A 72,089-nucleotide genomic window follows, 5' to 3' on the forward strand; every position below is an offset into this window, starting at 1 on the left:
GTAGCCTTATCTCAAGTTACATCACAACTTTCTTTAATGAGACTAAAGTTCCCAGGAGTGCTGCTTTTAATACACCAGTTTAACAATAGAATCATAAATATACAGGCTTATCTGTCACATAGGTCAGGCTGGGGAGGATGCACTGATACAGCATGTTGCCGCACCCACCACACAATGAAATAGCTTGGGATCCCAGGTGGCAACACCCCAGGTAGACATGCAGTCCAGTCCCAAACTCTGGAAATTACCATTTATTTGTCAGAGCCAGGTGTTAAATGGGTGTCTCTTTGGCCTTGTCTATCCGCTCGAGTCCTCAACAATGAGAATCCTGCAAGCCAGATCACCCTCGAGGAATCTCATTACATGACCATAGTGCTGTAACTAACACTTCCTCACAATGCAGGTAATGTGCCTCATTCGGGACTCCATGAGGAACCTCTCATTCAACACAAAGTTGAACCAGCAGTACCCAAGGATTCTCCGAAGAGACACAGTACCGAAGGAGTCCAATCTTTTTCTCTGGTCACTAGATAGCTTCCATGTGTTGCAACCATATAGCAAAACAGGAAACACCAGGACTCTAAACACTTGGACCTTCGTCCTTTTGTACAGATATCAGGAGCGCCACAAACCCCTTTCCATGACCTCCCATGCTCTACCAATCCATCTACTGACTTCATAGGAAGAGTCACCAGAGACATGAATGTCACTGCAAAGGTAAGTAAACCTTTCAACGAGGTCAACACTCTCTCCACTGACCGACACACTGCTGGTGGCTGTGCCCGAGAGGTCATTAAAGGCCAGGATCTTGTTTTTATCCAGGACACTTGCAAGCCCTGACACTCGAGAGTCCCGATCAGAGCCTTTTTTGACTCCGCGAAGATCACAGCATTGTTGGCAAAGTCAAGATCAGTGAATCTTTCTTCATCAACAGATGCCCCATTGCTCTGGACACCACAACTCTGCCATGCAAGCACTGAACAGAGTAGGAGCAAGAACACATCCCTGACGAACCCCAGAATTAATTGGGAAAGATGCAGAGGTTCTGCCTCCACTCTGTACAGCACTCATAGTACCAGTGTATAGGCCAGCAACTTCAGGGGGATCCACAGGGCATTTCAGTCAACAAAGGCTGCAAAGAAATCTGCCCCATAGCCAACCATAAATGCTTCCAACAAGTGATCTGTACCTAGTTGACATTTGCTGCTGATACAAATTAAGGATTGATTAGATAGTATAGACTTTTTACATTTCAAAGTAGGAATAAGCACTTTAGTTTTTCAGAAACAGAACATTGAATTGTCTAACACTTGGCTTTTTGCTATGAATTACATAGTATAATCTCTCAACTGAAACCCTCCACCTGCGTCCTTGATCCAATACCAACCAGGTTTTTCAAAGAAATATCAGGCGTGCTAATTGACAATATTCTGGACATAGTTAATTCGTCATTAGATACGGGGGTCTTTCCAGACTGTCTTAAGACTGCTGTAGTTAAACCCCTGCTCAAGAAAAATAATCTTGACCCCTCTGCCTTTGAAAATTTTAGACCCATTTCTAACCTGCCCTTCTAAAATAAAATTCTAGAGAAGGCAGTCATCATGCAGTTAAATGACTACCTCAATAAACATGCTATTCTTGATACTTTTCAGTCAGGCTTCAGAACAAATCACAGTACAGAAACTGCACTTGTTAAAGTAGTAAATGACTTGCGGGTAAATACAGACAGAGGCCATTTATCTGTTCTCATCCTCTTAGATCTGAGTGCTGCATTTGACACCATTGATCACAATATTCTTAGAAATCGCCTTAGTCAATGGGTGGGCCTCTCTGGCAGTGTCTTAAATTGGTTTGAATCCTACCTGACAGGGAGAAAATTTTTTGTTAGTTGTGGAATTACAACTCAAGACACATGATATCCAATATGGTGTTCCACAAGGCTCTATCCTGGGTCCGCTGTTATTCTCAATCTACATGCTTCCGTTAGGTCAGATTATCTCAGGTTACAACGTGAGCTACCACAACTATGCTGATGACACACAACTGTACTTATCAATAGCACCTGATGACTCCGACTCTCTCGATTCACTAACACAATGTCTTACTGGTATTTCTGAATGGATGAATAGTAATTTTCTCAAACTAAATAAAGAGAAAACTGAAATTTTAGTAATTGGCAATAATGGATTCAGTGAGGTTATCAGAAATAAACTTGATGCACTAGGATTCAAAGTTAAGACGGAAGTAAAAAATTTAGGGGTAACCGTTGACTGTAATCTGAATTTTAAATCGCATATTCATCAGACCACTAGGACAGCATTTTTTCACTTAAGAAACATAGCAAAAGTTAGACCTCTTATATCATTGAAAGATGCTGAGAAATTAATTCACGCGTTTGTTTTCAGTCGACTAGATTACTGTAACGCACTCCTCTCAGGACTACCCAAAAAAGACATCAATCACTTGCAACGAGTGCAGAATGCAGCTGCTAGAATCCTAACTAGGAAAAGAAAATCCGAACACATTTCTCCAGTTTTGATGTCACTACACTGGTTGCCTGTGTCATTCAGGATTGACTTTAACATTCTGCTTATGGTTTATAAAGCCTTAAATAATCTCGCTCCATCTTATATATCGGAATGCCTGACACCTTATATTCCAAATCGTAACCTTAGATCTTCAAATGAGTGTCTCCTAAACTAAACTTAAAAGAAGTGGTGAGGCGGCCTTCTGCTGCTATGCACCTAAAATCTGGAATAGCCTGCCAATAGGAATTCGCCAGGCTAATACAGTGGAGCACTTTAAAACACTGCTGAAAACACATTACTTTAACATGGCCTTTTTATAACTTCACTTTAACTTAATACTGATACTCTGTATGTTCAATTCTTCATAATAATTATTCACAGTGGCTCTAAAATCCATACTGACCCCTACTCTCTCTTCTGTTTCTTTTTCCGGTTTCTTTGTGGTGGCGGCCTGCGCCACCACCACCTACTCAAAGCATCATGATGCACCAACATTGATGGACTGAAAGCCAGAAGTCTACGTGACAATCATCATCAGGTCCTTCCATGAAAACCCTAAATACAAAGAGGACAGTTTGACTTATGTTAGGTAGATTGCCCAGAGGGGACTGGGCGGTCTCTTGGTCTGGAACCCCTACAGATTTTATTTTTTTCTCCAGCCTTTGGAGTTTTTTTTGTTTTTTCTGTCCACCCTGGCTATCCGACCTTACTCTTATTCTATGTTAATTAATGTTGACTTATGTTTATCTTTTATTGTGTCTTCTATTATTCTATTCATTTTGTAAAGCACTTTGAGCTACATTTTTTTTGTATGAATATGTGCTATATAAATAAATGTTGATTGATTGATTGATTGATAATGATCAGACTAGTTGGGCAGTGTGAGTGAGGTTTTGCTAGATTATTGTTCAGTTGTGATGACATAGTGGCACAGTGGTTAGTGCTGCTCCCTCATTAATTTGGTGCCATCTCACTGACTACAGTATGTAGAGTCTACACATTCACTTAGTTCCACTCAGAGCTGGATTAGGCGCATTTGATAATGTTATGTAACAGTTAGGCTTGGACTGCTGGAATAGAGCCATACAGATACTGTAGATGTACAATGAGGATTACGTCAAAGTTAAATAAATATAGGAGTAAATACATTTGTAGTGTGTGGACACTTTTTCTATAGTGTCGTTTCTTGTGATTGAAGACAGAGAGATATAATTAAAGTTAGTAAAAAAACTTTTATTGATACACACCAGGCAAAGGTAAAATGACAGAGAAGCACAGTCCTAGGACACCTGCCCTTCGTCTGCCCCGAGGGGTCGGTGTCCCAAATTTTATAGGGCTTTTGTCTTATGACTTTAGTTACACAAGTATTTCAAAATATTAGCCTGAATCAGCACTACCAGAAATCTAAAGGTAGAATACATCTGTTAGTTTCCTTAGTTTGGGGCTCAATGAGTCCACACTTGTGGTTTTTTGTGTAGTAACCTTAAAACAAGAAATAGCACTTAGCATGTATACTTTGGGCACGCAGGGTCTTCATGACCCTTGTCACGTACACCATGGGCAAGCAGGGTCTGCATGGCTCTTGTCACGTACACCATATTGATCAAGCTGTTTTGTATTTTTCCACAAGTGCAATGTGACATTAAATAAATAAAAGCATGAAATATATCTTAAATGAAAACTGTCATTTCACCCATCAACGTTGAGAGGGTGGGCTTTAGTGAAAACTGTTTTGTTTTTTTTTTTTTCGATTTTTGACCAAGAAGTAGCACATTTATAGGCAGACTGCTGGGAGGATGATGAACTTAGACCTTCTAGAAATAAAGTGCCTGCTTCATGCAGTATTTCTGCACAACTTCTTCTGGCACTCATATTCACAGTCACAAAATCTGAGTAGGTTCCTTACTTGCCTTGGTAATCCTATGGGTTTTAGGCTTTTGGATAGCTGAGACTCTGAGCTTCCCCTCTACCAATGTTTTATCATTTAAAACACAGTAATGGCTGGAGCCCACCCAATCAACTTTGATGGGTGAAAATGACAGTTTTCATTTCAAGATATACAGTAGCCCTTGCTGCATGTGTTGTCACTGAAAGAAAGAAACAAACAAACAAATACAGTGGGTATAGAAAATAATCACCTCCTTCAAAATATTCACATTTTGTGTCGTTGGAGCCTGAAATGAAGGCACATACACAAAAATATTTCTCTAGCTGTATTTATTCAATGCAACTTATGACAGCCAAGTGAAAGATACAGTACAATAGCAAGAGTTCAGAAAATAAATAAATAAATAAACAGAATCACTGAGATGGTTTAAGGCTCCCCCCAGCCCCATATAAAGAATACTTGTAAACTCAATCAGGTATAACTAATCACCTTCTCCATTGCCCACCATGCTAATCCATCTGTGATCAATAGTAATCATTCTGATTAGTTCAGCATAAAAAAACTTCTATTCCTCAGTGCTTTCCAGTGCTTGGAAGTGCAACTGAAAGCAAACAATTAACTATCGGTGGCAAGGCACTGTCAAAAGATCTCAGGGGTAACGTTGTTGACAGACACAAGTCAGGAGATGGATACAAAACATTTCAAAGGCTTTATCAATCCTTAGGAATTGAGTGAAGTCCATAATCAAGATGTTTGGTACTACTAGGACCCTTCCTGAATCAGGCAGTTCCTCCAAACTGAATCGAAGAGCGAGGAGGAAACTGGTCTGAGAGGCTTCCAAAGGGCCTATGGCAACTCTGAAGCAATTACAAGAATTTCTGACAAAGAATGGTCATTGTGTGCATGTAACAACAATATCACAAATACAACACAAATGTGGCTTAAATGAGAGGGTTACAAAAAAAAAAAGCCACTCCTCAATGAAGACCACATTCCGTCTTGATTGAGCTTTGCCAAAACACACCATGAAGATTCTGAGGTCAAGTGGAAAAAGGTGTCGTGGTCAGATACGACCAAAATCGGAGGAAAGCCAAAACAGTTTACCATCCAAAGAACAGCATACCTAAAGTAAATGAAAATGGAGGTGGTAGCATCCCGTTGTGTGGGTGTTTTTGTGAAGACAGAAGGAAAAATGGATGGGGCAAAATACCATCAAAGTCTTGAGAAAGACCTGCTGCCCTCTACGAGAAAGTTGTCAATGAGAAGAAGGTTGACCTTCCAACATGACAAAGACCAGAAACACAATGCAAAGTTGTCCACACAGTGGCCGAGAGAGAAATATATGAATGTCCTTGCATGGCCTTGCCAGAGCCCAGACTTAAACCCTATTGAAAATCTATGGAATGACATGAAGACTGCGGTCCATCAACGGTCACCATCCAGGTTGAATGGGCTTGAACAGTTCTGTAAAGAAGGGTAAATATTGCATACTCTAGATGTGCACAGTTGGTAGAGAAGTATCCCAACAGAGCAAAAGGTTATTCCACACAGGTAGGGTGATCATTTAGCCATCTATGATTCTGGATTTGTATTTTTTTTTCACCATATAAATGCCAATGAAAAAGACAGAGAACAGTAATAATAATATACACATATACTTTGTAAGACATCTTTTTTAATGCCAGTAATTTGGACATGCTAATCTAACGGATTGTGATGATTGTGCCTGTTGTTGGCACAGTGGTTGGTGCTGCTCTCCCACATTTCCAGGAAACTCAGTTAAAATCCACTCACTGCAGCTCCCCAAAATGCTGCATGTCACTTAATTAGTCACTCTGAGCCCTGTTTCAGTGACTATGTGTGAGTATGCCCTGTTATGAACTGGCACCCCATCCAGAGTAGGCTCCTGACATTTATGTAATGCAGCAGGGGATCAACTTCCAGGAACTCCACTGCCCTGAACTGGATTGAGGGGTGTCAGGAAATAGACGAGTGGATCATTTCAACAGATTCTCCCCTAAGAAGGCCACTGTTTGCAAGAATTCAGTTTTAAACGATCTGTACAAAAATGTGAGTAGCCTCACTTTACGAATACAACTGTGTAGTAGTGATGTGCGCTATACAGTGTATGCACTGAATAATTATAGCAATTGACTCTTTTGACTAAACATGTGTTCGAGTTGAATTTACAAAGTAAGAATAACCTGCTAATATTATCACCCATAGTTTTGGTCATGTTAAGATTATTCTTACTATGGCTTTGCATGAAGATCAAGGGCTGTTGATGAAGCAGGGCTGTTATTCAGGCAGTGTGGCATATCGGTTAAGATTTGGACTGCAAACACTGAGGCTGAGTTTTCAAATCCCAATACTGTCACTGTGTGACTATGAGCAAGTCACTTCACCTGTCTGTGCTCCAATTGAAAAAAAATAAAACAAGCACAAAAGAAACAAAACCAAAGGTGTCTCACATGTTGTAAGTGACTCGGATGAAGATGTCCACCAAATAAGTACATATAATCAATTTGCCAGTGCTTGCAATGAAAGTAACTGACCTTATCAGCTGCTTGACGGCACTCTGTCTGAAACCAGTGAGATTAATAAAGACAAACTTCTGTTGCTTTTCCAGATATGGCTTGTGGCCATTCCGGTTCTTTAAAAAATTAGGCATTCCTGGACCTCAGCCTTTACCCTTTATTGGAACATTTCATCGGTATGGAAAGGTAATTCTATTCTTTGCATTTACACAGCTTTTTTTTTCCATTAGTACAAGTTAGTCAGATGTTTGCTCAGAAGACCGGACTAAGCTAAAATTTCAACCTGAACATATTTTAATCTGTTAGAATTTGTAGACATACTCTAATATAAAGATATGCCATGTTAGTCTGTAAAAAATAATTTGCTCCGATTGACTACATACATTCTAAAACTATATGGCTGAGGTGTGAAGAGACTGCTGGATGTGTGGCATTTTAAAGGGGAGCTTTCATTTTATCTCATATCATGTAATGCTACTGCATGTGTATGAAACCTCCCCTGATGTACTAAGTGAACAGGAGAATAATAAATATAAATAAATAATACTACATGAATGTAGTAGATATTAGTGTTAATGCACAGGGTCACATGTCCATCCAAGAAGTTCTTGTGTATGTTTGGAGGGTTGTGGCATGTCATAATATTAGATTTTCTTGAGCTTCTGTAAAGTTTTTATTTCTCTTGGGGTTAGGGTTCTATCTATCTATCTATCTATCTATCTATCTATCTATCTATCTATCTATCTATCTATCTATCATATAGTGCCTTTCCTATCTATCTATCTATCTATCTATCTATCTATCTATCTATCTATCTATCTATCATATAGTGCCTTTCCTATCTATCTATCTATCTATCTATCTATCTATCTATCTATCTATCTATCTATCTATCTATCCATCTATCTATCTATCTATCTATCTATCTATCTATCATATACTGCTCCTCATAGATGAACTAGCCATTTCAACATTTTGATCAAAGAAGCAGCAACGCTGCTACAGGACTGGGGTCGTGGTTTAAGATGTGAAATAATACCAAAGATAAAGTGTTTCTGAATTAACGTTTTTCATTTGGTTTTCTACTTCTTTTCGACAACTTTGTTTTGTGCAAATAAACAGTAAATAGACTCTTAAGTTAAAAATGAGGATGCCATCGTTGATATGAAATGGTCAGCTACACGTTTACTGTTTGTTGATCAGTAACAATGGTTTTGTTGGTTTTTGTCATTTAGGGCTTCTTCAATGTTTTCAGAAATATGGAAAGTTCTGGGGATGAGTGTGAATAATTTAAGTGGACTTGTACAAACAAAGTTTCATTAACAAATTGGTTATTTTTCTCCAATATTTCATTGATAAACTGCAGATGTCTGTGACTGTATAATAGGAGAAACAGGTTCAGAAAATAAGACAATGGATGAATACTTTTCTTTTAAGAAGCTTTTAATCATTAATAAAGTATTAACTCTGGTTTACAAGGAACAGAAGGATATTTGCTTCATTAGTAGAGTAAGATTCTTGTGTGGAATGGTGTGAAATGCCACTTTATTGTGTTCTCAGGAATTGTTCAGCCCCTTTATGAAGTTCCAGGAGTTCAGTTTCAAACCGGATTATCAGAGCCAACAATATAATGATCTCCATTGCCTCAAACCTGTCCAACTGCCTGATGTGTCAGGAAAAAAAAACATTTCCTCCAATCATTTGATATTTCTGCTTTGTTTTTTTAGAATTTTTGATATTTTAGCGGATACTTCAATGATAAAAACTATTCTAGTGAAAGAGTGCTATTCAATTTTCACCAACAGACTGGTATTATTATTATTCTGTGTTTGACATTTTTACTTGCATATACAGTATTGTACTGTAGGTGTAAATGTTACTTGTATTTCACTTTGATTACCTAAAGAAATTACATTATCTTCTAATTTATAGTAACAAAATAATATTTACAAAGGAACCAGAAAATCAAAACTGTATTGATCAGATTGATCTACTTTGCACTAGTGGAAGCACCTGCAGTTTGAGTTACAAGCTTCTCTTATTTCTGCATATATATATTGTGAGATGTGGCCGACTTGTCATCACGGCCAATACCCCCAGGCTGCCAGATGGAGCCCTCCCTGCAGTATGGAGGTGCCCCGAAGACCAGCAGGTAGTCATGGGACATGTAGTTTTCATACAAGACCCTGCTGGATACCACAGGGGCCACAAGAGGGACCTGCAGGGAGGACTGAAGACTTCTTCGTGCCCTATAACCCGGAAGTGAGTCGGAGGAAGAGTGACGTGCTTCCGGGGTGAAAAGAAAGGACTTGTACCTGACCCGGAAGTGATTGAGAGTCACGTGGACTGGGGATTGGAACACTTCCGGGTCAGGGTATTTAAAAGGACTGTGAGAGCTCCCAGACGGAGGGCAACGGGTCTGGGAGTCGAGGATTGTATTTGTGATCGATTATTGTTTGTTTATGAGAATAGTGGAGGAGAGGGTGCTTTGTGCACTGTGGTGATTAAATAAAGTCAAGTATTGGACTTTTACCTGGTGTCTGGAGTCGTGGACAGGGGTTCAAGGGAGCGAGAGCGCCCCCTATCTGTCACTATATATATATATATATATACAGTATATCATCTATATGTATCACATATCTATGAACTGCTTCTTGCAACTGGGAGGACGTGGTGAATGTTTGCCAACTGGCTGACCAACCACAAGTTTGTAGTTCAAGTTTGTAACTATCTTAACTTCCTGCCTTTTTCTTTCTATTTAATAATAATAATATAGGCTCAAGCTGAATAGAAGCTATGAAACTACAAGCATAAACTGAGTTTTCAATGTTTAGTGTGACATGTAATAGTATCCAACTAGAAGCATATCCATTACTCTAACTTTAAAAATAATTAGGGTTAGGGTATGATAAAAACAATATCAAATTAAATATACAGTATCTATCAGCTGAAGGAAAATATGGAAAAAGTAAAGATTTCAGACAGTTAAGACCACAATTACATATTGGAAAATACATCTGAATTTCACAAGCACAGTAATTTAGTTAAAACAATATATTTGAGAGATCTCTGTTTCCTTGTAACAGCGTCCATATTCTCCTTAAATACACCTCCTGTATTTTATGCAGAACTAATTTTTCACAGCTGTAACTTGCCATTGTGCTGCACTGAGCATCTACTGTAGAAGCCATATGCATATCGGCACAGTATGTTTAATCACCAGTCACACTGGCCCTTTTTAAAATAGAAATAGAAAAGACCTATCCAATCAGAAGTTCAGTGATTATGTGGTTTACTGGCTAGTAACAGCACTAGTCGCATGTTAATGAACTCATTTGCTAGCAAACTTTTAGCAATGTAGGAGTACCGTAAGTGAAATCAGTAAACGGGGTAGCTGCAGCTACATATATAGCAATACTGTGGAGGTACACATTTAAAATCTTCAGTAAAAGCTTTATTTTAACAATTCACTTGTAATTTAATAACAGAAACTAGTATATGTTCTCTTTCAGCCTGTTTGGATCATACAGTTTGGATGTTGTAGCAAGCTGCTCCTTCAGTGTTAACATTGACTCTATCAACAATCCTAAAGACCCTTTTGTGGCCAATCTGAAGAAAAGGATTACATTTAATTGTTTTAGTCCATTGGTTTTACTTTGTGGTAAGTGAAAAAACTACTTTTGTCTAAGTATAAAGCTTCTAAAAAAGGTGCAGTACAAATCAGCAGAGCTGAAACAAAGTTTCTATTAGAAGGAGCATAATGTGCAAACATGGCTTGAACCAGTTAAAGGTGAATAGGACAAGTAAGGTCAGCCATTGTTAGGAGTCAGGAGAATGAGTGTGCAGCTAATTATGTAAGATAAAAACTGAAGAAAAAATATCTTGACTGGAAGAGTGAGCAATTTTAGAGATGTCATTTTCTTGAAAAAAAAAAAAGGGTTGTGTATACAAGTACAGTAACACTTATCTTGGGTGTCCCTTTTGAATTCTTCTCTCTAGCATAATATTTCCATTTTTAAAAAGACATAGAAATTTAACCACCAAAGACAAGACCCAAGTTTGCCCCTTTGGAATGGGCAGAATGGACACGTAGCAAAAGGAAATTCAAAATGTTCATAAGTTTTAGAGCACATTCAGTTATTTAAAATGTCCTCTTTGATAATGAAAGGATACACTCATTTCTACTGTGTTTTATAAAATGCAAAATATAACGAATTTTTAGAGTTAAAGAATGTAGTACTAGGGTTTTGTACCGTGTTAGCCATTATGAATGTAGTGAAAAGTGTAAAACATTGCGCCTGAAGAAGGGGCCTCGAAAGCTTGCATATTGTAATCTTTTGAGTTTGCCAATAGAAGGTGTAATTTTGCTTGGCTTTTCACTAGAGTTAAAGAATGCAATTTTTAGATTAATTTAAGAACTGAAGAGTTTTCTAGAACTACATTTTGACATCCTTGAATGTAAAGATTCTATGCAGAGTCAATACTTTTTAATTTGAAGGTAAGTAGCAGTGGACTGATTCCATATTAATTAACAGTTTTTTGAGGGGTAAACAATAACGTGTTCATGTTTCCCTTCTTCACACAGCTTTCTTCCCTTTTCTGATTCCACTATTTGAGAAAATGAACCTGAGCTTCTTTCCATCCTCGGTGCTGGAGTACTTCTATGACTATCTTTGGAGGATCAAGGCAGAAAGGGAGAAAAATGTGCATAATGTAAGTTGCCTTGAAAAAACGAATATGAATTCAGAAATAATGCCATTGTTGTATTATGTTAACAAAGCGTTTAATATAACTTTTGACAAGGTTTGTGTGCCAGAAGTAGAAGTAATCTAACCAAATTGTGTAAAGTCCAGTCTTATGTGCATGTCACTGAAATAACACGTGAGCTTCTCTGAACAGAGATGACCTCCCAGATGTTGAGATTGTTTTGTTTTTAATTCTAAGTCAAGCACGGGAAACCCTTTGCAGATGTATTATTAATTCACATAACGCCTGCTAGTTTATTTTTAAGAAAGTATCAATCCCAAATAAATATGTGATACAGTATGTGTTAGTAAGAAGTCAAGCAAAGTAACACCTTTCTTTTATACTAGGCTGACCCGCTTTTTAAGGCGACCGACTTTTAAGTTGACCACTTCTTAAGGCAATTCAATATGTAGATCAATTTGATATTTTATACAAACTCATTACTTTGGTTATATTGCATTTGAGCGGTATTACTTTAATACTCGTAGTTTCTGTTATTTTTGTGATGCAATTTAAACTTTTTTTCTATATTGAGGTCGCCCTTTTGAACCCCTGATATTTACTACGCGGTGAGGCATTTGTACTCCATCAACATTAATTATTTCCAGAGACATAATTTTGTCTATTTTTCCAGCGCATCGCGCACAAAAGCAAGGGAACGATGGGAGCACCAGAACTCTGCTCACATCATGTCGCTTCGTACCGCAAGCTGCAAGTAGTAAGTCTGTGATAAGTGGAATACCGCTACGCTTTCCACTCACGGGACAGAAGGACAATCCCGACCGCTTTTATATAGTAAGAAAGAAGAAGAAGATATCACACAGTCTGGAGTAGAAAATCATCTTTTACCTGGAAAAACGAAACTACAAATCCCATCGTGCATTGCAAAATGGACGGGGCGTGTGTGAAACTCCGCGCCTGCGTAGCACTCACGGGACGGAAGGACAATCCCGACCGCTTTTATATAGAAGGATGTGTTATATATGTTATATTTTATATGTGTTACAAAGTATTGGCAAATCATTGCATTCAATTGGCAAGCACTCTAAATGAATTGCTAATAACCAGTAAATTCAGTTCTAAACATTTCTCAGACTTCCACACTGGTAGTGTATTCTTAATCATTGTGAAAATAATCAATGTATAAATACATTTTCAGCCAGTCGTTATGATTGCTTATGAACTTTGCTTTTACTTTTACAGAATCGAGTAGATTTCCTGCAGTTGATGGTTGACTCTCAAATGAATGATAAATCTGAATCTGAAAAAGGTCACTTTTTCTTTATAAACAAATGTATGGTTTCCAATCATGGACTGCACATGGCATTTTCATCCATCCATCCATCCATCCATTATCCAACCTGCTATATCCTAACTACAGGGTCACTGGAGTGTGCTGGGGCCAATCCCAGCCAACACAGGGCACAAGGCAGGAAACAAACCCTGGGCAGGGTGCCAGCCCACCGTGGGGCATTTTCATGTATAAAATAATTTGCTGAAAGTGTGCGATGTGATAGCTTGAAACGCTTGTTAACTTGTTTTCTTCAACACACACTTTTGCTCGCATTAGGTTGTAAAAAGTTTAACCACATTCATGTTTCGATTGAACTGTTGCCCTAATCACATGAGGCGCTGTGCAGATATTGAAATACTTGGACTTTTAAAAATACTTTTTGTGTAGATCACTCCTTGTATTCCTTATTTTCTCAGATGGAATATTTGAAACACACAACAGAAGTAATGTTATGGTGTTCACGGACATTCACTAGTAATTTTTCAGCCTAAATACTAAATTCCATAATTCCAATGGGTAGAGGGTTTCTGATCAGACATTTCTTGTTATTGCATTTCTCCGTGTAATCAGTGAAATATTTTACAGAAATGAATAAAAATAATTAGTTATGAAATGCCACATATATGTGAAGTTTACTAATTATGCATTATCCATTTAATGGTAGAAGCCCTTCTCAGATTAGCTTTTTCAAAAAGTGTTCACAGCTTTATTTAGAGGTCATCTATATGTGTATATAAACCTTTATTTTTTATTTGGTCAGCTCTTAATTTTGTAGGCAGTTTCATGGCAAGCCAGAGTTTGGAAGGGCAAACCCAACACCAGAATCCCGTAAAGTAGTGAGGAGTCCATCAAACTGTAGAAAGTGAAGTGAAGTGAAGACTCACACTGGCAGACTGCAGGTTCATCTTTGTGTATTTATTAGGAGTTACATTTCAATAGGGATCTGTAGGCAGGTTGATTTCCAAAAATGAATACTCCAGGAATATCAGAAAAACTGGGAGAATATAGCAACCGTTTAGGAGGTTTGTATCACAGCAGCAAAAGGAGTAAGGAGGAAAAATCCATGATTAGGGTCCTGGATCTTGTAACCAGAGAGAAAGTGTGGGATCCCATGAACTTGACAGAAATCAAGACACATTTCTTCCAGCCAGCTACTTGCATGGAAGATACCTGTGGGCAGACAGTCAGGAAATTAACTTGTAGACAACGTAGGGGTGCAGAGATAAAACCTGTAGTCTGTACCTTTACAATGTCATGGCTAGCCATTGAATTTACTTTGTATTTTGCCAAAAAAAAAAAACCCACAGAAATGAAATTTAAAATACCAACCAGTGTACTAGTGAGTTTGAAGTTGACTTGCATGTAGGGACACTTCTTGAGAAGCAGAAAGGCAGGAGTGCACAAAAAGAGGGAGAATGATGAATGTTGAGAGGAATGAAGAAGTGCATTGGGAAAAACAGACAGTGTCAAGAAACCTGTGAAGCTCTCTTTTTTGTTTTGCTTATTGTTATTACTTTCTGATCTACTTATAATCATCTCTTTCATTGTTCCAGAAGTTACAACTTTTACAATTCAAACAAAACATGTTACCTTTGGGGGCGGCATGGTGGTGCAGTGGGTAGCACTGCTGCCTCGTAGTAAGGAGACCTGCATTCGCTTCCCGGGTCCTCCCTGTGTGGAGTTCACGTGTTCTCCCTGCGCCTGTATGGGTTCCCTCCAGACGCTCCGGTTTCCTCCCACAGTCCAAAGACATGCAGGTTAGGTGCATTGGCGGTCCTCAATTGTTCCTAGTGTGTGTGTGCCCTGCGGTGGGCTGGCACCCTGCCTGTGGTTTGTTTCCTGCCTTGCACCCTGTGTTGGATGGGATTGGCTCCAGTGTGATCCTGTAGTTAGGATATAGCGGGATGGATGGATGTTACCTTTGGTAAAAAGAACTGATTGACATTCACATTGCCTTTTGAATATAACTTTTTAATATGCTGTATGAGGCCTGACAGATCATGAAATTCTCTCACAGTCAATGATATTCATGTTTGCTGGCTATGAAACGACGAGTTCGGCCCTCTCTGTCATGTCACTGAACCTGGCTACCCATCCCGATGTAAAGAAAAAAGTCCAGGAGGAGATTGATGAATTCCTTCCAAACAAGGTCAGTGGATACATGTTATAAGCATACTTTACTGACATACTTTATCTAAAATGAGGCTAGATTTCTTTTTCATTTGTACACCAAATGAAAATACTCACATAAAAATACCCACAATATTAGCATAGCTGAAACTTAAGAGAGCTGCCCGTAAGGTAGAAATGACAGCCAGGAAGCAGTCTGCACTGTATCCAACAAGAGGCTTGCCATTTGTACTTCTTGCAGGCTCCTATGACGTACGAGGCTCTCATGGAGATGGAGTACCTGAGCATGATGATCAATGACTCTCTGAGGCTCCATCCACCTCTATTACGAATTAAGAGAGTCTGTAAGAAAACCATAGAGCTGAATGGGGTAACTATTCCCAGAGGAACATGATTCCTGCCGTTGTTTTACATCGAGACCCAGAACACTTTCCAGATCCTGAAGCTTTCAACCCTGAGGGGTACAGCTCCCTATTTCTACTTAAGAAAGGTAGAAAAAATTAGTATGTGTTCAACGTTTTAAAGCTTTTGCAATTATCTAATAATAGCTATGGAAACCTTCACAGACAGAAGGCACTATCACTACAGTGTAAACCAGGGGTCACCAACTCCGGTCCTGGAGGACCACCGTGACTACAGGTTTTCATTCTAAACCCTTTTTTTTTTAACGAATGCCCTCTTTGTGCTGTTAATTAACTTCTTGTGAATTCATTTTAATTGACTTCTCTTTTAAGATTTGTTCCCCTGAACTTCTTCATCGTTCCTCTGAATTGCTTCATTTCTTTCCTTAAATGGCACCCAAACAGAAATGAAATGTGAAGTGAGGGAGACAACAGAAGACCAACTAAGTCAGGGCCTCAAACTCCAAACAATTTCACTCCAACCAGCTGTTTAATCAGACTCTGATTTTTGTCATTAATTAAACCCATTCCTTAAGTCCGTGGCTTGTTGCTGCTGTCTTTGTACAATAGCAGACGGTTATATGTTAATTATTGTTTTTCTCTTTCTAAGAGATCTGATAAAATGTTTTGGGGACCTGAGCAGATGGACCCTCCTGAGACCTTTATCTTTCTTTATCTTCAGATATTGTATGATGGACACCAGTTGTTTTGGCTCATTTTGTATCTCATTATTGTTTGGCTGCTAATTAAGGAAAAATAAACAATTAAGGGGTCTGAGTCTTCAAGAGCAAGTCAATTAAAATGAGTTCAAAAGAAGTTAATTAGCAGCAAAAACAGGTCACCAATTAAGAAAAGGGTTAGAATGAAAATCTGCAGCCTCAGTGGTCCTCCAGGACCGGAGTTGGCGACCCATAGTGTAAACCATGATGTGATATAAGTAATACCAGCAGTAAATTAGGGTGGAGTGGTGGCTCTGAGGCTATGGATCTGTACTGGTATCCAGCTGGTTCAAATCCCCATCACTACCAAAGGAGATCCTACTCTGCTGGGCCCTTAAGCAAGACACTTAACCTCTAATTGCTCCAGGGGTGCTGTTCAATGGCTGAACCTGCACTCTGACCCCAAGGGGTATAGGAAAACTAACAAATTCCTAATACAAGAAATTGTATAAGGCGAAATAAAGAACAAAAAAAAATTAATCTGACTTATCACTGAGTTCATAAAAATTATTTACTATATGAACACTTTAAAATCAATTCAGTTTTTTTTTTTTTATTTTGCTCCTCCTGACTCACTGGCACACAAGAAACCCACATGAGATGCTGTTTGGCATGTCTTGATATCTAGTTATGCAAGACATTTTGTTTTTTGGATTCCTAGCCTATTTTAGGCACTCAAGACCCCACAAAACACTCAGCTTTAGGCTATATTTTAAGCAGGAAATTATATCTTTACGATAAAAAGTAAATCAACTATTGCCTTTTGCAGTAATGACCAGAAGGACTTGAAGTGGTGCATGTCAAATCCATCGACTGTAGGGTTTCAACGCCTAATGGGATATGAGGGGTCTATGTTACTCCTTTTCAAATAACTTTGAAAAAATGGGGATGAGTAATATAGGCAAGTGGAGTGTCATTTTACACGTTTTCAAAGCTGCTGATCGTGAATATGGTAATTCGTTTGATATTTGGTTGCTTTCCAGTGGTGCTAGCCATTTAAGAGCCACCGCCAGAAGGTTGAATATGACACATTTCAAACATAAGCATGTGGGTTATTGTTTTAGACCATTTCAAGATCAGTTATCTAGAATGTGATGTTATTTTTGATCCTTTACAAGGGATCTAGCCCTCTATGGAACTCTGTCAGAGGGTGAAAAATGACATACTTCTATTACAATTTAAACTCTAAACTTTTAAAATGAAGCACACATTTAAAGTATTCTTGCGTAATATGTACTTATATCTCAAGAAGTCAATCATTACATTTCTTAGGAATACCCTTACGTTAATTCAGACTTTTTCTGATTGCTGCACACACTTGGCCCCATCTTCTAAGGCTACAAATGTAACCCAGCTGACTCTACACAAAATGTTAGTAAGTGTTTCATATGGTCATTCACAATATGAATTATCATTCAAGTAAAAGCCATGAAAGACAAGGGACCAGGCACTTGGTTAAAAAGTCACTTCACGCAATTTTATGGGGAATCATAACTTTTCCTGAAAGAGGATGACTTGGTTGTGAAAGAAAGGGAGATTTGCCACAATTGTGTCAGTGGTCAGAAACAAAAAGCAATCGGCCACAAGAGGAATAAAAAAAACAAAAGTTATACAACAGCACAGGACATTTAAGAGAGGGCGTGTGAAAGAAAACTCAACCTGCATACTTAATTGATTTTCTGTAGAGGTCCAGTGTTTCCAGCAGTCTATTTGGCAATACAAGATATTAGTAACATGTTACTTTCATCCAGTCTTGTCATCTTGTTGGTTAAGGAATCACATGCTTCCCGTTGTACAATTGTTTTCAAATTATTCTATGAGGAAGAATTCATTTTCTCATGATGTACATTTGACCACACTTAAGATGTAAAACAGGAAGCAAATGCATGTTGCTGATTGTGTACTTGTGTGTTTTTTCTTCAGATTTAGAAAAGAGATGAAGGAAATTATGGACCACTACGCATTCCTGCCCTTTTGATCTGGACCTCAAAATTGTATTGGGATGACGTTTGCACTCCTTATCATGAAAGCTGCCTTAGTTCAGTTGCTTCAGAATTTTGATTTTGCTTCCACAGAGGATATGCAGGTGAGATTAAAAAAGAAAGAAGCCTCCTGAAGTTCATAGATAAGACATGGTCAAGGAAATTATCCTGATTAATATCAATAGAAATGGCAGAGAACTACAACAAGAACTATGCCACAATGCCACGGCGACTCATATAAAAAACAAAAATTTATCAGCAAATATTTTGGAAATGGCTTTTTACAAGAATAAGACAAATATGGGCAGGGGATTATTTAGTGGGTGGCACGGTGGGTAGCACTGCTGTCTCACAGTTAAGAGACCCGGGTTCGCTTCATGGAGTCCTTGCATGGAGTTTGCATGTTCTTCCCATGTCTGTGTGGGTTTCCTCCGGGTTCTCCGGTTTCCTCCCACAGGCCAAAGACATGCAGGTTAGGTGCATTGGCAGTCCTCAATTGTTCCTAGTGTGTGTGTGTGTGCCCTGCGGTGGGCTGGCGCCCTGCCTGGGGTTTGTTCCCTGCCTTGTGCCCTGTGTTGGCTGGGATTGGCTCCAGCAGACCCCTATGACCCTGTAGTTAGGATATAGTGGGTTGGATAATGGATGGATGGATAGCTGTGTTACCTGGCTTCACTCAAGAAATTTGCTAAGACAAGGAGCCTTAGTTATAGTGCTGTCAGTTAATCGGCTGTGTCAGAGGTACTATGTACCTAATTGAGTACTTTTCAGTAATTTTATTACTTCACTAGTGCTCCTTACTCTTGAACACGCTACATACAATTGCCCATGAGTAAAACATTCCAGTTCTTGTTTTTCCTAGTGACTGACCTTGACTTTTGTTAATGGTCATTGCAAAACACAATTTTACAGGAAACTGTATTCTTCTGAGGGTGGCACGGTGGCGCAGTGGTAATAATAATAATAATTATAATTCATTACATTTATATAGCGCTTTTTTTTTTTTTATCAGTTACTCAAAAGCGCTGCTGTCTCGCATTTAAGATACCCGGGTTCACTTCCTGGGTCCTCCCTGCGTGGAGTTTGCATGTTCTCCCCGTGTCTGCGTGGGTTTCCTCCGGGCGCTCCGGTTTCCTCCCACAGTCCAAAGACACGCAGGTTAGGTGCATTGGTGATTCTGAATTGGCCCTAGTGTGTGCTTGGTGTGTGGGTGTGTGAGTGTGTGCCCTGCATTGGGTTGGCGCCCTGCCTGGGGTTTGTTCCCTGCCCTTGCGCCCTGTGTTGGCTGGGATTGGCTCCAGCAGACCCCTGTGACCCTGTAGTTAGGATATAGTGGGTTGGATAATGGATGGATGTATGGATTATTTAGCGATGAATGCTGCCTCCAGATATATAATTTAAATTAAAGAGTAAACCTAATCAAGTTCAAGTGTTTAAACATTACACTGTATCCTCTATAATGGAAATCACATTTTTTATAATCATGATGTTTTTCAGTGGTTTTCCTTTTTCTGTAGTTTTTCTTGAAAATCTGTTCCTGATATTTTGCAGTACCCTGCTGAACTCTGCATCAGTGGATTCCTCCAGCCGGTGAAACCCATCACTCTGAAGCTTGTACCCCGGGCAATGACGAGTAGTGAAGAATAACTGATGGAAGAAGAAAAATGAGCTAGTAGTGTGTTTTGATACATTAGCTATGTTATTGATGGGTTTATGTATAAAGTTTTTTTAGCCCATTTGTTGCACATCGCAATAAAAAATGAAATCAGTCATATTTCTCCAATAGGCAGGAAAACATTTGTAAATATCAGTGAGACAAAACATGCATTCAAAGCAATATCAAGTATATAATAATCATAAATTAATGAACAGATTATTATTTTCTCTTCTTAAATTAAATTTTTATATATATATATATATATATATATATATATATATATATATATATAGTGGAATGACATGCCTTGACACAACAAAAAGGTTTGGGGCAGCTATCCCATATATTTGAAGTTTGGCTGAAAAAAAGGCAAAATTAAATAATAGGTTTTTACAGAAGTCCAAAACAGAACTGAGATAACAGGAAGAATATGGCAGTTTTAAAGCTGGTCAGGGGAAGTGATGTCATCAGCAGAGGAACCGGAAGTGATGTCATCGGGCCCAGGGCTGAAAGTAATGTGTGTGCAAGTGAGCCCATCAATGACCTGGAACTCTAACTTGCAAAAAAGGTGTACTTGGCTAAAGAACACTGACATAAAACTGCAAAATCCGGGCATGCTTTGTAGACAGACTTACTGCTGTCATCAATGCAAACGGTACTTAATTTAAAAGGATGTATACTTACACAATCAAAGCATTATTTTGTTTTTCTTCTTATTATAACAAAATTATGAACTTATACAAGACCTTATTAAAGGTGAAAAAGCTGTTGCTTGATTTGTCTTTCTTGTAATCTTAAGATCAAATGTTGAAATATCAATTAAGTGTAACATCTAATTGGTAGCATTACTACAAAGTAAAGAAATTTATAGGGACTAGAAGTTGGTCAATGTTATTTGTTTTTAAAAAATTTTAATCTTTGTATAGATTAGCTTGGGGCAGCACGGTGGAGCAATGGTAGTGCTGCTGCCTCGCAGTTAGGAGACCCGGGTTCGCTTCCTCCCTGCGTGGAGTTTGCATGTTCTCCCCGTGTCTGCGTGGGTTTCCTCCCACAGTCCAAAGACACGCAGGTTAGGTGGATTGGCGATTCTAAATTGGCCCTAGTGTGTGCTTGGTGTGTGGGTGTGTCCTGCGGTGGATTGGCACCCTGCCCAGGATTGGTTCCTGCCTTGTGCCCTGTGTTGGCTGGGATTGGCTCCGGCAGACCCCCGTGACCCTGTGTTCGGATTCAGCGGGTTGGAAAATGGATGGATGGATAGATTAGCTTGGTTATCTTACCTTGCATCATATGCAGATTAATGAAAATGACTATAAATCATAAGACAGAAAGTTATGGTTCTAGTCCAACTGTGCTACCAGACGACATGTGATAGGTTAAAACAGATGTTTATTAACAAAGGATTAACCAAAAGCTCTCTGGAATGGCCTTCCTTCACATACTAGAAGAGTAAGATAAACAGAAAATATGATACATACATACATACAGATCACTAAAAGGTCATCCTGTCACTATTAGACACATAACTGCCACAGACAGTGGCTTAAGATATTTACTTAATAATAAGTATGTGTACAAAACTATTGAAAAAGTCTATACAATTTACATGACTTCTCTGACTGTGAACATTTGAAATACATTTTCAGAAGAATGTTTTTTAAATCAAGAATGCATATAATAAAGTGATGTTTAGTAATTTCCTCCAGAAAGTCCTGTAAAACAATTTCCTCCAACTGGTCTCTGAGAAAAGATGTAAAAGCAACTGTAACAATAATGGACAGCATAGCCTCAAGTTTAACTGTCAAAATGTCTTACCAGCCTTTGCTATTAATAGGTTATGTACAATTAAAAGCTTATGTTATAATATTTCGGGACAGATCCACAGCTCCAGGGGCCCCTAGCTTGATCCCCAACGTTGTAGCTGTATGTAGTTTGCATGTTCTCCCCATAGCCATTTAAGTTTCTCTTGGTATTTTAGTATCCTCCCACACCCAAGACTTGTACATGTTATGTGAAATGGCAACTCTGAATTGACTCACTACGAGTGATTTGAGGTGTATGCATGGACCCCCTTACACTAACGGTTTTCAAAGCTACCCACAGACTTCTAATAAAAGAAGGCGGTTCAGGAAATTGATTGCAGGAGTCCTGGTTTTCTGAATATTTATTTGCCAGTAGGTGTGGGTGACCATTCCATGTGATATGCGTCCTGTCCAGAGTCACTTCTAGCCTTGTTTCAGATTCCGCCATGATATGCAGTGACCCCATAAGTTTGAATTAGACAAGATAATCGTTTTTTTATGTAGTGCCATGCATACTATGTACTACATATTGAGTCTCTTGACTGTCGGCATCATATTTCAATGCTGATCCAACATGAAATAAAATGGAGTATAGTTAAAAAAAAAATGTAAACTATACAACATATACATTATTTTCTTGGCAAAGGCAACTTATAATATGGATTTTTATTATTACCTAAAAACTACAGAAATTACTCTGCAGAATGATACCCAAACCGCTCACTCTAGGTCATCCTTAGCACCAGAATTAGTAATCAGTTTTATAATATCATGCTTCGCAAAAATGCTCCCTTTCAATTTAGCCTCAAACAAGGAAATGTTTGGCATAAATACACAAAACAAGCTCCATCTTTTTATAGGGCTTTGACAAAATGTTTCATTAAACCAAACTTAATCCACTATGCTAGGTCTGATAATGTTTTAGGCCTCAAGCTATGGCTTTTTTCTAGCTGGCCATTCCTTATGAACCCAATAGACTTAATGTTGTGCCACTCACAGAGATAACATAGAAATGTAGTATACTCTGACTACTGACCCATTCAATTTACAGAACTCTCACGTCTCCACATATGACCCAACAGTGGTCACTGTAGTTCATTTTCTTAGGAAGATTTTGAAAGTTCTTTAAATATAGATTTCAAAATTAGAAAATATTAAATTCGAACAAATTACTATTAGAATAAAATATTGATATTTAATTAATGTATTAAAAATAAAAATATGCAATAATTTACTGCTAAAAGTGTGTTTTTATGAAAAAATGTTACAGGATGAAGCAAATGGTTGTTAAAGTTCTTTTAACACAGATTTTAAAATTTGGACATATTAAATTTAAGCTTTAAATATAGTGCAAAACCAATAAACAGGTTATAACTGACAGCTATTTTTTTTTTTTGTGGAAAAAAATGTTACATGATGGAGAAAAATAGTTTTCACTTATAAAACCAGTCCCTAACAAGATTAAAAATCGAATGAAATAATAGGAGTTTTTTGTTAATTTATACCTGTTGGTTAATCAGTGGTGTGCAACGATTAATGGACACTCTGAGAGGTCATTATCAGAAAGACGTATCTAAAAACCTTAAGGCAGTTATTACGGCCAAAGGTGCCTACAATGGCAGTCTCTGAATACAGGACTTTACGGGCGGTGCATGGCTCTCAATAACTCTGGTCAGGTCCCCAACCCGTCCGCTGCCCGCCGAGTGAAGTTTCTACACAGACTGCAGTCACTTCTTGTTGTCCAGCGAACTGTCACATTTAGGAAAGCCGCGGAACATTCCAGAATTATCCGGCCAAAGCGGCAATCAGCTCGAGACGAGGAAGTACAAACTGGTGTTTAATTTTCAGTTGCTGACTCAGGTGAATCAATGCAAGAGTAATACAGCTGATAAACTCCTCTGAAGCAGACCGCGTCAGTCCTTCTCCTTTTGTCGACGCTTTCACGCAGTACTATTTCGCTAAACTGATGCTAAATAAAGGGAAAATAAACATCAACTTGGAGGTGGTGGAGTCATTTTGTAAACCACTCTCTTATATAAACAAAGCCATGCCTATGGCTGAGCCAAAACATAAACACCGCCGATTCCCATATATTTCAGGGCCGTGTGCTTGATGGGAATTTCGGAGGGTCTGCACATGCGTACAAAGGCTTCAGAATTCGAAGAGGACGGAATAGTTTGATTTGATCGGATCATATGATGTTATTTATACAGTACAACTAACTTTCGAATTAATCTGGTGAAAGTCGGAATGTTCTAAACTGAAAATCTGGATGTTCTCACAATTTAACACAATCATTTATCTCAATAAAATTCCGTATTTGTTTGTTTTTGAGATTTAAACATTATGTGCACACTATGCGTGTTAAGTGTGTTGTTGGCATTGGCATCAGTTGTCATGTGGCAAATATTTCCAGAAATTTCACGGACACCTTCCTTTGTAGCGTCAAATCTGTTTTTTAATTTGATATATATATATATATATATATATATATATATATATATATATATATATATATATATATATTTCGTTGCATAAATTAACGAAGGTGCGTATTTGCACCCATCTGTAATAAGTGTTTACTTGTGTAATTTGAACTGAAGCACGAACAAATCCTATCCAAAATCTGCATGCATAGAGCAAACCCTTTTCTCCGGCGCTTCCCTCGTTTCCTGAATGATAGTTTGTACTGTTCCCCGTTTGGCTTCACTGTTATCTGTAACTGCCAAGGGTTTCTTTTATGGCACTGGGCGTACTGTGAATTGAATTGTCTCCTCCTCTATTCGCAGGAATTTAAAACTACGTAGTGTGAAGGAGGGGCATGTGCACACGACTGTAAAACAAGAAGACGTGAATGTGAACTCGGGCACTAGAAGGAGGATTAAGGATCTGTAGAAAATGAATCTTCTTCCCAGCCTGTCAACTGAGACGTGGACGCTCCTTGTAATCTTATTCACCCTTCTGGCTTTGTGAGTTGTTTTTTATTATTTTTTGTTATTTAATTGTAGCAGGCTAAACTGCCTGTCTAGGATGCTATACTGCAATCTGTATTTCGAGGATACTCAGGCGATCAAAAAGTAAATGATCGAAATGTAGTTGTTTTCTCCGCAGCCTCTTGGATGAGGTAACTTGTTGAAATCTTAGAGCGCGTGCGCACATGCGAGTCGTCTTGGCCAGGTTGGTCTGCGTCTTGAGAAAACTAAGCAGGCCAGAAATGGAATTCAGTTTGTGTTTCAGCTCAGCGCAGAGCTTGTTATGCTAGCAATGGATGAAAGACAGAAGCCAGCTCCGAAAGGGAAACCAGTTGCCCTCCGAGGATACACTCACTTATCCGTAATAAACATGTGCAGAGTTCTCTGCTTAACGTGCAGAACACCTTAATAAAAAGGAAAACAATTTTAACTACAAAATATTACTAATTTCAACAGAATTTATTAGTAAGCATAAACATACAATGCAAAGCTTATCCAGTTCATTTATCTATATAATGTTTAGTGGTTAACAGTGCTGGCTCACAGATCCGTCCTCCTGGGTTCGAATCCAGGAGGCATCTGCATGTTCCCATGGTCTAATTTTCCACTAGGAACCCTGGTATCCTCCCACATCTCCAAAGATTTGCAGCTATAACAGAATGGCAGTTCCAAACTGGTCACAGTATAAGTGTGTATGTGTAAGAATGGTAATTGTGATTGACTGCCATCATGTTCAGAACTGTTAGTCAGGGCTGCCAGGATAGGCTCCAGCCCCACGTGATCTTGACTTGGATTAAGCGGGTTTGTCACTGACTAAGCTCTCCAATATGCAAGCTTTGAAAACTGTGTACAGATACACCTAGCGCATAGTAACATTCTGTTAAAAAGCGTATCTAATTATCTACAAAGATATATATAGTATATATGTGTATATATACATTTATATACAGTATATATGTATATATATGTGAATATATGTGTATATATGTATATATTTGTGTATGTATGCATGTATATATGTGTATATATATATATATATATATATATATATATATATGTGCATATATATATATATGTATATATATATATATATATATGTTATATAGACTTAGAATTTAGTGAGATTTTTAAAAGTGTGAATAAGACCTATACCAAATTCATACTGTAAGAAATATTGGTCATTATTTTTAATACAATAAATATGGGTGTAATACTAGTGATGCCAATGACTTCGATTCAATCATAATTGCTGTTCCAATGTTAGAAAGGATTAGCTAAATCAAAGTGACAATGAAGTAGCAGCAACAAGAAAAGAGAATAGGAAGCACTTGGTAACAGACAATGTGAATTTCCCCTTGGGATTAATAAAGTATCTATCTATCTATCTATCTATCTATCTATCTATCTATCTATCTATCTATCTATCTATCTATCTATCTATCTAGTGCCTTACATCTATCTATCTATCTATCTATCTATCTATCTATCTATCTATCTATCTATCTATCTATCTATCTATCTATCAGTTATTGTAAAAATAACAACAAAAAAATCATTTATGATTAGCTGGATCATTAGCCCCAACAGGAGTATGCTACAGTAAGGTGAAATCAGGGATTTCCAACATTTAAATGCTGAGACTGATTTATCCTTTCTGATGCTTCTTAGTAGACCATTCAAGAATATAGCAGCTCAATATCTAAAGTCTCTTGAGTCTAGCAGTAGTTTTATTTATTCTTTCAGCTTTATGCATGGTCTTCATTTAGATTGCAATATATACTTTGGTGTACAGGCATTACTAAATGGTGATATGTAAAGGGAAGCTGAGGATTTTGCAATGTTATGATTTAAAAATAGAATTTTTAAAATCTGTTCTAAGTGGAAGAGTTGCATAATTGTTCTTTCAACATTTTTTTCTGATCCTTGCTGCCATGTTTAGTTAACTTTAAAGTAGTAATCAAATGATTTGAACATCATGACAATAAACTATTAGTCTGTTTTGCAATGGGTCCACACTTCCTGAAAACGAGGCATCTTTAATTTCCCACTTCATGCCAGCTCACAAATGTACACACCTCAAAATATGCGGCAAAGAATAAACACCTGAAAACTTGAGAAAGAGGAGTAAACTTTGACTAATAAAGCTGGTTGAAAATCTTGAACCGATCAATTGTTGGGGCACAGGAAGGCAGCTCATCATCAGAAGAAGAGTCTTGGGTACACCAAACAGGATCATGGGAAAGTGCCTTGTCTACAGCCAAGTTCTTGGCTTGGTTCAGGGAAAAGTTTCTAAGACTAGACAGCTTTATGTATTCTAGCTGAACAGCATAGAAATGGTGATAGATACTCAATCAGCCACAGAATATGGTAATTGTTTTTTATCATCTTACTCTTTACAAAAATTACTACACTGAACAATGTAGATACCCTAAACTCTCATTCAATGTGCTTCTGCCTGTAACCAGAACATTTTGGCAGGGTCTTGGTTGAAAGAGCTGAAAGATCATTCTCAGCAGTGTCTCAATATTTCTAATACTTTTATATGTTTTATATTAATGCATGTGGAATTAATGTGTACACATAGTAGAAAAAAAGGGAATATGTCTATAAAGCCATAAAACGTACAAATCACAATAATGTACAGGTTATTCATTACTGTGCACTATATGTACAATCATCACTTCAGATATCTTTATGACTAGTTCACCGGTTATAGATCCGCAACAAAAGATCTATCAAAACACAGATGATTTCAGATTGACTTTTCATTTGATTGATAATCACATAATGTGTGCACGAGGCTCACAGTGGCTCTGGATTTCGATTCAGACAGTTTGACACTTTTGAGTGTTTATGCTTTTTGTTTACCTGTTCCTATATTTAAATACATTTGTCATTAATGTTCTCAATGTTGGACAGATTACGAATTTGCTAAAGAGCGGGCCAATTCTTGAAAAGTGAACTTTGGCTTACAGTGATAGTTATTCATTTTGAAATGAATTTTATAAGATGTACAGATTTGAAATGTTTTAAAAGTAAGTGGCTTCACTCTGAAATAGATCAGTTGTCTCAGTATCAAGAAAAATCTTTGCTGTATGTTAGAAGACCAAAACAAATAAATCACAGTCAAGAAAGCATAGAATTAAGTAAAGGCTTCATCTGCAGGTGTAATTCAGCTTTTGACTATCAGAATAAAATGAATGTACACCTACAGCTACCATGGCCCTCATGGTCACATCTTTTTGGAACATTAGATCAATCTAGGCAAGAACAGGCCGTTCAGACCAGCCTCTAAAATGTATTAAGAGGAAACAACTCTGAGGTTGGGAAACGTTTCATTGGTTGCAAGTTTTAGTTTAAATACATTTCTTAACTTCAAATGAATCTAAATTCAAATGACACGATTAATGGAACAACTTGAGTAATTAAGATGGCTGGAACCTTTTCTGTGTGTGCTACATTATGTCTTAAACTGCCAATAGGCTTTACTTCTTGAGTGTATTTTAGAAAGTTTTCTGCCTTTGTTACAGCTAATCGTACAGGACAATTGATTCAGCCATTCATTTATTTTTGTAAATACTCCTGTTAACACTTTAATTTAATTTTTCATGTTTTTTTGCCTGTTACCAATGAGGTATAAATAACAACACAGCTAAGTTCTGCACATTTCATTTCTGACCCACCTCAACCTAAGCACACATCTAAAATATAAAATGAAATATGAAAAAGAAAAGATTGATGACAGGTTAGTACTAACCTTCTCCACTCCACACAACATCCATTTCATTTCTAAGTCATATAATCCATCCATCTATCCATTATCCAACCCGCTATATCCTAACTACAGGGTCACAGGGGTCTGCTGGAGCCAATCCCAGCCAGCACAGACAGCAAGGCAGGAAACAAACCCCGGGCAGGGTGACTAATTTGTCTTTAGTGTTTGATCAGAGTAAGTCAGACAGTTCACAGTTCTATTTTAAAATCATAAAGGAATCCTTCAGTAATTCAGAATTGATAACATTGTTGTGCTGAAATGGAAGAACTGAGTGCTTTCTTTTCTGTGCTGATGGTGTCTTCATATATTTAGCTGTTATGCACATGGGAATGAATCATTCAGTACACAGTGCAAATCATATCTTTTCTTTATATCTTGCGTTAAACCTTATCACTTTTTAATGGAAAACATTTACCTAATCTAACAACAGTTGCATGGCTTTTATAACATTATGTAAGTCAAGTGTACTGCTTATGACATGGGTTATAAAACTGCCATACTAAGCTGTTTGGTGTAACTAAACATTTATTTCAGTAAATATTGCAGTTGCATCAGAGCAATAAAAGTTCATTAAACAGCTTTCACCTTTGAGATTCCTTTATATAACTTAGTGCTGTTACTTTACAGATTTTTGCCATTTTCATTTAATGTATAGGATTCTAACTTTTGTTTAAATGGGTAATCTGAGCTAATTTCTGAATTTCCCCATGGGATTAATAAAGTTTAGCTAATCTACTCTAAGGGCAGCACATTGGTGCAGAGGGTAGCGCTGCTGCCTCGCAGTTAGGAGACCCGGGTTCACTTCTCGGGTCCTCCCTGCGTGGAGTTTGTATGTTCCCCCCCGTGTCTGTGTGGGTTTCCTCCCACGGTCCAAAGACATGCATGTAAGCTGCATTGGTGATCCTGGTGTGTGTGCCCTGCGGTGGGCTGGTGCCCTGCCCAGGATTTGTTCCTGCCTTGCGCGCTGGGATTGGCTCCAGCAGACCCCCGTGACCCTATAGTTAGGATATAGCAGGTTGGACAATGACTGACTGACTAAGCTAATCAAATGAGGCATGTATATTTACTACGTTGTATAATATGAAAGTATGTCTAATAATGTTTGTTAGAGATAAGTACTGTTTTTGTGAATTTTATTTAAATGTAAACACTATTTTTTTTTTTTGATAGGTATAGCATATGGCCATATAGATTTTTCAAAAAACTGGGTATTCCTGGACCTACTCCACTACCATTCATTGGAACTTTTCATCATTATAGAAAGGTGAGAATTATTTTGTATTTGTCAAGTTATTGTATATCTTAAATTAATTTCAAGGAATTTATTTTACAATCACAAAAAACTGATGATATGAATATAGGACAGCAATCTGTGTTCCTTAGGAAATACATTATTCATGCTCGCTCGATGTCGCTTTCAATAAAAGCGGATTGCAAACTGATGTACCTTTATAGTAATACAGTCAGTTCTCGTTATTCACCAGGGTTACATTCCTGAAAAACCCAACAGAAACAGCAAATACTAAGGCATTGATCCTGTGGGGAAAAATGGGGTTAGGGTCTGCTAGACCCCATTCACTTTACACCTTTGCAAACCATTAACAATAAACACATTATTTTGTGTACGAAACATCCACAAAGCCCATCACATTACATTTGCATGTAGAACAAATGGCAGAACACTTTCATTAGCACTAAGCTACACTGCCATTGTTGAAAAAACAGAGAAAACGTGGAAGATTAATAGAAGGTGGAGACTTGTTAACACAACAGAAGCTGTGAGATCAAGATAGGCCTCTCAGAATTTTTTTGTGCGGTGCATAGCTGCAGGTAAACACAAGTAGATTGCAGTTGTTGTGGAATGGGTTGCATTTATATAGTTGTGAAAAAGAGAATGTGCAGGAACGGATAGCAAAAATGTACTCTACCGATGTGTTTCATAATGCCAGAAGGCACTAATAAGTTATACATAAAACAACTTTTGGCAAAGGGTCCCAGTGAATAAAATGACAAAAAGTCCATATAAAGGTGAAATTTTCATTAGAGCACAAATGTGTGTGACTGTCCGTAACAAAGAAAATGACCAAAAAATGTCATCCTATACGTCAGTTTCCAATAAAGGGTTTTGTGGGGCCAGAACTTCTTCTGGCATCATCCAGTGAAAGGTAGTATGAAAAAACTCTGATGATATGAATACAGGACAGCAATCTGTGTTCCTTAGGAAATACATTATTCATGCTCACTTGATGTCGCTTTCAATAAAAGCGTTTTTTTCAGTTTTTCCTGAATTCTTTTTATCTCACAGGATTTACGATGGGAAACTCATACTGTATACTCACTTTCGTGGTTAGGGTCGATTTAGCTTCATAAGGTAACCTAACACACACATATGTTTGGGATGTCAAAAGAAAACAGAAGCAGCGGAAGAAAAATTCACACATATATGGAAAAGACATATAAATGTCCCATAGACCATGACCAGTCTCTTATGCTCATGCTTCTGATGCAGTGTGTTCAAAGGCAATGGCTGCTGACATGATAACTAATTGTGGAGTTTTTCTCACTAATTCTTGTTTAGTTCAAACTGTTACTTATGTAAGTTTTATTTTTATGTTAGTTTCTTAAAATAATTTTTTCTTCCAGGGCTTTTTTAAATACGACATAGATTGTTTCAAAAAATATGGAAGAGTGTGGGGGTGAGTACATTTAATTAGTTTTTTTTAATGTCTTTGGATATTCAATACATAGAAATTAATTTATTAGTGAAAACAAATTTTGACAGACTCTGAGTTGTACAAATGTGTAAAAGAAAAATGAATCAACAATTGGATACGTTGTATAAGTAATGAAAAATAAGGTTAAAAAAAAAGTTATATTCTGAAAAGGTTTAGGGTTTTCTTAATTTATAACACATTTTTAAGGACAGCATAAGCAGAAACAATTTTCTTACTTTTGAGGTTTCTCTTCTGTTCAGTTTTCTTGCATTAGTGTATGTAAATATGTGTGTATAAACGTCTTCACTAAATACATTCCATCGAGTTCATACTGGAAACAATACTTTTATATTGAATTGCATCACCGCAATGTTAAGTGATTTGTTCAAGTCTGCAATAGGAACACAGAAATGAGAACAGAAAGTGCATTTTTAGAACCACTACTTTTAACAGAAGAGGTTATAAATTGTTAAATCAGGAGAAATAGCTCATATGATCATTATAAAGTGAACTTCAAAATTTAAAAGATGTCTGTGGTTTTAAAAAGTTTACTTTTTGGAGGCAGAAATGCATTTCTTAAGAGTTCAAACCCGGGTGATTTCCTGAATTCTTTTTATCTCACAGGATTTACGATGGCAGAGCGCCAGTGTTGGCTGTAACAGACACTGCAATAATCAAAACTGTTCTAGTAAAAGAGTGCTATTCTCTTTTTACAAATAGGCGGGTATGTAAATGTAGATTATTTTTATTGTTTTAGTATGTGCATGTTTCAGCAGATTTATTTGAAATGCAGCTGTTGACTGTACTGTTTTTAAAATATGTATATATATTTTTTAATATTTTAAATAACTTTTATCTTGGTAGGACAATCTAGTAGGAATACTCTTTATGTATTGAAATAAACATTTTTATATTATTTGTAGTCACCCCATAAATGTCAAACAGTAAAGGCCTCTTTGTAAACGGATTGTATGTCCAGGTTTGTGCTCAAACCCAGCTTGTTTTTTGGTTGTGTATGAATAAGAACAGGATAACACTTTACTGCTGAATTCCACAAACGCTCTTAGATTTGCAAACACTCACTTACGCTGATAACCAACAAATCTCAGCGCCTGTCAGTTTGTCCCAAAGAAGTCTGAATATGCTTTATTGCATTTTATGTTTAGTTATAATTCTGCTACTTGTTTCAGTTATTGCTGAGCTGTAATCTAAGGTCATGGATGTCTCGTCACTGAGAGATCTGGAAGAGTACATTTGAACGATACCAGTAACAGCGTTTTGTAGTTCCTAATAATTTGAAAAATGTTTGATGCATTTTAAATATTTGAAAGAAAATGTAACAAAACTAAAATATTTCTAAACCCAATATAATCTACTGCGGTGGGTTGGCACCCTGCCCAGGATTGGTTCCTGCCTTGTGCCCTGTGTTGGCTGGGATTGGCTCCTGCAGACCCTGTGACCCTGTGTTCGGATTCAGCGGGTTAGAAAATGGATGGATATAATCTAATTTAAATATACAGCTCACTTACAGGTACTTTAACCAAACTCAAGTGGGTGCTAAAAGGAAAAAAAATATGGATCTGTTCATCAGTGTGTAAGAACCTGGAAAGCAGGTCATGTAGTTTTCATGTGGAAATGTAATACTGGATGTAGGTGTTTACTTAATCCATCCATCCATCCATTATCCAACCCGCTATATCCTAACTACAGAGTCACGGGGGTCTGGCAACACAGGGCGCAAGACAGGAAACAAACCCCGGGCAGGGCGCCAGCCCACCACAGTGCTTACTTAATGTATGACTTGAATATGAAGAGAGCTCATAGGTTACCAGAATGGAAATTGGTGAGAAAATTGTTTAAAATACGTTTAAGCTAAACAATCGTTAAGTTAATTTCATCTTAGAAAATAAACAAATTACAGGGACTCGGTATTTTTCCTATCTTAGCACACTTAATGAAGGCTCACAAGCTGAAATATTGTATTTCTCTCTTTTGCCAAATTTTTCAGACTGAAATTATCTTTCACTGGTTCTTACCTTTTGCACCTGCATATTGATACATCTCTTTTTTAACTCCAAGATACTCTAGCGATTAAAACTTAAGTATCGTTACTTTGTTGCTAAACTGTTCTGATATTTCTCCCTGACATAACCCTGTTAGAACATCTGAATAACCCTGTGTGAACGCAGGCCCCGGCACAGACAGACGGACAACATTTCTGCACCCAACACACTCTTTATTATATACACTATTTACAGTTTGCTCACGTGCACCCCCAGTGCCTTCTTGCACCGATTTCCCCAAGTCCAGGCCACACAGTCCTGTGCCTCTTTACTCCTGGCCGCCTCCAGTCCTTCCTCAAGCTCAGTCCGCTTCCTCCCGACTTCCACCAATGACTGGAGGGAGGCGGCCCCTTAAATAAGGCTCCCGGATGAGCCCCAGGTGTTCTCGGCATTCCCTCTTTAGCCACGCCCCAGCGTGGCGGAAGTGTCGGCTGTCTTCCTGGCAGCTCTGCGGGCGCCACGTAAAGTCTTCCCCGGCACTTCCGCCACACCAGGAAGTGCCGGGATCCCGGATAATTAGGCACTGGGGCGCAGCCTGCCGGTGGCCACGGGTCCCTACAGGGCTGGGCTTCCATGCCCTGTACCCGAGGCCCCCTGCCTAACCAGGACGGACGCCCCCACTCTGTCTGGAGGAGGCACTCGCCCTCCTCTGATCCTCCAGGGCGTCCCGGCCGGGCTCCAGCCCCAGCCGAGGACCGTATGGAATAAACCGGTATCTGAGCGCCGCCTGGCGGTGACCACGGGCCCCTACAGGGCTGGGCTTCCAAGCCCTCCACCCGTGGTCCCCAACAGAACCAGGACGGACACCCCCTCGCGGTCTGGAGGAGGCACAAGCCCTCCTCTTGTCCTCCTGGGCGTCCCGGCCGGGCTCCAGCCCCGGCCGGGGACCACACCTGTTAAAACCTTTAAACAAAATGTATCTGCCCAGCATATAACTATTTCCTGGGGCACTTTTCAGATGACAGCAAATGAGGGCAAAGTAAGATAGCCAAGATAAGGGAGTATTAGCAAACTATACCAAGTGTTCTGTATACACACACACACACACACTGCATGTTGTCAGCTGTGACTTTTTATATGACAAATGATTGTGTTTTCACATTTGATGGCATCTACTGGTTTGTTTAGAATAATAGGACCAACTTTCATCATTGTGCTTGATCACATTTATGTTCATTTCCCTGTCTGGTTTTATAAATAAGATTTACATTTTTAGACAACTGATTTTTGACTATGAATAGGTTTCCAAATAGGAGAATCCTGGTCCTATCTGAAAATGATTCAGGTAAAGAGAGATCAATTATATGCAACAGGAAATCTGATAAATTCTGACCTATTTTTAGTTATCTTTTCTTTAAATATATGTTTTTAAAGAAAAGATCATTTGCAGAAATTCTGAGATAACACTGCACTCATCGAGTGAATTGATAAGAAAGAACTGTGTGCACCTTAAAATCAGCAAAACCAAGGACTGGTTATTGACTTTCACCAAAGAGCCTCTGTGTCCGGTCACCATTCAAGGAGTGGATGTAGAGGTGGTACACTACTACAAATACTTGGGAGGGGATCCACATCAATGAAAGGTTGGACTGGTGTCATAACACAGAAGAAGAATACTATATAAGAAAGGGCAGAGCAGGCTCTAATTTTCTTAGGGGACTGGATTCCTGTAATGACATCCTTCATATCTTCTATAACTCTCTGATGACCAGAATATTTGGTGTGCTGGGCTTATAACATCACTTCAAGTAGGCCCACTGAATCAACATCAGGCTCAGTTATGAGACACACTCTGGATATTCCTGGAGGTTGTAGCAAAGGAGAGAATTAAAACAAAACTGAGTGACGTTACAAACAATGCTGTACATCCTCTTTCTGACACACTAATACTAAGGATTGTGTCAAGAAACGCTGCTAGGGCTCCTTACACCAACAGCAATATGTCTGCATAATGCCTCACTGGGACTGCCAAGTCAGAAGATATTCTTTCTTTTTAATTTTCTTCTTTTTTTAGTTATCTTGTTGTGTGTTTAGAACATAATGTATTTGTACATAAATGTATTTATCTTTGGCACCCTGCCCGGGGTTTGTTTCCTGCCTTGTGCCCTGTGTTGGCTGTGATTGGCTCCGGCAGACCCCCGTGACCCTGTAGTTAGGATATAGCGGGTAGGATAATAGATGGGTGGATGTATTTATCTGTCTATCTATTTATGTTATTTGTTGTAAAAGCCAAATTTACCCCTGAGGACCTAATCAAGATCTATCTATCTATCTATCTATCTATCTATCTATCTATCTATCTATCTATCTATCTATCTATCTATCTATCATGAACACATTTTTACATAGTTGCAATAACACAATCATAGGAATAATACTAGGAATAAGGGAATGATGTATTTTTGTTATAAAAAACTATAGCATTATAACTCTTTTTTACTTTAGTCAGAATAACAGTTAAGTATTATGAGCATGGTTTTGTGAAAGTAATTACCTGAAAAATCAAGCATATTTTGCGTATGTGTTTGAAAATATATTCACCAATCTGAGTTTACAAATGAGACAGTTCTAGCATAAAGCATAAAAGATTAGCAGCTTTATTCTTCAAATATCAACACACAGTTGAATGGTTCAGCAGATGGAGATTGTATTTTAGCCACATAATGAATGGTTTTAATGTAATGTAACAGGAAATGAATAACCTAGGATATTACAAATATTTTTCTCTTTATCTTTCTAGAATTTTCAGATTAACGGCCCTCTAAATGATGCAATCACACTTGCAGAAGATGACCAATGGAAAAGAATTCGCAGTGTTCTGTCTCCATCCTTCACCAGTGGACGACTGAAAGAGGTTAATTCTGTTTGTGTTTTGTTTGATACAGGAAGACCTTGCCATGTGTTTTTTGAACTGGTCATGTTTAATGTGCTAGATAACTTTAGATGGAGTAACTGCTACCTCAGATTCAATTAGTGTTATTCCTACAAAGTATACTTTTGCTTAAAAGACCAGTATTTGTACACTGCTACAAATGCAGTATAGTTGAAACACAAAAGAGCACTGGAAGAGTCACTTTGGCTGAGAAGCTCTTTGCCATTGATATTTCTGACTAAACAAACCACAAAAAGGAAAATAAATGTTGGGTTTACTGGAGAGGAAATGCTGAAGATGCAGTAGTAATACTTTATATAGAGAGAGACAGACATGGAGATCATGAATGAGATAGCAAAATTTGCACTGGGAATGTGTGATGAGATCATTTACAATAGGGGTATTGGCAAAAGTTGGTGATGTCAGAAAAACTTGCCTATGAATTCCTAAAATAAAAATACCAAAGATATTTACAAGTTACAGTAAATTCAAAGAGAATAAAAAAGATCATATTTACATGCTTAGCTCAGCAGCCAACAAAAGACAAAATGCCTTGTGGAGAAAGTTTAATTGGCCATGAACCAAAAAGTGGGATCAAATATTGGAATAATTTTTGAAAAGATATTGAAATATCTAAAAAGTGTATCTTTGGCATACACATTGAAATAAAAGTGATTCCCCTTAAGTTGTTATCTACAGTAGGTGGCTACATAAACCACTTAAATTACTGTGTAGTAACAATTCTTTGCATGCATAAGTAACATGGAAATCAGTGGGTGCCTAATTAATCTTGACATACTGCTGAAAAAAAAATAAACCTTGTTTTTCAGATGTTTCCAATTGTGAAACATTATGGTGAGAACTTGGTGAAGAATGCAGAGAAAGCATCAAAAGAGAATAAGCCTGTGTCAATGAAAGAGTAAGTATTATGAAGATGGTAGTCTTCTGAAGTCCTTTGGTAATTTTTTGTAATAAGCTTGCTTACTGTTGTAATATTTCTTTCTTACAAAGCTGGTTCTATTGACTGTTAATGCCTAAGCCGAGGTACCAGTTTCACAGAATAACTGACAAGAATGTATTTCCAGAATCAATAATTAGATGGATTTATTTATTGTAACTCAAACTGTTATTAGCCTCCTTAGTATTAAGTTTACCCCTGAAAAAACAAACCAAACTAACACTAACAATGAGTTTTTTTGTATTCATCAAGGGATAACCAGAATGTGTGATCATCGCCATATTTATATGTAGCATTGCATGACATAACTAGCACAGCAGAGCATTCACTTGCCTTGTACCAAGATGTCAAGTAAACAACAAACAGCAGACAGTAAAAATGACTATTAATTTCAGTATATACATATCTCTATATATAATCTTCATTTGGATCTTGATCTTTGTTTGTCCGCAAATGAATTAGAAGAAGCAGCACTAGATGGCAGTAGAGAGACAGCTAAAACATAGGCATTGCATTAAGAATCTCCTCCAGGCTTATACTACTGAAGACTGTAGTACGCCAGTCATACCTCAAAACACAGACATTCAAACGAAACAAATTGTTGTGCTTTAAATTAACTAAAGAGATCTTCATTTAGATCTTGATCTTTGTTTGTCCGCGAATTCCACCCATGCATAGACCACCTTCCAGTTTAGTACGTTGTTGTTACTCACGGATGTCAACAATGTGCCGGAATAACGAAAGGGGTGGTGGACAGTGTTACGCTGGTTAGAGAATGAGGCCTGGTTACAGAATGAGATTGCCGAAGATAAAAGGTACGTGCCTACGTAACATATGGATGAAAGAAAGACAGTGCGTAAAATGAATGACAACGTAACAGCATGTTACAGCATAAGACCTTAACAGCTTACAGAAAGTAGGCATTTAAGGTCACAGTTCTAAAAACGCAGGACACTAAAGAGACTTGTCTACCGACTGTGAAAAACACCCAAAGAAAGATGCCCAGGGTCCCTGCTCATCTGCGTGAACGTGCATTAGGCATGCTGCAGGGAGGCATTAGGACTGCTGATGTGGCTAGGGCAATAAATTGCCATGTCCGCACTGTGAGACGCCTAAGACAGCACTACAGGGAGACAGGAAGGACAGCTGATCATCCTCACAGTGGAAGAGCCCGGATCTCAATCCCATTGAGCACGTCTGGGACCTGTTGGATCGCAGGGTGAGGGCTAGGGCCATTCCCCCCAGAAATGTCCAGGAACTTGCAGGTGCCTTGGTGGAAGAGTGGGGTAACATCTCACAGCAAGAACTGACAAATCTGGTCCAGTCCATGAGGAGGAGATGCACTGCAGTACTTCAAGCAGCTGGTGGCCACACCAGATACTGACTGGTACTTTTGATTTTGAGCCTCCCTTCATTCAGGGACACATTGTGAAACATTTTTAGTTTATGTCTTATGGTGTTGACTCTTTAAGTGTTCATACAAATATTTACACATTAAGTTTACTGAAAGTAAAAACAGTTGAAAGTCAGAGGACTTTTCTTTTTTTGCTGAGTATATATATATGTTGCATAGTTTACTGTCAAATAATGCAAAGAGTACACGACACGTGTTTCACCCTCATTTGGGCTCATCAGGCGTACACACTCTACTGCTCCCTTTGCGTGGATCAAACCTCGGACGTCAACATCAGAGACCAAGTCCCTTTACACTGCGCCACGGCGTGTGGTTCGTTTATTTGACAGCCTGTAGGTCCGAGTAATTACATTCATTGCATTCGTAGTCTGAGTCCCGATCTGAATTGTGTGGGATATATATATATATATATATATATATATATATATATATATATATCTAAGTGCCATTTGAGATGACTTTTTACATAATTACAAATATGCAAGCTCGTGCAAATGCATGTAGACATTACCTGTTCATCATGTGCATCAGTAATTAACACTACTGTCATCTAGCAAATTGAGATCAAATGCCTGTGACGCCTAATGTACACTCTCCATGATTAAAATAGTAAATATAATTCATAAGACAAAAACAGCAGAGTGGGGAAAACTGGGATATTTCCATTGTGTTTTTAAATTTGTAACATTTCACTTGTAACTGATAAACAGAATTTTAGGCTTGTTGTGAAATATAAAAAACAGACTTGAGTTCTTTTTTTTATTATTATTCTCTAATCACTAACTACATTTCATTTGTTTATTGTTAGCTTCTTTGGTGCGTATAGTTTGGACGTTATGGCCAGCTGCTCCTTTAGTGTGGACGTTGATTCTGTCAACAACCCTGATGATCCATTTGTGACCAATATAAAAAAGATGCTTAAATTCAGTTTCTTTAACCCATTTCTTCTGCTTATAAGTAAGTGAAGAGTAATATTTTTCAGTCTACAATGGTAGCTTACAGTATCTGCATAGTTTCGTCCGTTAATTCAATGGCCTGAGTTTAGGTTTTTTTTTCTTTTGAATCCCATCTTTAAAAAAGGTTTAAAAAGAAAGCAAAAAATGGCAGTTAGTTTGGTGTCAGAATGGTGCTTTAGCTAGCTGTGCTGTTTCCTAACTCCAGCAAACTTGGGTTAGAGTCCCAAACCATTCACTGCCTGTGTTGAATTTTCTCACCCACGTGGATTTCTCTGTGGATGCCCACATCCCACACACATTGGGCTTTGTGCTGTGTAAGCGTCAGTGGACCATGCAGTGGGCTGGCACTCCATCCAGGGTGGATTCCTGATTTGCACACCATGCTGCTGGGACGGGCTTTGGTTCTCAGTGTATTCAATGGATGGATGAAGATCACTTATGGTTTACTTCTCAGTTTTCAGTCTTAAACTTGGTTTATTGTATTATTAGTTTAGTTTAGCTTTCATTTCGAAAGCTTTACAATATTATTTATATTCTCACTCATATTACAAGAAATAATCTGACAATCCAGAATAATCAGATTGCCTGTCTGTCTTTTATAGTTTTATTTCCTTTTGTGATTCCACTACTGGCAAAACTGAACTTCACCGTGTTTCCCAAATCAATCATGGAATTTTTCTATGAATCTCTTAGAAGAATTAAAGCCGACAGAAAAAAAGGTGTCCACAATGTAAGTCTTATAAATGTTAATCTTTTAACTTATTTTTTGTAGGGAATTTCAATTTACAGGCCCAAAGCATTATGCACATTTAATAGAAGACATTGCAATTAAAGTATAAATGAACATCCAATAAATCACACAAACATCTTGCAATATGTACATTGAAATACCAAATATACTGTATGTGGAGACTTTTTTCTGTAAATTAGGTTGCTATAGTACCTAGATATTAAAATATGAATTTGTTATGTTTAGGTGAAATCATGGCAAGAAAGAGCAAAGTGAAATTAAGATCAATAAAAGATTACATAAGTCATTGGTGGTCCCTAAGTTTTTTAATATTGCACTGCGGCACAATCAAACGTGATTGACTCTGGCAGACTGCAACAAAGGCCTGGTTTTTGGACCATCCATCCTAAAGTTCAGTTCTGATCAATTCAGAATGCCATAAGCCACTGTAGAATATCAAGATGAGAAAAAAAATAAGAAGATATTGAAGCAGATATAACAGTAATTGCTACAATTATGGATATAAAGAAAGAGCAATATGAAAATCCTCCTTGGTGATATGATTTGGATTGTTGTTAGGAGCACAAAAGGGTGATAGTGTGGTCCATTAGCACTTAATCGGAAATGAATGGTTCAGTGCACAATCTTACAGTATGTGATTTATTATTGATGAAATTCATAAATGTGCGGTTATTAATATTAGGTGGGCTTGTGGTAAGAATTTCTTGTTGATGTACAAAAGGTCAAGGCTTAACATTTTTAGCTAGGAGTAGTAATAAAAGTAGACACTGTACAAAGTTTTTTGGTGCGCTTTATTCTTTTTAGGCCCCTCACACCCAAACAGACACACACGTGCAGTACTTCTGTTCGCTCTGTAGCTTTAGTACTCCAAAACTCATTAAGTAATAACGACACTGCTTCCACATTGTTTTCTGGGGAGGTGTTTTGTCTATAGCTTGTTTCACATTTCAGTTGCTGCTGTTAAAAAGTTGATATATAGATACAATCTCAGACAATCAATAAATATTAAAGAACTCTTATTTAGATGCTTTATAGTCCAGCAATCTTAAATGAGCAGTTATTAGAGAAATCAAAAATGATCAAATAATATGAAATAACTTCATTACCATTAGAAATCAGAACATTTTGAATTGCTGCACCATTTATTAGAACTATAGCTTCCAGTACATTATATCATTCTCAGATTTTTGACGTCTGATTGGCCATATATACATTGTAACCAACAACAACAACAACAACAACATTTATTTATATAGCACATTTTCATACAAACAGTAGCTCAAAGTGCTTTACATATTAAAGAATAGAAAAATGAAAGACACAATTATAAAACAAAACATCGAATAAGAGTAACGTTCAATGGCCAGGGGGGACAGAAAAAACAAAAAAACTCCAGACGGCTGGAGAAAAAAATAAAATCTGTAGGGATTCCAGACCATGAGACCGCCCAGTCCCCTCTGTTTATTCTACCTAATATAAATGAAACAGTCCTCTTTGGATTTAGGGTTCTCACGGAAGGGCTTGATGATGATGATGGTCACGTAGACTTCTGCCTTTTAATCCGTCCATCATTGTCCATCAACCAGGGAATCAATGCTCCACTTACAGGTCATGGGGAGTGTCAATAAATTAATTTCTAAAAACAAGTAGAACTTGTTGTTAGGTTGAAAGTACAGTAGAAGAATGTTGGTACAAGAACTGAATGTTCTGAACACAGTAGGGACAAAACCGAGACCCTTTACCTAATTCCAAAAATACTGGAGAACATTTATTGCACGTTATCCTATATGGCATGGGAGGATCTAAGGCTAAGAAAAGACCCAAGTCTGAAAATATATATCCACATTTAAAATCAGCCCATCTCAAGTAGAAGTATTCCCCCTCGTATAACACTGGGATGTGATTTTATTTTAAGCATACTTTCATACTGATTGTTGGATACGGTCGATTTGAAAGACGCTTTATTACATAGATAGAGCTCCACCGTGCATTCAAACAATCTTTTTATTTCAGCCGACATGCGAACCACAGTCCCTGCTGTCAAACAAGATGAAGACCCAGTTATGCCCTTGTTAGGAAGGAAGTGAATCATGCATACATTTTACAATATTCAAAAGTGCATTGAATGAAAGAATTCAGTTAAAATTTGGGTTGGTGTGATGGCATGAAGTCTCATTTAGTTGCATTGCTGTAGGAGCATATAATCTGCTTTATGAAATGTATCGATTCATGTTATCTCAACCATCCATCCATTTGCCAACCCGCTGAATCCGAACACAGGGTCACTGGGGACTGCTGGAGCCAATCCCAGCCAACACAGGGCACAAGGCAGGAACCAAACCTGGGCAGGGTGCCAACCCACTGCAGGACACACCCACACACCAAGCACACACCAGGGCCAATTTAGAATCGCCAATCCACCTAACCTGCATGTCTTTGGACTGTGGGAGGAAACCCACGCAGACACGGGGAGAACATGCAAACTCCTATGTTATCTCATTCAGGAAAAAATGTAAAACAAAAATTGCATCCACTAAAGTTAAGGTGTACATATATACAATGTACCAAAGACTCAAAGTTTCGTGAAGAACTGTTTTAAATTTAAATTGATCAGTTGCATTTAAAAATCAGTCAAAGAACAGATTCCAAAAGTGGGCTAAACCGGCTTTAAAATGTTAAGCATAATACAAACAACTGTTAATACAATTTTAGAAATAAAATTATTTTTTATAAATGCCTTATCTTTCATTACTCATAGAAATACTAACAATTTTTTCTCAAAAATATTCTTAAAAGAATAATGTGCAAACTTTCCCTTCCTTTTACAGAATCGTGTAGACTTTCTTCAGCTTATGGTTGATTCTCAAATGACAGAGACCAACTCTCACTCCGAACAGGAAGTGCAAAAAGGTTGAGTCCACTTTTAGTGCTATAATTTACAACGTTCTTGACACAAAATTTAAAAATACAATGTTACACTTTCAAGTAAGATATGATAAAAAATGCATATCTGTCTTTATAACCATGTGCACAATGAAATTGAGCAAAACACATCTGCAGAAAATGGTAAGAAAGTATGTACGTTTTCAGTAAAACTAGTTTGTAGCCCAAAGACATTTTAATAGTAAAGTTAACGTAATCTTCCAAATTCTTTAGTGCAGTTTTCTCATTTTCCTTCCAACAGGTTTGACAGACCATGAGATTTTGACTCAGGCCTTTATCTTCATTGCTGGTGGATATGACACTACGGGCTCAGGCATCGCTTTCTTGGCGTTGAACCTGGCTGCCCATCCAGAGGTAATGCGGAAGGTTCAGGAAGAAATAGACCTGGTTCTTCCAAATAAGGTAAGGTTTTATAACATTACATCAATCCATTCAAGACTGGAGTACATTTACATGTATTTGCTTAGCAGATGCTTTTATCCAAAGGGATTTACAAAAGATATCAACATAATCGAAGAAAGCATCAGTCGGAGGGGTTTTGTCAACTTGGGTCAATTCAAGGCAAATTTTGTTTCGTCACATGCAAAATATAAATTCAGCACACACTGTAGTCAAATGCTTAGTTGCTAAACTCATAGACTGTGCATTTAAGAGGAAGATAAAAGGACAATGACATATATACATCACTTTATAAATATCAATAAAAATCATTATGTTAAATGAATGCAATAGTATACATTATAATATAATTATAACATGAATGATAAATAATAGATTATAACTAAATAAATGACCTAATGTAAGGGAGTTAACAATACGTCATATCATGTGGCTCTAGACATTTTCCTTATTCAAGATGTGGATGGTCTGTTGAACAAAGGTCCTCCGAAGTCTCCCTGAACTGGTCCCCAGGCAGCGGTAATGTTTTCCTGACCACAGTACAAAAGAGAGGCCATTGTTGTTGTGGCTGGTATCGCTGGTGCAACACACCGGAATAAGGAATGGTTCAATATTACTATGAACTATTTAGTTTCTGTTTGTAATATTGATGGGCATTTTGATTCATTTTACTGATTTGACTCTTTTGAACTACCCATTTAAGTGAATCAGTTCTTTTGATTCATTTGATTTGTTTGATTAATTTAGAGTCTATTGTATGTGGGAAGTCTGGGATTGGTGTTTGGTCCCCTCTGATTGTATAACAGATATGTAATTTAATTTTGCATACATTATTTTGATGTATACAGTATGTATGTATCTGTTGTGGTCGTCCCCTTGAACCCTCAGAGTTGACTCCAGACACCAGGTAAAAGACCAAAGTTTGGATTTATTACAATAATCCAGTGCACAAAGCACCCTACGCTCCACTATATTCATAAACCAATACACTATACAATAATCAATAAACAAATCAATCCTCCTACTCCCAGACGCATTGCCACCCTTCCTCCCGACTCAGCTCACCCGTCTGGGTTTCCCACAATCCTTTATACTGTTCAACCCGGAAGTGCTTCATCCCTTAGTCCATGATTCCCCATCACTTCCGGGTTATATAAAAAGTCCTTTTTTCTTCCCGGAAGTATGTCGGTCCTTCCGTCCCCGTGACTATGATGTACTTCCGGATTATAGTAAACCCCAATGTCTCTGAGCCTCCCAGCAGCATATCCTGGTGGCCCCCACATTATCCAGCAGTGTTGCACTGGAAGACTCCAATTCCCATGAGTCCCTGCTGGAATTTGGGGCCCCTCCTCCTCCACCTGGCGGCCTGGGGGTATTGGCCGGGATGACTGGCCGGCCATATCTCACACTGTATAAATAATATTTTTATTAATTTATGTTTAATATCATTCCTATGCCATTGTCCTTTTTCCATACACAAAGCATGATAACACATTTGAGATACATAATTAAAATACAACATTTTGGTACAGAATCACAAGTGAATGAGAATTGTGCAACATATACTTATTAATTTGCAAATCAAATGAATGAGAATCATTAGACTCCTTCTCAAATTGCGACTCATTCATGAATCAAATAAGTCAAGACTTATTATTCAAGTTGATGTTGCACATGTGCTTTAAACATCTATCAGCAAAATTAAAAATACTACAACATCACACAAGACGCGTGTGCGCTTCAGCACTCCTGATGATCATTACTAAACTGATTTGTTCGTGCTCACGAATTCATTCACCTGAAAAGAGTCATTCAAAAAGATCTAATCTTTTGCGAATCGCCAATCTCTAGTTTATACCTGGGTATAAGAAAGATGGTGGCATGAGAGGGAGGGAGGGACTTTGCTTTATAAATAGATAGACAGAACTTTATTTGTCTCCAGGGGGAAATTTGGCTTTTTACAGAAACTCAATAAATAAGTATACACACACTGTTTGGTCTGAACACACTGTAGAATTACTATAAAGTAAGAAAAATTCAAAAGAAAGAAAAGATAAGTTCTGACTTGGCCATCACAGTGAGGCGTTATGGAGACGTATTGCTGTTGGTATAAAGGAGACACCGTCACGTTTCTTGACCAACTTCTGCTGAGTAATTTGCTGCCTCTTATACAGAGACATCAAAGTCAAAGTGAACTTTATTGCCATCTCAACCATACACAAGTATACAGAAATTGCGAAGCTCAGGGTCCACAGTGTAACAACATGAAGTGCAAATAATAAATTAAAAATAGAATTAAAACATACAGAGTATAGCAGTCATTCAGTGTTCTGTCCCCTTTGGTGGTACACGTAAAGCGTTGCTACAAGTTTGCATTGCCCTTTTGAGACTAGCATTGTTTAGATTACCAGCTATGATGAGGGCAAAGTCCAGGTTATCACTCTGGTGGCAACAGATTATCTCATACAATTCTGTCCTGACATTGTCGGTGTCTGCTTGAGGTGGAGTATAAATGGCTGTGACAATGACCAAAGTAAACTCCCATGGAAGATAAAATGATCTGAAGTTAATCTTCAGGAGCATCAGATAAGGCAAACATTAGTGTGATACAACCGTCATGTTCCTGCTGTCACACCAGTTGTTGTTGACCATGAGACATACACCTTCACCTTTCACTTTGCAGATCTGCTCTGTTCTGTCCATGTGGTAAACAGAGAGAGATTCAGTAGGCCAAGATCCAGATTTGACCTTAAGTTCTGCTACAGAATGTAGCAATCTGAGAAGAGGAGAAGCACTTAGAAGATGATATCAGAGGTGGAAAGAATCTGAAATGTGTCCAGAGTTTGTATACTTTTCACAAATATATCTGGAATAACTTCATTACCTTGAGAGGGATTTAGACCTGCACATGTCTTAGCTGATATCTGGGAAGAAAGATGGGAGAAGACTGTACAGCGAATGCTGCCTTCACATACAATGCACATTTTCAGAGTTACCATTTATGACATCATACCTTCCTGATTTTGCTGTATTTATTTTACTTTTCAGTCAGAAATGTGAGGTTCCTGTTGAATTCATGCTTGATTATATAAAAGCAAAAAAAAGCCTTTAATTATTTTCATGAAAATGGAAAAGTAAATTAATCACATTAAGCTAATACTACATCTGTCCACATAAGAGTATGCTGTTTTCGGTGGTTGTTTTTTTTTGTGTGTGTGTGTGTGTGTATACTGAAATGATGTGATGAGCCAGGGTAATTTTCATACCTAATAAAATTAGATAAATTTATTCTGAATTCCCAATCTTGCAGCTAAAATTTGGGAGGGTGCTTATAATGAACTTTCCCATTGGGTTGTCTGGGAGCAAAATTGTTCTTGCCACAAATTCATATTCATTTTGTAGCTCCCAGAATAAGCATATGGGAAATAAACTTGCCTTATAAAATTAAAAGTATTCAGAACCGACTGTAAATTATGTATGAAGTGGTAAAGCCTCACTTACATGAAATTCGTCACTACCTTTGGCTTCTAGGCTCCTGTGACATATGATGCCCTGATGGAAATGGAGTACTTAGAAATGGCAATCAATGAGTCCTTGAGATTGTACCCTCCAGGTGGACGATTAGAGAGAGTCTGTAAGAAGACCGTAGAGATAAATGGAGTGACCATTCCGAAAGGAACAGTGGTTATGATACCAGCCTTTGCTCTACACAGTGATCCAGAATATTGGCCTGAGCCAGACAAGTATAAACCTGAAAGGTAGCTTTATGGGTCTTTTATGTATTTTACTTGGTCCATTGCATGGTCCTAAGCAGTCTGAAAGAGCCATAAGTAACAGATGTGAAGTAAAACAAAAGACAGTTATTTTTGGTGTCTCTATTGAGATACACAAACAATTTATGGGTACATTTAAACACTTTTTAATGTAACAATTTTACTGAATACTCTATTAGCATATTGATGTTTTAACATATCTTATTTGGTGAATCAATGTATTTACAGATTTAGCAAAGAAATGAAAGAAACAATGGACCCCTATGCATTCTTGCCATTTGGAGCAGGTCCTAGAAACTGTGTTGGAATGAGATTTGCTATTATTCTCGTGAAAATGGCTGTGGTTCAACTGCTTCAAAAATTTGACTTTGTTCTTCCAAAAGAGACACAGGTAAGAGCAGGTGTAAATTTTTATACTACAGAAGGATGTGTACAAAATATACATTAGAGTACATGTACTGTATGCAATTCCTACATTGGAGACTGTTCTGTTACCTTATTGCCAAATATTGTAGTTATGACATGCTGATGGCGAACAATTATTGTGAGGAAAATATCCAGGAGATGGTAATGTGTGGCAAGAAACGCAGGCAAATGCAAACAGGTCACAGCCTGGAAAAAAGGCAAACAACAAGGCAACCAAAACATGAAGTCAACATGAGAAACCAAAGTCAAAAAGGGAATCAAAAACGAAACCGTTACCTGACACTACCACCTACTTGGATTTGAAACTAAGCATGCTGGAATTCACAAATAAGGAGTTTTACCAACAGAGAGACCACTGGCATATTTATATCGTCTAATCCCATGATGTAATTCCCTCAACATACATGGTCACATGACACCTTAAACTGTGTCACGTTAAAAAAAAAAAAAAGGAGCAAAATAAAACCTTCCTAATTTGTGCCAATCTATTCAGATAGTCTCGTAAACTTAATTCAGCAGTGTAAAAAAACATAGAAAACCCAAAATACATGTATGAAACATGTTAACCTCCTAACCGTTGTGTTTACCCCTGGAAAAAAGTAGTGAAAATGTTCAATTATTATTTTTAACAACACAAAATGTCATTTTGTAAATACCAAAACATCAATATAAATACAGATAGTTGTTGACTTACAGTCACGTTCAGTTCCGACGTACCAGTAATAGGTAGATCTGGACTTAAGACAGACCGACCGCAATATGGATTCAAACGTGACCATATGTATAGTAAGTCCCTTAAGTCATGCTGTTTGTTTTATATCATTTTTTTATCATTCTTAGCACATTGTGTAGATTTTCTCTTATTTTTTTGTGTACTTTATTTTTAATTTTATTTATTTTTTTGTTATTATTGTTGCTTACATGGGTGCCAAACCTTTAACAGCTTCACAAATCCTTTCTTTGTCTGTGTTATGATACGTCATCTGCATGAGCTTCTCCCACTGTTTATTGGAATTGTACCGACAGAGCTTGAGCACCCACGTTTTCTGGTTTAATAATTTAGCCTGTTAATAATAAACATTAACAGATAAAGGAGGTCAGTGTGGTTTCATTAGCCCCTTCATAGTAGTTTGCACTATTTGGCACATCATGAGTCACAACTCAGAAGCTTAAGAGGTTAACTGGACTCAAAGCCGCAGCGCAGCAGAACCGTGCATGCGGTGCAGTGAACTCCAGTTACAATGGGATAACTTAGTCACATGCAGTTGCATTCGCTTTCTTTCCTCCCTCATACTACTTGATCGCCTTCATTTTTGTGTTAAGATCAATAATGTAACTGAACATAGTCTAAACCGCTGCAGGTCATAAATAGAGGCCGAGATGAATAAGTCACAGCATTCAGAGCTGGTGTGGCTTGAACTGTTGTTTGCCCGTGACACATGGTAGCGGTCATAGGTTAAATGGTCATAACATGCATAGCCTGTAAGTCGACAACTACCTGTACAGTAGGAAAGGTCTGTCTAGTGTCCCCTGCTGTACTTATGCAGGTTTAATACACGTCCTTCTTGTGATACATTTTGAAACTGTTGCCAATGCGCTGCTCAGTGTTGCAATAAGCCCAGTAAAAGCATGTTTCTTTGCGAACTTTTCTTATCACTTTCTGCTATGATAGTTGAATTGTACAATACGTGTGCATCTATTTTACTATCCATGTCCACGTCTGGTGACCAGTTCACATTGTCCTCATTATTGCATGACTCAACTGTTTCAGTTTGCTCTAAAACTGGATTTGCAGCTTTTCTTTTAAATGCTATTGTGCTTTTTCATTGAAGGTTCCACCCTACTCATGAACGTTGATTAATTACCAAAGAGGGTCAGAATTCATTGAAATATTTTTTACAGCCTGATGTTATTTTATTCATTAGATGGCAGCAGAATACTGTCCTGAGCCTTATTCAGGCTTAACATAATACATGCAAACTGAACAGTTTAACCCAAGTCCCACTTGGTGTTAACTGTTTTTACATAGAATTCCGAGCCAAGGAGACACTCAGGGTAAATGCTAAGGAGATTAAATGCTACAACTACAAAATGGATACACAGTTGTAAATGTGTATGTATGTGTGTCTAGAGAACCTTCCCTATGTATTAGGACAGTGAAGTTTGCAGTTTTTACTATATACAGGCAGTTTGGATTTAAAAATAAAATGGAGCAGATATCGATTTATACGGTTCTTATTGTATTGGGTACAGTGGAATTCTTCCTTACATGTGCTAAATAAAATGCAACAAATTTCCATTCTTCACTTCTATGATCAGTGAGCAGAGTAAGTTTAATAAATGTAATATATTTAGATCGGATGATTATAGACTTTGGCAATGACAGGTCTACCTCCAGAAGAGCATCCTTGATTTGGGTAAATGTTGTGAAGGGTTCTTCTTCACCAAAGACAGAATTCTGCGATCATCCAACACAGTTGTCTATTATGGTTTTCCAGACCTTCTGGTGTTGCTGAGCTCACCAGTGTTTTCTCTCGTTTTCAAAAAGTACAATATGGTTGATTTGACCACTCTTGGTGTTTCTGCTTTCCTTCTAAGTGATTTGTTTTCTTTTCTCAGCCGAATGATGGCTTGTTTTTACTTGGATCTCATATTGAGAGTTCACAGCGACAGCTTCCAAATTCAAAATCCACAGTTGGAATCAGTTCCAGCCCTTCTGCCTGCTTAATAGATAGTGAAATAATGAGGGGCCTGCTCACTCCTAGCTATGGGACAGCTTGTCAGTCAAACGTCCAAATACTTTTGAGCTCCTGGAAATGGGGGAGCTATGCAGAAAAATGGTTGTCATGAAAGTAAATACAGAGGGTTTACCATAAGATGCAAACCACTGGTAATCCTCAAGCATAGGAAGGACAAGTAAACATTTTTTAAAAGCCTGTCCAGTTAAAGGAAATTAACATCAATAAATACCGAAATGTTGGAAAGAGAAGAGTATGGAGAAGAGAAGGAACGGCTCAAACCACATCATCTATGAAACATGGTGGAGGCCGTGTTATGACATGGGCATTTGTGACTGCCAATGGAAGTGGGTCACTGGTGTTTATTGATGATACGACTGCTGACAGAAGTCAGATAGTTTCTGAAGTGTACAGGGCTGTACTGTCTGCTCAGATTCAGGCAAATGCTGCAAAACAGAGAGGACGATGCTTCACAGAACAGATTGACAACGAGCTAAAAAGTGTTCTTCAGACCAAAGAAGTGGAATATTCTTCAATGACCAAGTCAATCAACTGACCTTAACCCAATTGGGCAAGCATTTCATTTGGTGAAAACAAAACAGATAGCAGAAAGTCCAACGAACAAGCAGCAAACGAAGACAGCAGCAGTAAAGGCCTGGCAAAGCATCACTAGGGTGGAAAACCAGCACTTGGAGATGACCATGGGTTCAGTCTTCAGGCAGTCATTGACTGTAAACGATTTTCAACCAATTATTGAAAATGATCGTTATATTCATGATTATGTTAGTTTGTCCAAATACCTTTGAACCCCTGAAAATAGGGGGACCATGTATAAAAATGTCCAACTTTTCTAAACAGATTGTACAATGTTTTTATTTTGCCCCCTGAATTAAAGTTGCAATTGCTTTGTTTCAAATCCATTGTGGTGGTGTACAGAGCCAAAATTATGAAAATGCAGTCCTGAGTTGTCCCCCAAATGAGAATGTGTGGCACATTTTGAAACACAAAGACATGTTGTACAGTAATCCCTCATCGATCGCGGGGGTTGCGTTCCAGAACCCCCCGCGATAGGTTAAAATCCGCAAAGTAGAAACCATATGTTTGTATGGTTATTTTTATATATTTTAAGCCCTTAGAAACTCTCCCACACTGTTTATAAATATTCTCCGCACAGTTAAACAGTAAACCTTTGTTTATCTCGCTTAATCCGCTCCAGACAGATAAATGAATTTCCATGAAGTAGGATTCTTTATTTATAAATCTAATATTTTCGCAGTTAGAGCATTGAAAACCTGTTTACGACCTTCTAAATGCGTTAACATTATTATGTCCCTCTAGACATGAAATAACACCCTTTAGTGAAAAGTTTAAACTGTGCTCCATGACAAGACAGAGATGACAGCTCTTTCTCACAATTAAAAGAATGCAAATAGATCTTCTCTTCAAGGGAATGGCATCAAGAGCAGAGAATGTCACAGAGAGAGAGAGAGAAAAGTAAACAATCAAAAATCAATAGGGCTGTTGGGCTTTTAAGTTCACGAAGCACCGCGATAAAGCGGCTGCAATGAAGGGATCAATGTAAAGGTAGTCCTTCAGCATTTTTAGAGGAGCTTCTGTATCCTCTGTGCAAACAGCCCCTCCGTCAGGCGCAGAGAGAGTGAGAGAGACAGAGAAAAGCAAACAATCAAAAATCAATAGGTGCTGTTAGAGCTTTTAAGTGTGCGAAGCACCGTGCAGGAAGCATATATCGTATATCATTGAGGAGCTTTATTTAATACGTAATACGTGCTGTGATTGGGTAGCTTCTCAGCCATCCGCCAATAGCGTCCCTTGTATGAAATCAACTGTGCAAACAAACTGAGGAAGCATGTACCATAAGTTAAAAGACCCATTGTCCGCAGAAATCCACGAACCAGCGAAAAATCTGTGATATATATTTAGATATGCTTACATTTAAAATCCGCGATGGAGTGAAGCTGCGAAAGTCGAAGCGCGATATAGCGAGGGATCACTGAACACCTTAAGATTTGTTCACAAGAAGAATGGGACAAAATGACACCAGAAATACTAAAAAAAATTGGTGTCTTCAGTACCTAAACATTTATTAAGTATTGTGAGACGGAAAGCCAACATTACAAAGTAGTAAATTCTTTACTGTCCTCAAACTTTTTTTTGGAACAAGTCACAAGTATCAAACTCAAAATGTGCTTATTTTTGGAAAAAAATAATAAAATGCATTAGTTGTAACATCAAATAATGGACTGTTATTTTGGTTTCAGGTCAAAAATCATTTACCATCGTTCACTTATGGAAGATGCTGCATGCAAGGGGCAGGCGTGCACACGTACAGCACGTGAATGCAAATGAAAAGTTTTAATACAAACTGCTTACCTTTTTTTTTTTGTTGTTGTTGTTTTTACAGTACCCACCTGAGCTTAGTATCCAAGGATTACTGCAGCCAAAGACTCCATTGTGGCTCAAATTTGAGCCACGAGTTTCTAAGACAAATGAAGAAGAAGAATGCATGAAGAGTTCTGGTGATGCTGAAGTTACAAAGTGAATGGACGCAGTCAACCCCAGGGGCCAACTTGGCCTATATGGGTATTCCACACATTAGTGGAAATTCCACATAGTAATTTGACTAGAAGGGCCAGGTTCTTAAATCCATACAAATCACACATGAGTAACATCAGATCTGCTTCAGGGAAATGCATTCAATGGCTCCCACTTAAATCACAACGCTCACTGCTGCTGCTTTAACGTTGGGATTTCTACACAGCACTCTTAATGCTGCACCCTCAATCACAAAACTCACAGCCTAAATTGGCCCCTTTCTGTCGTCAGTCTTCCTTCATCTGCCTCTTGACTAAACATTTCTCTTTCAAATTGCTTCTTAAATGTCCTCCATTGCTGGCGACATCACAGACATTCTGACAGATACAGAAGCTTTGCTTTTGATGTCTGCATGACCTGCTGTGCCATCACCTATAACCCCTGATCTGGACCACAGCAGAACACCCGCCTACACTATTTATGCACCAAAGGTCCAGGCAGCAGAGCTCATCTTCATTGTACCACACATTGTGGTTTCTAAAAGTGGTTGGGCCAACTGTACCATCTGATCGGCGTTTTTCTGACGCCCTTTAAACTGTACAGAGCATACTGCCCTAGTGATGTCTTTGTTTGCTTTTTTAGTGTAAAAATTAACCCAGTCACATAGCATCAAGCAAGGGTACAATATTTCAGCCATTTTGTCTTTATCATTCTTTAAGCCTCACTTAAAAAAATGATCTGTTTTTAGATTTAACAGACTTGCCTTTTCAGACAGCTGATGCCTTTTCTTTAGAATTCTGTCTTAAACAATGTATACGTACAGCTGAAATGCTTATTTTATAAAAGACGACACAATAGTCTAATACACTCAAGTATTTTATTCAGCGTTTGACACATTACATTTAACATAACCACAGCGCCTAGAAGTTTTAGCCAACTTAGATTTCTTATATTTCTGTTATTGATATTGCAGACTCAAATAAACACTTTATAATGGACTTGCATATATTTTGTGACTCGCATACAGAACTTTGTCTTGCTCAGCCCAAGGCGATCCCAACAGAAAAGAGTTTCTGAATGCTAACAGTTTTTAGTCTAATGGTATTTTTTTAGCCATGGGAATTTGTATGAGTAATAGTTGGAGAATTTGAAATAAAAAATTGCCCACCCTGGGATGCTGTAAAGTGTAGAATTTCAAAAAGCAGTTTTAACTTGCCCACCCAGGGACAGTCAATTTAAATGTAGAAATTGAATGTATTTGAAGTTGGTTAATTAATCGTCAGTCCCATGCAAATTAGAGGTGGAGTCCTTACCCGGCTGGGATGCCATAAAGGAAGGATGGACTAAATGAGGGCAATACCCGGTTCAACAACAACAACGACATTTATTTATATAGCAAAAATAAAAGACAAAATAAGAACTTAAAATAAGACAACATTAGTTAACATAGAAAAGGAGTAAGGTCTGATGGCCAGGGTGGACACAAAAAACAAAAATTAACTCCAGACGGAAGGAGAAAAAAAAATAAAATCTGCAGGGGTTCCAGGCCACGGGACCACCCAGTCCCCTCTGGGCATTCTACCTAACATAAATGAAACAGTCCTCTTTGTAGTTAGGGTTCTCACGGAGTCACTTGATGTTGATGGTCATACAGACTTCTGGCTTTTAATCCATCCATCATTGTTGGAACATCACGGTGCTTTGAGTAGGTGGTGATGGCACAGGCCACCACCAAAAGGACACCGGAAAAGAAAACAGAAGAGAGAGTAGGGTGTTTAGTACAGATTTTAGAGCCACTATGAGTAGTTATTATAGTGAGTTGAATATACAGAGTATCAGGATTTTTATTACAGTGAAGTTATAAAAGGCCATGTTAAAGTAATGTGTTTTCAGCAGTGTTTTAAAGTGCTCTACTGTATCAGCCTGGCGAATTCCTATTGGCAGGCTATTCCAGATTTTAGGTGCATAGCAGCAGAAGGCCGCCTCACCATCTCTTTTAAGTTTTGTTCTTGGAATTCTAAGGAGACACTCATTTGAGGATCTGAGGTTACGATTTGGAATATAAGGTGTCAGACATTCCGATATATAAGATGGAGCGAGATTATTTAAGGCTTTATAAACCATAAGCAGAATTTTAAAGTCAATCCTGAATGACACAGGTAACCAGTGTAGTGACATTAAAACTGGAGAAATGTGTTCAGATTTTCTTTTCCTAGTTAGGATTCTAGCAGCTGCATTCTGCACTCATTGCAAGTGATTTATATCTTTTTTGGGTAGTCCTTAGAGGAGTGCGTTACAGTAATCTAGTCGACTGAAAACAAAAGTGTGAACTAATTTCTCAGCATCTTTCAGTGATATAAGAGGTCTAACTTTACTTATGTTTCTTAAGTGAAAAAATGCTGTCCTAATGATCTGATGAATATGCAATTTAAAATTCAGATTACAGTCAACAATTACCCCTAAGCTTTTTACCTCCGTCTTGACTTTTAATCCTAATGCATCCAGTTTATTTTTAATAGCCTCAATGTATCCATTATTGCCAATCACTAAGATTTCAGTTTTCTCTTTATTTAACTTGAGAAAGTTACTATTCATCCATTCTGAGATACAAGTCAGACATTGTGTTAGTGAATCAAGAGAATCAGGGTCATCAGGTGCTATTGATAAAATGATGGGTAGGGATGCTTTATAATCCCTGTCGTGGGTGGATTGCCCAAAGAGTACAAGAACTAGCAGGATAAGGAGAAATTCATCTCCCCCTACTTTAATATGTGATAGTGTCCATCATGCAGAGTTCCAGTTTGGATGCCCACAGAGCAGCATGGGAGTTGCAGTCCAGAGGAGCAGCCCTATGGAGATCCCTGGTGGACAAAAGGGGGCACTGCCAGGGGAGGATCTCCCAGGCTTTCTCATAACCCAGAAGTGCTTCCAACTGGCTAAAATGGTAAATGGCCTGTATTTGATATAGCGCCTACTAGAGTTCAAGAACCCCCCTAGGCGCTTCACAACACAACAGTCATTCACCCATTCACACACTGGTGATGATAAGCTACTTTGTAGCCACAGCTGCCCTGGGGCGCACTGACAGAGGCGAGGCTGCCAAACACTGGTGCCACCAATCCTTCCGACCACCACCAGCAGGCAAGGTAGGTTGCCCAAGGACACAACAGCTGCATTCTCATGCCGGGAGCCAGGATCGAACCCGCTCTACCGACTGAGCTACTGCTGCCCTGCTGCTAAGTCACATCACCAGAAGTACTCCTGGATCCTCAATAAAAGGGACTGCACTGCCTTGTCCAGGCGAGTCAGAGCTGGGAGGATGGTGAGCAACACTCAACTGGAGGAGAGCAGTGCAGTGGAGTGGGGAGAGGTGTTTGGACGAGAGATAACTTGTGCTTTGGTGCATTTTGTGAGTATTTGTGAAATAAGCACCTATTTATTTGAACCTGGGACTGTCTTGGTGTGTTTGTGGTGGGGTTTGGGTCTCTCTGGTGCCCCCTAGCTTTCACAACATATAAGACTGGACACAGACAGACTAGACAGGCTGGCTGTTTATTTGTTCTTTAGAGTTCTAATTTATCTTGGCACAGATACCAAGTCTTTATGGATGATGTCCAATGGATGTGTGGAGTGGTTGCTTTGTTGTTGCTCCAGGTTCAAGTGGAGGATTCCTCATGTGCTGGAGTGCACTCTTTCTTTTTATTTCACGATCCCTTGTCTGTGGTGTGCAGTGCTTTCCTCAGTTAGGCCCTTTGCTCTGTCATTTGCAACTGCTTCACAGGCCTTTTCAGATTACTGGCATACAGCTGTGGCTTGGCAGACTGCATCTTGGCTCCAAGTCTCACAAAGAGAAGAGTTTGTTGGCTTTGTGTCTCCAAGGAAGAGCAGCCCATAGCTTTGGGTTGAGAGAATAGGTTTCCCTTCCTAAGAGAATCCCAAAGAGTGTGCACTGAGAGAATTCCTGAACTTGTCTTAATTTGCCATTCTCTACTTTCTTCTTCCTCTAAGAAATGAATTAAAATGTATTTTTTTTTTATTTCTTCAATACATATTATGCATAACAAGGCGGTCCTAAAGGTGCCATTGGTAAAGCTTTTAGCTCAGCAAATAATACATGAAGTGCTTTATTTTTGTATGAAAATGAAGCCGAACAATAGCAGATTTTCTCCTCACATTAATAAGCCTCCATGTGTGCACCATCTTGGCCGGGCAGACAAAGCGGCTCTGTGTTTCTGTCGAAAGTCCTGTTGGGTCTTATTTGGGAGGTCGATTTTCTACAGCTGCCTCGATTTCCTCATGTTGAAGGTTCATGTTGTTCTCTTTCTCCTTGTGGATTGTATTTTTCTCCCTCACACCCCAAGTTAACAGATTCAGCCATGTAAGACTCCTGGTGATCTCCTCCATGGTGTGTGGTGAGAATTAAAACCCAGGTTTATACTTCACGCGATGTGTGCTCCAGCGGATGCTACTGCTACGCAAGCGTTGTATGTTTAATGATTAAATCCATCGATCCATTGCACCCATTGCAACTAGCATTGGGCACGAGGCAGAAATGATCCCTCGACGGGGCATCAGCTCATCGCACTCACATACACTGGCGTCATTTTAGCGTCACCAAATCCCAAAAATCTGCATATCTTTGGAAGGAAACTGGAGCACACTGTGGAAACCCAGCAGGAAAACATGCAAGCTCCAGGCAGGGAACACCAGGAACGTGACTCCCTGCCAGATAGCAGTGCTACCGCTCTGCCAATGTGTCACACCTATGAGTGTAATTAACAGTATTCATTATTTAAATGAAATTAATGACTTATCTGTAAAATATAAACATACAAACTTTAATGCATTTCATCATGAAAGCCATATCAAGTATAAATCTACAACAAGAAGAAGAAAAGTTAAAGGCCAAGGATCACCAACTATTAATTTAGTTCAGATTTTAGTGTTTTCAGAGAGAAGAAAAACAAAACAAACTCATTTTTACGCTAATGACATCTTTTTTATAAGAAAGAAAAAAAAAACTCAGGTAAAGATGTTACTGACAACAAGCCGGTGGGGCCCATAGGTAAAAGCACTGGACTGTAAAACACAGGGCTGTTAGTTCAATCTTCACTACTCATTCACTGTGTGACCAAAGATACAAGTAACAAACTGAAATACGTAAAGGGCTACGGGATGCCAGTGAAAGGTGCTATATATGCTATATGCTGGAAAACTAGTAAAGCAATCTGGATGGCACAATTCAAACCTGAAACAAGCAGACACAGCAACAGCACATAAATGTTTTACCCATGTGGGAAACGCTTCCCAAAATCGTTTCCCACCAGCAAACACCAAGCACAGATAAGCACTTTGGCTTCTGTCTTTCTCTTCCTGTTATCTCTCCGTCTCCACCTCCTCCTTCCTCCAGCAGGCTTTGTCTGCTCCCTCCTGACTCTGGCTCCTGGAGTGAAAGCAACAGGCTGCATCCGGGAGCACTTCCAGTGGTCAGGAGAGCACCTCCGGGTGAGACAGAAGCCCAGCAAAGTAGGGCTCTGCAGTCCCTGCAGCACCCACTGAACCCAGCAGGGCTTTGCCAAACTCCAACTCCCATGAAGCGCTGTAGGAATCCCAGGCACTGCTGCCATTTAGCATACTGGGGGTGGTAATGCCCTGTGCATGTAGTCTCCACCAGTCCTTCCAAATATTCAGGTGCCAGCTATCCACCCCAATATGTACCTACACACACACACATATAGAGGCCCACATACATACTCACACAGTAATGTGTTTCAAGCCCTGAATATGCAGAATACTCATAAAACCCCTGGACCTGATGGGATTTTACTAATTGTATTGAAAGACGTCATCTATAAACTCTTCTTAGGCATTTTTCAGCTGTCACTTGAGAAAGGAGAAGTACCTGAGGATTAGAAAGTTGGACATGTGACTCCAATCTTCAAAGAGGAAGATAAAATGGATCCAGTACTTCTTATTTCTGCAAAAAAATGCATGCAAAACTGTTAAAAAAATAAGAATTACATTAGAAAAGTATCTATACAAATTGTATGGTAAATAACAGGCAGCATGAGTTTATGAATGGAACATCTTGCCAAACCAATCTTTTAGATTTTTTTGAACTGGCAGCCGCAATAATTGACAAAAGCAACACATCCGACATAATATACTTGGACTTTCAAAAAGACTTTGACACAGAGATCAATTCTAAAACTACAAGCTGAAGGCAACCAACAAAAGTGGATCTCACAGTAGTTAGCCAGCAAGAGGCAAAGAGTACAGATAAGAGGAGAATGGGGTCATCAGTGGAGTCTCTCGGGGTCTGTCCTTGGGCTGTTACTTTTTCTTCTTTATATTAATGGCACAAATTACGGTGTGGAATTTGCAGACGTCACTAAAATTAGAGGGATGGCACTCACTGAGGAGGCAGCAAAAACAATTCAAAAAGATTCGGGCAACCATCGGAAGTGGGAGAACACTTGGAAAACAAGTTTAATGTAGAAAAGTGCTACACATAGGCAAGAGGAACGTCAATTATACATGCAAGATGGGAGACACTGTCCTCTCCTAACAAGATTTAAGTTTGACAAATGGACCAAAATCCACAACGTTATTTAAAGGGATTTGATTCCTCCAACTAGCTGATATCACAGATAACTAAATGTTCATTTCAGACTTTGAACAGCATCAAGCCAGGATGCTCAAAATCGTCATACTGCATTGCCCTGCTGCAAATCCAGATATTGATTACAAAGTTGTGACCTACAGGGGGCACTCCAGTCACCCAAACTTGACATAGACAGACATACCAGGCACAAGTTCAGCATGCAACACACAAGTTTATTTACAAAGGGAACGCTTTCCAGTCATTCCCCTTAGCAGTACGGTTTACAGTACCAAAAGGCACAAAGCATCACTGTGCCTTCTCCTTCTTTTCTCTCTCTGTCTGTCTCTTTGTCTCCTCCTGACTCTGGCTCCTTTTAAGCCACACTCAGGAGTATTCCACATGACACCTTAGGGGGGTCTAGAATCACCCTCGTGATGAGTGAGTCAGTGGTATTTGGCAGATAGATAGATAGATAGATAGATAGATAGATAGATAGATAGATAGATAGATAGATAGATAGATAGATAGATAGATAGATAGATAGATAGATAGATAGGGCACTATATAATCAGTAGATAGATAACTATATAATCAGTAGATAGACAGATAGATAAGGCACTATATAATCAGTAGATAGATAGATAGGTAGGGCACTATATAATCAGTAGATAGATAGGGCACTATATAATCAGTAGATAGATAGGCACTATATAATTGATAGATAGACAGATAGATAGATAAGGCACTATATAATCGATCAATAGATAGGTAGGGCCCTATATAATCAGTAGATAGATAGATAGGTAGGGCACTATATAATCAGTAGATAGATAGGGCACTATATAATCAGTAGATAGATAGATAGATAGATAGGCACTATATAATTGATAGATAGACAGATAGATAGATAAGGCACTATATAATCGATCAATAGATAGGTAGGGCCCTATATAATCAGTAGATAGATAGATAGATAGATAGATAGATAACTATATAATCAGTAGATAGATAGATAGGTAGGGCACTATATAATCAGTAGATAGATAGATAGGTAGGGCACTATATAATCAGTAGATAGATAGATAGATTTGCACAGAGCACATGATGTAATGCAATTCAGGGGCACTGGGCTCTACACCAGAGGTCTGCAAAGTCAGTCTTGGAGGGCTGTAATGGCTGCAGCAGAGATTTTTGTTCCAATCTGTTTGCTTTATTAGAAAGCATTATTATATTGTAGATTTTTTTTTTTTTTTAAACTTTCCAAGGATTTGTAGCCTGAAGCAGGTTAGTAATTTTCAGTAGTGTTGATCGGTGAACTTTGCCAACGCATTTTTTGCCGGTGTCCTTGTTCATCAAATATTTTCATGTGTGGCTGTCTTAGGCATTTTGTTTTCCCCCACGGCACCCCACAATGCTGTGTGGTGTAACAGTTACGTTTTTGGACTTCAAACCCTGTGGTTGTGGTGTTCAAATCCCGCTACTGACACTGTGTGACCCGAGCAAGTCACCTGACCTGCCTATGTTCCAATTGGAAAAAGAGACGAATTGTATCATAAATGTTATAAATCGCCTTGGAATAAGTAAATGTATAGCACAGAGCTGAAGCAGCCACATGCAGAACTTGCACACTATAAGACTGCTGCTGCGTGTGTACGTGATGTTATGACCCACTCCAGCCGAATCTGCACCTTGCATGTGTTTAAAAGACTTGCAGCATTTTTATTTGAGGGGCACATCAGCTGACAATAATAAGAATGCTAAAATACACCATAAAGGAGCACTCAAACCACCACAAAGCACAAGACCTGTCAAAATAATATTAAAGAAACATATACTACTATTAATACTCTGGAAAGATAGATTGGAAATAAAAAAGACGTTTCATCTGTGCCCAGAGCAGTGACTGAAAAGAGTCGAACAAATCAACCACGCTGTACTTCATGGCAGGCCAATGTGCACTCCAAGACTGGAACTCTGTGAGCATAATGACACCTAGGCAATGTCAGCCTCAACATTAAATCCACCTGCCTAATACTGTGTAGGCCACCCTCACAGCACCAGAACAGCCCTGGACTCCACAAATAACACATGCATGCTATGGTTACTGAACTGAACATAGTGAATGCGGAGAAAAGGAATCTTGTGTTCCATACAGCTTGAGAACTGCTAAACTACTGTAGATATATTACTTGTACATATTTTTAATGCCTTTTTTGGGTGTTCCTGACACTTTCATAGTGTTGGTAAACTTATTTATAAAATTACTATGAATAAATATATATTATCGGGTGCCAAAGAGGCAAATACAATGATTTTCTGAATATATAAAGTCATTCCCTAATATATAAAGTCAAAATGACCATATAAAGTCAGTTTCAGAATATAAAAAGTCATTCCTGATTATATGAAGTCAGCGTTGGAGTATATAAACTCATTCCTGAATATATAAATTTAAAGTCAGATTATATATAAAGATAATCCTGAATATCTAAAGTCAAAGTCAAAATATATTGAATGAAACGACATTTTTAGTAAACTTAATGAGTTCCTAATACAAAGTAATGAAATAATTTAACAAAAACTTATTCAGAAAAATATATTTAAAAAAAAAAAACTGTTCAGTTAATGTATTCAAAATGATGTATGTGCCTGGTGTTTTGAACACTATATTTATTTATTCTTTTTGTATGGGTGCATTTTTGGACAAACCTCACAAGCCTGATCGACTCTGAGTGGCTTCTGCCAAAATTTACCTTACGCTAGTATGAGTAAAATGACAAGCACAGAAATAAGAGAATATTTGATGGAATTAGACCATTTTATTTGGGAATGTCCTAACTTTATATATTCAGGAATGATTTTATATATTCCAACGCTGACTTTATATATTCAAAAAATCATTGAATTTGTGTATATACTGTGTGTGTGTGTGTGTATATATATATATATATATATATATATATATATATATATGTATACACATACACACACATACTCTATTAATATAAAATCCTAAGCCTAAAAGTGCAACGATTCTATGTGACGTTTTATGTCATGCTTTAAATCAGGCTTATTTTAAAACCTACATATATATACTGTATATATATTTGGTATCATTCTTTTCAGAATTTATCAAACTTTAATGTGATGTTAATAGATTTTAAGATTTTTATTCCGTTTTTAAATTATAAACTAAAATATCAAGAACTCACGCCCTGCGAGGCGAGACTTTGTGCCAACGGATTTAACCATGCCCTGGGCTATAAATAAAAGACAAAGAGTAGATGACAAAGACAGTTGCAGTACAGGCTTTTAAATGTCTGAAGCACCATGGAAGATGCAGATCATGCGGCACAGCAGCAGGTTACAAGCCAGCAGCTGATCAGGCAAAGAGGAGGTAAAAAAAAAAAAACAACTGTACAGTATTTCTTTCCCATTGTATCACCGTTTTAGAGGGGTTTTTTTGAGGAGCGACTGCATCTCCTTGGGGTGTATTCATTCCCCCTCTTCACAACACAAGCGGGAGAGACGCAAAGTGGCTGGTGCGTAGCGCATTCAACGTTTGTTAAAAACATTGGTTTATCCTGCTGTAACATATATCTTCAACATAACATTCTCTAGCTGTAAAAATTCTGAAAGAGAAATATCTTGGGGCTCATGCATAAACGGTGCATAAGCTCAAAAATGTTGCATAGGCTCGTTTCCGTGCTCACATCGCGATGTATAAAAACTAAACTTGGTGTAAAGCCATGCACATTTTCATGCCAGCTCAATCCCTGGCATATGCAAGTTCTCCACTCGGTTTTGCAAACTGGCAGCACCGAGTGTTAAAGCAGTGCTACAGTTCTTGTGTGGTTTCCCTTTCTTTTTGAGATCCACATAACTGACGCGGCTTTATACGATACACTGAAATTAACCGCATATCGTTTAAGGCACCTAATTGTAATCAACCCGTAAATATATAACGCTTGACGGAATGGCCAAACGATTTCAAATACCATCACTGCTTTAGCGTTGTAACTCTCAGTGCACCACTCAGAGTATTTATATCACTGTATCCGAGTGTGGAATCACAGCTGTACAGCAGCTGATCGGAAAGAGAAGTATCGGTATACAGCATCAAGCACATGCTGCCTCAGCCATGCTGTCTATTTGAACTGCTGTCATACGACAATCGCTTCAGAGCCTTTCCTGTACGGACCTCGCGGTTCAGAAACAGTTTCATCCCAAGAGCTCTAAACGCACTCAATCAGTCCATCAAGTGCTTCTGATAGAACTGTTTGTAATTATAAGTACAATTACCTCACTATAAACTTGCAATACAGTTATAATATTGCACAACCTGAGTCACTTTATAAAGCATGAATTTACATATGATGACGACTGGCTTCTAAGTCAATTTAAATTTCCAATCACTATCTTCTTGGAGCTCTTGATAGCAAAGTATGTTTATTACATTATAAAGATTAAATTTTAACATCATTTAAATAATCTATATTGTAAATAATTAAACATGTGAGGACACGGTGTCACAGCGCTAGCAATGAGATGGCACCTCGTTCAGGGACTGTTCCTGCCTCGTGCTGTATGCTTGTTGGGATTGGCGCAACCCTGGATGGATAGATGGATGGAATAATTAAACATGTACTAAGAAGATATTTCGATGTTCTAAGCTTGCAGATGGCTTGACACCTATTACAGAGCTAATTGTGTGGCAATTAGTTACTTAGAGAAAGAAAAGTAAGGATGGAAATTGTGGGTTAGTATGTTAGAGAGATACAGTACTGATGCAATAAATCATTTCATCGAAGGTCATGCACGGTGCAGCAAGCATTTTGCAGGAGGCTGGAACAATCTCTGGACAGGGCACCAGATCGTCACTATCACTGCACCACCGTGTCCCTATGTTTAATACATGCTTTAATTCCTATCATTATGAAAATTATATCAAGTATAAATCTTAGTATTTAAATTATTCAGAGAGCTGTAATATCACAAATGTAATGGATTCTGTGTCCTGTCAGAGGAAGAGAAAGCCCGTTTAAGAAGCACGTAGTGATTCACACACATAGAGCACATAGAAGAACACATATAAAACAAAGCATTTAAATGTACTACTTTAGTTATGATGGGATTTGGGAAAGTAGTGGATTAAACTATTGTAAGATTAAGTTTATGACATTTCACTTAATGACAAAATAAACTATGTGATTAAAGTGGAAATTTCATGATTAAAGTTGACATTTCGAGCTTTTGTCCCCACCATGTCCCTATTTTTTTTTCTTTTCTCTGTACCCTAATAACCTTCCATATGACACTCAGACGGTGGGCTACAATACTTTGATATCTGACAACTTCTTTTTTATTTCAGGCACTGTGCGACTTTGTGAACTTGAACTTTCGAGTTTCTCCACCACTCTGTCACTCGATCAATTTACTTTTGTTGTTTATATCACCGTTTAAACCAACAAATAGTACGTTTTTCTTTGCCTCCACATGGTATTCACTGAAATTCTTCTATTTCCCCCAGTGCTTTTGTCATTGCTTTTTCACAGAACACTGAGCTTAAGGGCTAATTTATATTGATTTGCATATTCAAAGAGGCGTAATTCTGGGAGGAGATGGGGTGGGACAGCAGGTGCATGCACAAGTGTTACATTTCACGCTGACCGGGATTTATGTAGCAGAAGAACATGGAAGTTGGCGTATGCACAGATTTATTCATCTGGATTTTTCTATGCGTACGCACATTTCCACTTTTGTCCGTACGCCATGTTTTAGTGTGAATTCTACGCACGGCGTTATGCATGAGGCCCCTGATCTTTATCTTGAAGGGTAGAACATCAATATTGCGTGAAGGATGATGCAGTTATTGCCATTTAAGTCAAATTAGCAGAAACCAGCCAAAACTGGGTTGAGATTAAAGGGTTAAATAGAAAAAAAGGGGAAACAACCAAACAAGAAAAGTGCAATAAGAGAACAAAGTCCACAGGCCACCGGCATCAACCCTACCCTGCCTCAATCAAAACAAAATGCTTTGCTAGCAGAATGCCCTACACATCCTGATTAGAACAAAAATACATTGTTTTTAAAAAGTGCAATTCCATTTTCTAAAGGTCTATAGGGGGATGTGGAAGAGAAATTAATAGGAGCAGCTGAAAGTTCTAAAAGAAATAACTTATGAAGTAACTTCCTCTAGGAAATTATTAGGCTTTGGTTTTTCCAGAGAGATGTCAAGAGGATTTTAGCAGTCAAGTGGCAAATTACATACTTATCTGTTGATGAAAAGGAGCAAGAGGAAAATTCAAAAAATAAACAAGGCAGAACAAGGATTAAAGACATCCAAAACATTCAGAAGAAAGGTGGAAATGAAGGTCCATAAACATGCAGCAAGAGGGCAAGAGCAACACATGTGCATAAAGGAACTAGGCAGTTAAAGAAATCATAAATTACAAACCCATCAAACTTGTTTGAAATGAGTTGTATAAATCTGATGGACAGTTGAATAGATTTGCGATTCTAACTTGTTAACTTCTTTGAAGATGAAATAATAATAATAATAATTCTTTAGGTTTTGTTTTGTATACAAGTTGATAAATATTTTGTACGTCTTTATTTGTAACTCAGACAAAGCAAATGTAATACAGTGATCCCCTGCTATATCGAGGTTCAGCTATCGTGCCCCTGCTATAACGCGGATTTTTCTGTGGAACATATCTAACATTTAAGCAATACAGTAAATCATTAAATATACGTACATTGTACACTACAGTAGACAAAGAGTTTTGCGTTGCAGTACCCAGATGATTTCTTACAAGGCCCATTATTGGCTGAAAGAGGAGACTCAACCAATCAGAGCAGAATTTTCATTCTCTTGGGCTCAATTGGTTGCTGCTAATGTGGTGTAATCTCGCAAGAACAGCGAGCGTGGGTCCCCGACGCATCTCAGTTCTCTGCGTATCGCATACCTTGCCTGTGGTCCGATTGTTGTGAGCAAACTTTTTGTGAATTTTTCGTTTTGTTTTAAGCCCTACGATAGCTCCCAAGCATCCTGCATCTTCGAAGCCTTCTGGTATTAGTGAGTCTAAGCACCAGAGGAAGACCTTGACCATTTAGGAGAAGGTAAAACTCCTGGATTTGCTTCGGGAAGGAAAGCATTACGCGGACGTCACTTGAGATTATGGCTTGAATGAATCGACGGTATGCTACATTATTATTATTATATTATCATGTTACTTATATCCTTAGCCCGACATCCACATATCATATGTGTTTGCACAGTGTTTTAATAAGTTTACATGTGTTTAAAGCGTGTGGGAGGGGTATTTTAAAGCTTAAACTTAAAAAAATGTTGATTTATATGGTCTTTCCATATTGCAGATTTTCCCCTATAGCTGATGGATCTAGAACATAACTTCCGCGATATGCAGGGGATCACTTTATTAGTGTTTTATTTCATTGCTATGCTTCTGTGTCTAATCCAAGAGTCTTTAGGATTGAATTTTATAACAGGGTTGGTATAAGTGCCCAAAACCAGTTTGGCAAGGACAAGAAGGCCAAACTACCCGTCTGGCAAGCTTCACTCAACAAACAATTTTTGGGGGCAGGTGTGAAAATAAGCCAGTAACTGGGGGATGTGTCGCAGCAGAATTCTATTGGTCTAAAGTTGGCTGTTTGGTTTTGAATCAGAAGCCATTGTTTCATGACACCCTGTTGGCCATTAGGATTTAAACAGAGAATTTATAGATTTGCTTCTCTACCTGTCTGTCTCTTTCACACCATCACGATGAAGGAGCATCTCACACAGCATGTACTGAAAAGACAACCACACTGTGAAGCACAACTTGGCAGCCATATTGAGACCAGCATGCAGCCTTTTTTAAAGAAAGCTAGAAATTATGCCTTAAATAGAGACATTTAAAGTAACTACAAGTTGGTTTGCCACCTGGAACTACACATCAGCATTTATCAGGTTGTATGGTTGCCAATATTCACTTGTACATTGCTTATTGTTATTATCTTCTGAATATTATCAATAATACATTATTTAAAGTTGTAACTTAACTCCTGTATAAATGTAGAAGGGAAGGTGAGAAGTTATAAAGTACCTTATAAACAGTGCAAAGTCTATGGGATTTGAGGCGTTCTGACAAAGGCTAGATATTAAAGAATACAAAAGGGGAAAGTAGAGTAATATAGAATTCTACAAGGACAAACACACACACACACACACACATACATACATACATACATACATACATACATACATACATACATACATACATACATACATATATATATATATATATATATATATATATATATATATATATATATATATATATATATATATATATATATATATATATATATATATATATATATATATATATATATATATATATATAGCACTTTTCTCACTACTCAAAGCACTCTTCATGCAGACAGAATCCTGGACGCGAACCCATGATCTCCTTACTGCGAGGCAGCAGCACCACCACTGCGCCAATTGTGTGAATAATCCCAGTTCAAGACAGAACAGGAGTGCAGATCTGAATTGCACTGGACTGAAAGAGCAAGAAGCTTTTTAACGGCATCCAAGAGATGTGTGTACAAGCACAGAGATGGTTGCTGGAAGCAAATTTGATGACAGATGTTCTGAGGACCACGTGTTCTGCGGACCAACCTTGGCTGTAGGAGAAAAGAAAAAGTGAAGGAAGACAGTGACAATTTAAAGGAAATATCACAGAATGAATGGAACCCTGACTCCTCAAAAACACTGCTACTTGTTCATGGATGCACAGAAACGCAAACAACTCAAAAATCTTACTAAAGGTGAGGCATGGTTAAGGTGGCATGCACTGTACAACACATGGTGGAGTCTGATGCAGAATTTTAGAAGGCATGCTAATGGAAGGTCGTGTTAAGAAGAAAATGGCAGCTTGTTTTTTATAGGAAGCAAGAGTTACAAAATCTTTGACAGATGGAGCAGATTACATTATTTATCCACCTAGAAGCTTGGGGTTTTCCTTCTGTTGACTGATATAAAAATAAGAGAAACACAGTGCAATACAACCTTGATGCCATGTACACGTGACAATAATGACCCTATAAACTATTATTGAGAAAATGAAATCTGGGACAAAACGAAATGCTGAAAGCTTGTATTTTATGAATATATGTTTTGGTATAGTGGCTGCTGCTGCTATCAGAAGACTGGGTTTAAATAACAGCCTGGAGATTGTCTGCATGGCCTTTGCATGTAGATAGTGAAAGAATAAGAGATAAAGATTGCAGAATATCTGGGTATTCTCAAAAAGGCAGCAAGGCTTCTTGAGGTGAACCTCCCAACGGTGACAAAGAAACAAGTCCTATCATGCAGCACAGGAATGTTATGAATCAGAAGGGGCTGCTGGCATCAGAATGGCACACTTCAGCCAAAAGAAAAAGGCATTTGTCAGGTAGACCAATTTCACCAACACCTGAACTGCTTCTTTTTCTCAATCTCAGTTTTCTTTTTAAAAATCCATCCTTCCACATTTCTAGACCATGTTGAGGTATTTGTGGGCTCAGAATCTATATCAGTAACACTGGGTGTAAGGCAGCAACTAATTCTTAATGGGGTGCCAGTCTAACAAAGGGCATGCATAAACCTACAGCCATGTTTCCTTATGGCAGACCACTTTAACATTATGAGATTATGGGAGACTCTGGAATAAAAACTCCATTGTTTCAGTGAGGACACCGAAAATTTACACAAACAAGTTGGCCTCCTGGAGCAGGAAAGCTGCAATGGTGAACTTTGCAACAAAGATCTACAGTACTATCTAATGCACACACAGATGGTAGGTAGTATTGTATGTCCATCCAGTCTCTCCAAGCAATCTGATTGGTCAGTTTGACAAAGGAGTTAAAATGAAGCATTTCAGTGACGACAGAGAAAATAATGTACTGAGCATTGTTGGGTCACTAAATACTAATGAGGCACAACCTGAGTCACCTTTAAAGATGGGACATATTCACAAGAATACAAATAAGGTTTTCACAGCAGGTGATAGGGCCTGTCTTCCACTGTATGTTGTCAAAATGCAGAGAGGAAGCATGCAAGGTGCCGTGAAATGACAGAGTCTGAGAAGCAGACTGTACAGGAACACAACTGAGGGAGGAAGCGCAAGGCAAAGAGGTCGGGACACGAAGATACCGAGGAAAGATGTATGAGGAATGCGGAGGGTCACCCTCAAGCATGGGAAAAGCATTTGTGCTGGGCAAGAGATGCTGAGGCATGAAATGGTACAGAGATAAGACACAGGAGCAATGCTGATGGTATGCGCAAGACAAGCGAGATTCTTAAATGTATTCTATTACCTGGGTAGCTAGTATTTAATATACAAGGGGCATTCAATTATAAACAGGAATGTTCATGTTCTGCTCTTATAAAAAGTGCAAGGTAGACATGATTCACTGGACAAACACATGCATGTTTGAAGTTGTTATAAGTAGTGCTAGCTACTCTTTCCCCCCATTCCTGTCAATTGTAATCAACATGTCGGAGCAGGAGGTACAAAGTAGTGTTGCACAGCGGATTATTATTAAACTTTTGACAAATGAAGGAGTCATTCCATCTGAGATTTATTCCAGACTTAAAAATCAGTTTGGGGATGAATGTCTCTCTCAGTCTACAGTGTATGATTGGTATAAGTCATTCAGAGAGGGACTATCAACTCTTCAGTCCACTTAAGGAATTTTTAGAAGAGATGAAATTCAAGTCAAATGAGAAGGTTATTGATGCTGTGCAAAAATGGGACAACATGCAGTCAAAAGACTTCTCTTTGGGGATTAAGAAGCTTTCTGAACGCTGGAACAAGTGGACTGCAGTGGTAGGAGACAACATAGAAAAATAGTGTGCGAGTCATTTCATTGTATTCAATAAATAAAGTGCAGCTCGTAAATTCCTGTTTATATATGAACGTCCCTTGTATATTTTACAGACACATTTTTTAAATAAGTCCAAATGACTCAAATCAGTGATTAGTATTGGCTGACCTCAAAAACCCATTTTTGTAGTACTTCCTTTTTTAAACTTTGCGATTATTTAGCTTTCGTGCTTCTTCATGCTGAGCATTACGATACCTGAGGAAATGGATGTGTAGTTTTTGTGCAGCAACTTCTTGTTAACAGAGGCTGGATTATATATTAAAGAACGTGGAGTAATAAACTAAGAAAAAGCAATCAGAGCAATCATCCTGTGCATGGAGAGCAACAGCAGACGTACATGTTGCCCAGCTAAACTTGGGAGTGGAAAAATAGAGAGGTGCGACATTAGTAGAAGTTAAAAGAGAAGCTTCTATTAATGAATTCTGAACTTTGTTCTTTAACTAAAACGGACACTCCTTGTCTGACCATGGACGGTGAGATAACTTGTGTTTAGTATTTTGAAACAAACAGATAAAAGAAGAACTTGCCTTTCCTGCTTAGTAATCATTAGGTTGCTTAGCTTAAGAGCCAAATGCGTCAATTTTACATGTAAACCTCTTACATGTTAGCATCTTCTTGATAAACATTTTCTGAACATATTAGAATTCCGGATTGTAATTATGACAGGCATTTGATTTTACTTTATGTCGTATATATTTTCAATAAATATTCTGATTGCATGTTTTATTGGTAAAAAATATGTATTTTAAGGGGATTTCATTTATTTTAGTTTGTTTATGCTCACAGAGCAATAAGCCTACACAATTTCATTTTGTTACTAAAAATGAACAGGCACATCTGTGATCTGCAGTTTAATTATAAAAATATCAAGGTTAAAACTATAACATAAAAAACATACTGTTTCTCCATAGCTGGCTATGCAGGACTGAGTGCAAAAAAGAAATTAAAAGGGTAAAGCAAACTAGAATTGTCCAGTTGTAGTAACATAAATCATTGATCTTTGTCGGCCCTACGAAAACCTGATCAAAGAATCCTTAGAATTTTGAGGAGATTTGAGAAAAGAAAAAAAAAATTAAAAACAGTTTTAGATACTTGTATGCTGTAAATTATAAAGTTATATTATTTCAACTTTCCACATAAAATCACATCATTCATCCAAATGTCACAAGGCTTTTTCCACTGCAGAGAACCAATCTGCAGATTAGACCAGTAAAAAGATTATCAAAATCACTCAGCATTGAACATGTATGTGTCGATTTTGCTTTTTACGAAATACTGCCCAGCCCTCCATTTTTAAATTATTCTAAGTACAGAGGAAGCAGACGCATTCAGAAGATTACAGGGGAAGAAACAAAATCTAAAATTAAATGTAGGTGAACTTTCCATTGTGCTGCTCAGCAAATCCAGTATATGGTGAAATGCAAATACAAAGAAGTCAGGCTCTTTTACACACTCAACAGTAAGAATACAAATAAAAATAAAACAGAAGAGAAACATGGCAATGACTTTTGATATAACCAGCACATAAGATGGAGCCACGTCCCACCTCAGATCAGTGACCTTAA

The 72,089-nt window shown here is 38.1% G+C and overlaps 1 protein-coding gene and 1 pseudogene across 1 annotated transcript; both read left to right on the forward strand.

Moving 5' to 3' along the window:
* The first annotated feature begins 10,451 nt into the window (after nt 1-10,451).
* Nucleotides 10,452-20,031, forward strand: LOC120543344 (annotated as a pseudogene).
* A 4,449-nt stretch (nt 20,032-24,480) lies between these two features.
* LOC120543247 (cytochrome P450 3A40-like) lies at nt 24,481-53,993 on the forward strand. The gene is made up of 13 exons (XM_039776220.1): nt 24,481-24,647; nt 29,596-29,689; nt 31,069-31,121; nt 31,764-31,863; nt 35,943-36,056; nt 36,905-36,993; nt 39,255-39,403; nt 40,005-40,132; nt 42,982-43,063; nt 43,338-43,498; nt 47,027-47,253; nt 47,497-47,659; nt 52,855-53,993. Exons 1-13 carry the CDS (start codon nt 24,577-24,579, stop codon nt 52,990-52,992), a joined length of 1,569 nt encoding a protein of 522 aa, XP_039632154.1. The 5' UTR covers nt 24,481-24,576; the 3' UTR covers nt 52,993-53,993.
* The last annotated feature ends 18,096 nt before the right edge of the window (nt 53,994-72,089 follow it).

This window comes from Polypterus senegalus, chromosome 13 (assembly GCF_016835505.1).
Source record: "Polypterus senegalus isolate Bchr_013 chromosome 13, ASM1683550v1, whole genome shotgun sequence".
Taxonomy (NCBI): domain Eukaryota; kingdom Metazoa; phylum Chordata; class Cladistia; order Polypteriformes; family Polypteridae; genus Polypterus; species Polypterus senegalus.

Coding starts and splice junctions, on each gene's coding strand:
- LOC120543247 (XM_039776220.1), top strand. CDS start 24,577: ATGAATCTTCTTCCCAGCCTGTCAACTGAGACGTGGACGCTCCTTGTA. Junction 36,057..36,904: donor CCAGTGGACGACTGAAAGAG/GTTAATTCTGTT, acceptor CTTGTTTTTCAG/ATGTTTCCAATTGTGAAACA. Junction 40,133..42,981: donor GAAAAAAAGGTGTCCACAAT/GTAAGTCTTATA, acceptor TTCCTTTTACAG/AATCGTGTAGACTTTCTTCA.